The sequence below is a fragment of the Theobroma cacao genome, chromosome 6, assembly GCF_053813885.1.
Source record: "Theobroma cacao isolate CCN51 chromosome 6, ASM5381388v1, whole genome shotgun sequence".
Lineage (NCBI taxonomy): Eukaryota > Viridiplantae > Streptophyta > Magnoliopsida > Malvales > Malvaceae > Theobroma > Theobroma cacao.
In genome coordinates, this window is record NC_142644.1 from 24,285,835 (window position 1) to 24,357,923 (window position 72,089).

Below are 72,089 nucleotides of genomic sequence, written 5' to 3' on the forward strand. Positions count from 1 at the left end.
GGACAATAAGATACTATCCAAAATCCTTAAATTTAGATTATTAGCTTTTAGGTTATTTTATTTGTTACATTTCCTATAACCATAAAAAAGATTCAGCACCAGATATTACATGTCAAGATCAAAGTTTCAGCACCAGATGTTGCATGCCAAGGTTAAAGCTTCAACACCATATATTACACATCAAAGCTTCATTCTTCTTACTGATGTTACATGCCAATGTATGAATCACTTTGTTATACATTAAGGCATGTTTTACCAGACTTGAATCACTGAAAAAACTTAACACTCATAAACCCAAGAACCCGTTGTTACTCACCATGCCATGCTTTTTGGTCTATAGATCAACAATGAGATGGCGAAAGATACATAGAGAGAGGGTTTTGTGAATGTAAACCAATAAACCCAAGAATATATTTTTACCTTCCATGTCATGCTCTTTGATCACATGACGAGATAACGAGAGACAGACAAAGAGATAATGATGGTGGTAAAATTAGATAAAGTTGGATGACGAGAGAGAAAAATGGAAAGCATAACAGAAGAGGGAATAAAACAGACAACTGGCGAGAGAGAAAATTTGGGAACACTTGAATATGAAGAAGTTCATTAAGAGCAATTTTGTTCAAAAATCTTTTCTCTTAACTAAACATAATTAAAATTAAAAAGAAAATTATTTTTGAAAATACTCTATCTTTGAAGGCTAAAAAAAATCATCCCTAAAGTATATAACATGAATCATATTATAAACTTGTTAAGTCTCCATCCCTGACACTTGAAATACATATCTTACTTCCATTCTATATCTTTCATTATTACTTGTGATCGTTAAGATTCCCCTCGAAGTCCAAGCAAGATAATGACCTTTGGCAAGCCAGCAATAATCAAGCAGGATGAATGTACCATTCTTCATACTATAGTAGATGTACCATTTGGAGAATGTAAATAATAAATTGACTTATCCAACAACTAAAGTTATCATAGCAAAAACGATAGCACTCATCGTCATCCCAAAATCAAAATGAAAGGGACATCTTAACTCAATGAAAATTGTTTCTTAATTCATGTTTAATTGCTTTTGTTTTTAGTTTATTTTACCTGAGACATCAAATAATGATAGTTTCACATATAGCTACCATATGATTTTTAGTTTCCTTGGATGTAAATTAAATAACAAATTACTTTATACACGAATTTAGAATTACTTTATAGTCATTACATTGGATAAATTAAAATTAAGCAAACAATTTGTTACCTTAGGAATTGAATAGAGATTGACATTTATATACAATAGATATTTGGTATTTTTCAATTTTTTTCTCTAATTCAAGAAGTTTACACTATAATAAGATCATATACTAGCCAATTGTAAATATAATAACTCAAGTTACATAAAACTCTTTCTTAGGCATCTTCATAAAATCTTAATTAAACAAAGTTTTTCCCTAAAGTCCACGCTATGAACTGAGTCAACTAGGAACTTTTCTTTACTCTATTAAGGGCCAAGTTCCATTTTAATTAAGTTTTGTTAATTTACTGGTACCAATCAGTGTCAACACTAAAATATAGCAACAATATTATTCCAGCTCTGTTAAGCAATAGCAATAATATCTTTGTGATTAAAATACATAATAGACTAAAATATGGCCACTAAGCTTAGCTCACGAAATGGAATGATGGAGATTCAGGAAGAGATGATTGATGAGATTAAAAAAATAACAAGTGTAATGCATAATTGCTTATGGAAGAATAATTGACCAAGTTTCTCGCATAATTTATTTCACCATGCCACTTTGCTGTATATATAACTTACAAAGATGCTTACTTCCTGTCGTAATGTGCTGGTCCGGAAACCCAACCGCCAGACATGAGTGAAAACTCACTAAAAACTAGGAGTCGCCACCAATCTTTTTTTTTCTAGGTGTGATTGGCCACCTATTAACTCGATTCCAATCGACGAAGTCTTAAATTAATTTTAAGCCCCGTCGATAGAATTTTAAACTGATCTACGTTTTTCTAGATCTAGGTTCGGGAGTACGGTTACACCCGGGGAAGGATTAGCACCCCCGAAACGCCCGTTTCATGAACGGTACCATTTTTAGATTATCCTATTAGGTTTTATTTTTTTAAGTTCATTTTATTTCCTTAGCTATTATTCACTTATTTTATTTCTAATTTTATTAAAATGAAATGCACATGAGAGGCATGATGAAATGCATGGCATGAGATAAAAAATGTCAAACGAATAACCTTTTATCGAGGACGTCCTCCCGGATCCGCCCATCATACTGGTGGGATCCAGGGTTTTCTCTCACCTAAGGAATTATCCAAGAAATTCTTCTTTACAAATTCGACGAATAAATCCCATCATCGGGGTTATCGTACGTTTTTCTTTAATGATAATGTTTTCGTGCATAATTAACCTAATACGAGTGAAAGCCTTTTATTAAAGATGTTTCTCGAGCCCTCCCATCATACTGGTGGGACTCGGGGACATCTTTTCACCTAGGAAACTTTTCGAGAAATACCCGCCTTTGCAAGATCCTCGGAAAATCCCATCATCGGGACTTAAACTCGAAAACAGAAATATTTATATGCAATGATATGCATAATGCAATATATATATATATATGTTATGCTAATGCAATTGTCTATTTTTTATTTATCATTTTTTATTATTTATTTATTATTTTATTTTATTCTTTATTATCATATTTTTTATTTTATTTCTAATTATTATTTTTTTATACCTTACATTTTTTTATTATAAGTTACTCTTATATTTTCCTTTTATAATTAGATAAATTGTTTATGATTCCATGTTATTTTAGTGAACAAAAATTTTATTTTTTTTATTATACTATTTTTTTATTTTTTATTTTTTCATTATATATATTTTTTATATATTTGAAATTAAAAATCTCGAAACCTCAAAATTAAGGCCCTCCCGTCATACTGGTGGAGCCTTAATTCAGATTCCGAACTTAGGGAAAATTAGCCCGGGATTACAACTTCTCACATCCCAACCGATCATCCCATCATCGATATATTACACTTGTAGTTAATATCATGGTATTTTGTATTTTTTTATTTTTTTTTATTTTTTATTATTATTTTTTGTAAGAGTTAATTTTTCAAGATTGATTCCCATATCTATTTTATTATAATTATTTTAATACTTAATCAAATAATTTTCAAATTTTTTTAGTTAATCTATATGTAAATCTTTATCCTACCCTTTATTTCCTTCATTTATATGTTATTTTTTTTATATTTATTATTTATCTCCATAACTCCATTATTGTAAACATATTCCACTTAACAATCTATTTTTTTGCACATGAACTTCACTTACCTAAGTTTAAATACTTTTAATAAGTATTCTCCTACATTTAAATTTTTCTTAATTAAATATACAAGTTTTTATTTTTATATTATATATATATTTATATATATATATTTATATTCCCCTATATGTATTATTCTCTTTATCCAAAAAATAACATCTAAAAATCTTCAAACATTATACTAAAGTAATCCAATCATAATCCTAAATGATTAAATAATAAATCTGAAAGCTAACAAAATGAACAAGCCCAAATCATTACAGATCTTAATAGCATGACAAAGAATTTACCTTTATGGGTCAAATACCCACTCAGCTTAATCCTCCTGCTTCTCCACAGCCCGAATCCTGCTCAAGGTCCACTAGGATCAAGCCAACAATCACTGAAGCCCACAGGAAGAACTGGGTCCGTGTTGGTCTAAGAATCCAGCAACAACAGCCCAAACATTCTTCCACCCATGTGCAACTTCACCAAGCGCAACATGTGGTGTGCTACATCGGATTCCTCTCCTTATAATACCAAAACGACACTGTTTCGCGTCCACTAACCTAGGTATAAAAACTTCTTTTTCACCCTTTCTCTCCATTTTTTCCTTTCATTTTCTCTCTCTAGCTGCCGGTTCTCCTTCCTCTCTCTAAGGTGCGGCTCTTTTCTCTCTCTCTCTAAACCAAGCCTTCACCCTTCTTTCTTCCTTTTTCCCTCCCTTACGCCGGTGTCCTGTCTGCCGTTGATCTCTTTCCTTTCGCTGACCACCCAAGTGTCTTCCCTTTCCTGGCACTTTTCGAATCTCTCTCCTATCATTTTCCTTCCTTTCGCCAGCCACCCGAAAGCTTTCCCTTTCCCGACGACACTAAGACCCAAACTTTGACACCTCCACCGGCGGCACTCCCTCAAACTTCCTATTTTCTCTTTCAATCGGGACACCTACCCAGATCTCCTTTCACCCAAAACCGGTGACACTTTCATTTTTTCTTTGTGGTTACTGGCTGCTAGATTTTTCTAGGGTTTTTTTTTATTTTCTTTGGTTATTGTGGCTAGGGATTGTTGGATGTTAGAGACTAGGGATTTTTGTGTTTTTTGGTTGCTTGGTTCCTTCATTTTTTGGCCCCCCGGATCCCCCCTTATACTCGGTTCTGGGCTTTTAGGGGGGCACGCTCCCACTACCCTACCAGTCGTACCCCTCTCTCTCTCTCTTCCATTTTTATTATTATTTTTTTAATTGATTAATTTTTAATTTTTGTTTCTTTTTTGTTTATCTGAGAAAATTTATAATGTCTACACTTCCTCTCTGTTCTCCCCAACTAAGAACTGACAATTAAAATGGAGATGTTAAAGCATTTCCATCTTGTATTGATAAACAGCTTTTCTTTTGCAATCTTTGCTCATGCTCAGCAAGATCAATCAGGTTTGGTTAACCAAGGTAACTAGCCCTCCCTATATTTTCATTTCAGGGTTCATAAACTTAGATTGTGGGTTACCAGAAGACTCGACCTATACAGAAAGCACAACTGGCGTCAATTACATTTCAAATGCATCTTATATCCATATTGGCATAAGTAAGAGTATATTACCTGAATTCAGAGAAATTATGCAACAACAAGCTGGGTATGTGAGAAGTTTTCCTGAAAGGATCCGAAATTGTTACAACATAACCCTCAAAAAGGGAGACAAATATTTAATCAGAGCTTTTTTTATGTATGGAAACTATGATGAGAAAAATGAAGTACCAAGATTTAAACTGCACCTAGGACCTAATTTTTTAGGAACAGTGATTTTAACAAATGCATCATATGATACAAGCATGGACATAATTCATTTGCTCCCATCAAATCATTTGCATGTTTGTCTTGTGAATACTAAGGATGGGATTCCTTTCATATCATCAATAAAGTTAAGGCTTTTGAAAAATACAACCTACAGAACTTAAACTGGATCGTTGGAACACTTCGGAAGGTTTGATATCGGTTCAACAACTCGTGGAACATTCAGGAAAAAGTCATTTCATTTCATATATACCTACCAAAGTTCTTGTAAGAACAGAAATATTAAAATATCCATTGCTTAGATACATATATAATAAGCGATCGCCACAAGTTTAAAGAAGATGCTTATGATCGTATCTAGTGGACTTATAGAAGATTGGATTAGACACAAATAAAATACCTCTTTAAACATTGACTCTGGAATTGATGATAACCAACCACCACTTCGTGCCATGAGGACTGCTAGCACCCCAGTCAATGCTAATGGATCCATGGATTTCTCCATCGAAACCACAAGCGATTCCGAACTCTATGTTTAGATGCACTTTGCTAAAATTGAAGAGCTACAGGCCAATGAGCCCAGGGTATTCAACATCTCTATAATGGCAAGCTTTGGTATGGACTCTACTGTCCTGCTTACTTATGGGCAGACACTATTTACTCTCGATTAGCCTTGATTGGAACACCGCACGAGTTTTTAATCTACAGAACTGAAGCTTCAACCCATCCACCCATCCTTAACGCCATTAAGATTTATTTGGTCAAAAATTTCTCACAATCGAAAACAGTCCAAAGAGATGGTACGTTCCTTAGAAGACATTAATACCTAATGCTGGTAAAGTTATTGATCAATTACAATACACAAGAGTAATTAGTTGTTTAATTTATTGCAATGACATGTACAAGGCTAGATATAGCATTTGCTGTTAGATTACAAGTTTAAAAGATCATGTTTCTACAAGCAGACAGATCTTCATGCTTGGTGGGGGTGCCATTTCTTGAGGATCTGAAAAGCAAACGTGTATAACGGATTCTTCCATGGCAGCCGAATTTATTTCATTGGCTGTTACCACCAAAAAAGCCGAATGGCTAAGAAATTTACTCTATGGTGTACCTTATTGGCCTAAACTAATTTTTCTAATTTCTATCCATTGTGATAGTGAAGCAATTCTAACAAAAGCATATAGCCAAGTGTACAATAAAACGTCTAGACATATTGGATTAAGACATAGTTATATCTAATAATTAATTTCTAATAAAATGATCACTATAATTTTTGTGAGATCTAGTGAAAACTTAATGGATCCTTTAATAAAAAGTCTTGTTAGAGATCTTGTAAATAAGACCTCAAAAGGAATGTGGCTTAAGCTCGTAAATTGAAAGTCACCCATGGTGGAAACTCGACTCAATACCTGGTGTAACGTCAAGTCTTGAGTTCAATGAGACAAAATACATCATTTGTATATGGCTACTAGCACTATAATATAATATCTTCTATCCCAAGTGAAGTGCTAGGTAGTCATAATAGTAAAGAAATGATGAGTTATATATCTTAATAGACCCACAACATAAATTTGTTAGAATGCTTTAGTTACGAGGACATTCTTGATGGGATCTATGTATGTGAGTGAGAAATATGGTCGCTTCTAGGGGTTCAAAAGATTGGCTCTAACAGCACTCATCAAAAAAGGATATAGACGCATGGCCATAAAAGCGTTGTCGGATACTGTGCATTCATTGGTGTTGAAATTGTTGTGTAAAATGTGTTCGGTTAACCAATAAAATAGTTGGTTCAAAGCATAGTCTACCATGCAATTTCAGTTAACTTTAACATGTTTTCACTAAACAAAGGTTCAATCAGAAAACACCCTCATTTATGTAATTGATTTTCAAGATTATCAAAAATTTGGATTAATTTGAAAATGGTGGGGGATTGTTGGACATTTTCAAAAAAAAAATACGATTCCATATCAGAATAAAAGAAAAAATTATGACTGTTGAAAATTAGAAATTAAAGGAAGAGTTATATCTATTGGAAATAAAAAAAATAAAATGAAGAAGTCACGCCTGTTAGCAAAGACCAACAGTAGTGACTGTTTGAAACAGACACAAGTTGTCAGTTGGGAACAAGCATATAAGCCTATAAAAAAAGCCCGATTTTACCAACAGAACGTACTTCAGAAATCAGAATCATCTTTTCTTTCTTTTTCAAACATTCTCCAAGTTTTCTTTTACATTATTTTCCAATAGAAAAATATTATAAAAGTTTGATAATCTTGTTATACTCTGATGAGTGCTTAATGGATTGATTTCGTTAGTGCAAAAGGCTGTCAATCACTGGACTTCATTGTATCTTCGAGGTTTATACACCGGTAACTTTTTTGCACACTATAAGTGGGGGTGAATAAAACCTTAAAGACGGTGACATTGATACATGTCTTGAAGTCAATTTCTAAATATTCTAGTTTGATGTTCTAACAATAATTGCATTGGCTACCTTATGGAGGTTCAAAAGGAGAAAACGTCTAGGTATGATCACCAATATTATAACTCCTGGCCTCGTAGAATGTTAAACATTTTTTTAATGATATTGAAATATTTTCTAAATATACATGGTTATTGAACCTATTATGACTTTTTCATATGGAGAGAAGGATGCTAAATCTGAAGGAACATTGTAGTTTTTAGAGACAAAGAAAATGCTATTCACATATGCTGATGTCCAACGGATGACAAACAACTTCTAAAGAATTCTAGGCAAAGGAGGATTAGGAACAGTTTTCCATGGCTACTTCGAGGACACCCAAGTAGTAGTAAAGATGCTCTCTCCACCATCTGTTCAAGGCAATAAGCAATTCCAAGCAAAGGTATAACAACCTAACTTGTGAAAAAGTTTTACATAATTACATGTATACCAAACTAATTAATGATATGGGCTTTTCAATATAGGTGGAACTTCTACTGAGAGTTAATCATAGAAATTTGACAACCCTTATTGGATATTGTAATGAAGGCACCAATCTAGGGCTAATCTATGAGTATATGGCGAAAGCAAACTTAGCAGGGCATATGTCAGGTTTAAAATGCAAAGTGCTTCATATTTTCATACACATATATAATTTTGATTTAAAGGGAACATACTACTATTATCTTTTACGATGAATAAAAATTTTAGACACATTTTAAAAAATAACACTTAAAGATAAGATGTTTTCAAAAATAACACTTTTTATAATTTTAACTATTTTTAACCAAATTGTACAAAATTACCTTTAATGAAATCTCTTCATATTCAAGTACACATGATGTTACACGCCATGCACATGATGTTACACTCTATATTAAAAAAAATTTATTGTTACACACCATGTACAAAAATATATTACACATAATGGTTAAAAAAGGTTATTACACGCCATGTTGAAAAAAATATATTGTTATTACACACCATATTCAAATACATTTTACACACCATGTTGTAAAAATAAATTTTGTTATACACCATGTACAAAAACATATTACACCTCATGTTGAAAAAAAAATATTATTGTTACATGCTATGTTGAAAAACTATTGTTGTTACATGCCATGTTCAAAAAATTTTTATTACACTTTAATGCTTAAAATGTTGTTATTACTTGCAAACCAAAACTTCAAATTCTCTCAACTTTCGATTTTTTTAAACAATTTGACACTGATTAAAGTTTTTCTAACATGTTTTCATAAATCAAAAAACAATTTTCCTTATCTAAAACGCGTGTTTTAACTAAAAATTGAAAAAAAATTTCCTTTGAAACTGTAAGTTTATAAATTTCAAATTCTTGAGTTTATTGGTGTCTAGTTCCCGAATTGATCAAATTGAAAACTATTTCAAACATCTGTGATCATTTTTACTGTTTTAGTTTCATCCAATATATCTAAAAATCAAATTTCTCAAATAACCACCCACCCAAAACACATCAAAATCATCACTTAGTGTCTTGAAAGCGCGGAAAAAAGAAATCAAGAGTACAACAGACGGATGCCAAAGAGAGAAATCAATAAAATTAGAGAGAGTAAGATGGTGAAAAAGAGAAATCAAAAGCACATACGGAGATGGGTAGAAATTGTGATAAATGGTTTAATTAATTTGAAATAATTTAAAAGATATTTTTATTAAGTCATGACTAAATATGACTAAAAACAGTTAAATTTATTTTGATGGTTATTTCTAAAATCTTCTTATCAAAAGGGTTATTCCTGACAATTTTCTCAAAAAATTTTAACCCACTTTTTTATGAATGTAGCAAGAAGCACCAGTATTTTAAGTTGGGGAGGAAGACTTGGAATAGCACTTGAGGCAGCACAAGGTTGGCACACATTTGTTGAACATTTTGTACTCCATTTTATGACCCTTTCCTTTGAAACGGTGAGTGAACTAACACAAGAAATTGAAAACGTAGGATTGGAGTATCTGCATAATGGTTGCAAGCCGCCGATAATCCACAGAGATGTGAAATCTACAAACATCTTATTAAATGAAGATTTCTAGGCCAAACTAGCTGATTTTGGGCTGTCAAAAACTTTTCCAATTGAAGGTGGCACTCATGTATCAGCATCTATTGCTGGCACCCCTAGCTACCTTTATCCTGAGTAAGTACATCTACTCTTGGAAAAACTACTGCTTTTTGAAGTCAGCATCAGCTTCGTTTAGATGCATGATCTTTGGGTTCAAACCAAGTTACATGTTTGAATATGCAGGTATTACATATCAAACAGGTTAACCGAGAAAAGTGATGTATATTGCTTTGGATTTGTTCTTTTGGAGATCATTACAAGTCGACCTGTACTTGCACGAACCAACAATGAGAGGACTCACATAAGTCAGCGGTTTAGTTCGATGCTATCCATGGGTGATATCAAAAAGATTGTTGATCCAAGATTACGAGCAGATTTTGATGATAATTCTGTGTGGAAAGCTGTAGAAGTTGCAATGGCTTGTTTGTCGCCAACTTGTGCAAGGAGGCCAACCATGAATCAGGTAGTAATGGAATTAAGCGAGTGTTTGTCAGCTGAAGGAGCTAGAAACAGGAGGGCCAATGAAAATGAATCACTAGACTCAGTAGGTTTGATGACCTTGAATTTAGGCACCGAATCAACCCCTCTAGCCAGGTGATTATACAAAAATATTGGTATGAGCATGATTGCGATGAATCATCTTACTGGAATAAGTTTCCTAGCTAGAATTCACCACTGATTTATCTGTCTCTGGTGTTCTTATATATGCTTTGTTGCAGGGGAGTGAACAACTATATTATGTTTGTAATTTCTTATTATATATTTGTGCATATGGTTTCCAAGTGTTTGGTTGACTTTAGAACTTGTTTTCATTGTTTCAAGTAGGGATAAACAAGGTTTAAGTAGCTTAAATCGGTCAGAAAATTCCATTAATCAAACTTAACTAACTTTCTTAAAAGATTTAATTGAACCTGTAGACTTTGATTTTTAACTAAATTAATCATTTTTTATTATTTTTTATTTTTTATTTTTTCAATTTACTTAATGTTTATTTTAAAATAATATTGACATTTTATCTTTTTTATGATTAAAATCAATTTATTTTGAGAAAAATTTAAAAATTTACTTTGATATTAAAATAAAATGAATTATTGACTTAAGTTTTTTACATAGTAAAATAAAATTTATTCCACTACCAAATTCAAGAACTATAGTTTTTTCATGTCCACATGATTAAAATGACAATGGCTGACATTTTTGCAATTGCTTCACATATAAAAGGAAAAAGAAGTAATAAATGAAATAAGATTTTCTCAAAAAGAAATTATTATAGATGCTATTAAATTATTTAATTATAATTTTTATTTATTGTGTTGATTTAAAATCCTAATTCTTAACATAAAATTAAAATTATATTAATGTAGTGTGGTGAACTTAATTTAAAAGATTGAGAGATAATAAGAATTGAATACATAGTTCTTAAGTAGTTAATTATGTAAGTATTTCGTAATTTCTTTTTTTGGATTTGGAGAAGGGAGACTTAAATTTTACTTTTTAAATAAGGAAATCATGTACCGATTAATAAGTCAAATGTTTAAGTGTAAATATTTTGTAATTTTGTAAGTGATTTGTTTAAATAAAACAAATTGATTAATAAACAAATTCTTTTATATTTTTAAATGAATAAGTGATGTAACGGTCACATATCTTGTAAATAAATAAACTTTGATAAAAAAACTGATGTAAACAATTTTTAAATATTAATTTTGTATTATGTTTAATTTTTTTATAGGTGATGATTATATCAATGATATTAATGTTTAAATAATTTATAAAAATATAAATTGATTTTTTGTTACATTAGGAAATTGAATATGTATTATGAATTTATGTATATAAAAATAAATAAATAAAATTTGAAATCAACAAAAAAAAGAGATTGTGTGTTATTTGTCATTTGTTTGATGCATTTTAAACTCTAAATTTATATGTGAATATGAAGAAATTGTGTGAGTAAAGATACATGCAAAACTTAGATTTAAAAGATAATAAATATAAAATCAGTTCTAGCAATTATCAAGCACTACTTAAAAAAAAAAGTTTTGGGAAATTGTAACAATTTCGCAGAACCAAAAACTATCATGGATGATCTCAAGGAAAAAGGTCTCGAGGGCATCATAGTAAGAAGGATTGTTGGAAGAAAATTTCTGGTTTCTTTTCAAAGTCATGAACTTAAAAAGGCATATAAAGAAGGAAATTGGAAGAACTTATCTCAATGGTTTACTGCCTTTGAAGGTTGGTCTCCCGATTTGGATTTTGACCAAAGAAGATGTTGGGTTTGAGTGGCTGGGGCTCCGATTCATGCATGGAACCCACCACTTTTCAAAATATTTCTACATTATATGGTGATTGGGTTTAAATGGGAGAGGAATCCCTAAAGTTCCCTTTCATTTGAGAGGGCAGCAATGTTGATGTATACAGAGATTAAGAGATGAGGAGAGAAGTTAGGTCTCATTTAGGTAATGAGATGGAAAGAAGCTTTGAGCCCAAGGGATGTAGTTGAACATGATGGCGTTGAGGAGGATAAATGGGGCGGAAACAAAGCCTATATCTCCAAGCCATAACCCAAATCTGTTTTTAGGCCTACAAAGGTTAAAGGAGACGGGCCTACGGCGGATGAGAGGCTACTTTTTTAATTTGTTTTTTTTCTCTCTCTAATTAGATATCTTCATTAACTAATTATTATTTATTATCAGTTAAGTATAATCTTAATGATTGGCATCAAAGTCCACCAAAGATAATAAATCTAGACACCCAGCTAAGCAGGATTAAGCAATTCTATTTAAAATGTCATGTTATGAAATATTCTTCTGGTCCGCTAGCTCCAAACCTCCCTATTGTATTTAAATATCTTTTTTTGATCATATACCTCATATATATATATATAATTGACTTATATCCGACAACAGAAGTTCCCAACTTTCCATCAAAGCAATTAAAAATATGTACAATTTAAAAATAAAAACGAAAAAGATGGTTGTCCTTCATAGTTCATGTCATCAAGGCAACTCTAGTGATGAAGAATGGGTCTAATTAAATATCTACATTAATTAATTTTAGATGAGAATAAGTAGTGCAGTCATTATCAATAATTAATTATATCTACCAAATTAATTTATGAACTATGAATCTTAAATAATCCAAATTAATGCAAATAGAGCGGTATCCAATGTTAATTTTTTCCCTTTCACAGTCAAAAAAACTATTCTCTTTTATCTTTCGGTAAAATAAGTTAACTTGGTTTGCAAGTCCAATACATGATATGCACTCCAAAGAAATTAAACAGGAAATAAATAAAAAAATTATAAAAAAGAAAAAAACATATAATTAAATATAAAAATTAAAATATGTTTGTTGTTGTTTAAATTTAATTTGAATATCTTGTCATATATACATATAATAATATTTCAACTGCTAATAATATTTTTGCAAATTCCGCGCCAATTAAGCATATTGATAAAATTAAAATATAAATTAAACAAAGTCTTCCCTGGACGTCCACCCCATAAAAAAAGTAAGCTGAGAACGTTAAGTGTGGAAGGCCATGTCCATGGTTAATCTTGTCACGTTTTGTTCACCAATTTTACGTCATCGACTTGCAACAACCAATGAAAACAATGGAAAGAAGGTATTACTTTTTAAATTTTTGCAGCAAATATATATATATATGTAGCAGACAGAATTTACGCACTAAGCTTAAACTTGATGATCGAAGTGGAATGATAAAGAATTTTGGTAGAGATGGTCAAGATTCTAAATAAAAATTGTAATGCTTAAATTGCTCCTGGAAGAATAATTGACCAAATTTCTTTCATGTTTTTTTTTTATTATTTTATTTCAGTGGACAGTGTATCTTTTGCTAGTATATATGAATTATAAGTTATAAGATTTTAATTGCTTCATTTTCCTCTCACAGCTGTCAGGGTTAAAGATTGCAATGGAGATGCTAAAGCATGTCCTCCTTGCATTCATCATTTGCAGCATTGCTTTTGATATTTTGATTCCTGCCCAGCTTGATCAATCAGGTTCAGTTAACTTATCTTTCAATGAGAATTTCAATACTCTATCACTAACCAGAGAAGGACAAAGACCTCTCTTTGTTGCTTTCTCAGGTTTCATTAGCTTGGATAGTGGGCTCCCAGAAGATTCGAGCTATACTGAAGCCACAACAGGCATCGATTACGTTTCAGATGCCGCTTATGGGGTAACTGGCGTAGGTAAGAGTGTCTTACCAGAATTCCAAACAGGAATGCAGCGGCAAATATGGCATGTTAGAAGCTTTCCTGAAGGGGACCGAAATTGCTACAACCTTACCCTCACAAAGGGAGATCAATATTTAATTAGAGCGAGTTTCATGTATGGAAACTATGACGAATTAAATGAAGTGCCACAGTTTGATCTGCATTTAGGACCCAATTTGTGGGGTACTGTAACATTACAAAATGCTTCCACTGCTAAAACCATAGATATCATTCATGTCCTCCAAGAAAATCATTTGCATGTTTGTCTGGTGAACACGGGAAATGGGATACCTTCCATATCAGCATTAGAGTTGAGGCTTTTGAAAAATACAATCTACAGAACTCAAAGTAAATACCTGGAGCTCTTCACAAGGTATGATGTTGGTTCAATAACGGGATCAACATTCAGGCAAGTTACTCTCACTTTCAATTTATTGAAACTGTTTCATAATAAAGAACTATAACTACCAGATACCTTTGCTTAGTTAATGACCAATGCAACATCAGGTTTGAAGAAAATGCTTATGATCTCATTTGGTGGCCTTATAAAAGAAATGATTGGATACTGTAGATACTTGATTTTGATTAATACCTATTCTCTAAAAACTTATGTTACAACATAATATTATACAGAGAACAACTAGAACAAGTGAAGTGTTACTTCTCACAGAACAACTAGAACAAGTGAAGCGTTACTTCACGTAGAACAACTAGACCAAGTAAAGTGCTACTTCACGTAGAATAACTAGAACAAGTGAAGCGCTACTTCATATAGAACAACTAGAATAAGTGAAACACTACTTAACATAGAACAACTAGAATAAGTAGAGTACTACTCCATATGGAACAACTAATACAAGTAAAACAGCTGCTTCGAATAGAATAACTACAAAATATAAAAGGGGGGTTCTTGTAATAGGGAGAAGAAGCATTGTAAACAAGTAAAAGGATACGCTAGAGGCGGCAAAGAGGAAGATTGGAGTAGTTCTTGAAGTATTGAGTGTTGTGGCAGGTGGAAGATAATAAAAAAAGAATTAGAGAGAGAAACTCTGGAGGAGAATGTATTAGCCTTTTTCTTTTTTAGGGAAGGAAGAGCCACTCTAAATGAATTGTGAAGCTCTATATATAGTGCTAAAAGTGGCGGTTACTCAAGAATAGGCTTTAATGCGCATAATGAATGACATTATTATGAAAAACATTAATGTGAGTAACCATTATTTTAATTGGATGTAATAAGACTTGTTCTCAAGTAAAAGGTAATAGAAAAGAAGTATATGTGAAAAAGTATAAAAGAAGAAGCTGTACGTGAATAAGTACAGGAGAAGAAGGTGTATGAGAACATGTATACGAGATCACGGTAGGAGGGTGAAATATTTGTACTTCAAGAAAAGGTTAAAAGTATACCTTTTTTCTATTATCTTTTACTTGAGAGCAAGTCTTATTACATCTAATTACAATAACGGTTACTCACATTAATGTTTTCCATAATAATGTCATTCATTAGGCGCATTAAAGCTTGTTCTTGAGTAACCGTCACTTTTAGCACTATATATAGAGCCCCACAATTCATTTAGAGAGGATCTTTCCTCTCTAAAAAAAAGGTTAAGACATTCTCCTCTAAAGCTTCTCTCTCTAAATTCTCTCTCTAATTCTCTTCTTATTATCTTCCACTTGTCACAACACTCAATACTTCAAGAACTGCTCCAATCTTTCTCTCTGTCACGTCTGGCGCATCCTTTTACTTGTTTGCAACGCTTCCTCTTCCTATTACAAGAACCCCCCTTTTACAGACACAAATAAGTACATCTTCTACAGTTGGTTCTGAAGACGATAAATACCCCCACCATCACTTGCCATGAGGACTACAAGCACACCAGTGAATGCTAGCCACTCCTTGGATTTCTTCATTGATTCCAATTTTGTTCCCAACTCTCAGTTTTACTTATACATGCATTTTGTTGAAGTTGAAAAGCTCATAGCTAATCAGTCTAGAGCATTCAAAATCTCTTATAATGGCAAGCATTAGTATGGACCTCTTAGTCTTACTTACTTGTCCTCAACCATTTTGTATACTCAATCAGCCTTGACCAGTGGACAATACTAAGTTTCAATCTACAAAACTGCTAATTCAACCTATCCACCTATCCTTAACGCTATTGAGATTTATATGGTAAAAGAATTCTTACAATCTGAGACAGTTCAAAAAAAAGGTATTCTCCTTAGAACTGAGTTTATGGTTTTCGCTAGCTAGCTACCTAACTAGACAATCAACATGTAGTCTTGTAACTCCAATTCTCATATATTTGTGAACACAATAGTTGAAGCAATCTCAAATATAAAATCAATTTATGGATTGAAAAGAAACTAGTAAGGAGATCCATGTGCTCCTCAAGCATACTTTTGGGAGAGACTTAATTACAGCTATAACGGTTGCAATTCACCTACAATCATATCCTTGTAAGTTTGTACCGTCGGCCCCCTCTTTCCCCCCCTCCCCCCAGCCCTTTATTTCAGCTATCAATATCTTCATTCAATTCAATATCTTTGTCAATGACTCTATTTAACATTAAATCAGAAACTTATCCTCGAGCAGATTGACTGGAGAGATACCTCTTTACATAGCCAATCTCACTCAATTACAACATTTGTAAATATATCAAGATCACAATAACTAAAGTCGTGAATCTATATATGGATGAAACATCAAAATCTTAACTATATCTGTGAAAATATTAGGGACTTATCAAATAATAGTTTGATTGGAATAGTGCCTGAGTTTCTATCTCAACTGCAATCCTTGACACTATTGTAAGTAATTGAGGATATAGACTCAATGAAAATTTCTTTATAAGATTAATGAAGGATCATAACTGTTTTACTTTGCAAAAACCTTAAAGATAACAAGCTTAATGGTACAATTCCAACTGAACTTATTGAAAGGTCAAAGAATGGCTTACTATTAAGGTATGCTCTTTGTTCATAAACTTGACTATTCTTCTCGTGATTTCCACTATGGTTCTCTAAACCATTGATCACATGTGTTTAGTAAACAATGAAGCCAAATGACGTGGGGGCTAAATAAACTTCATGTCACATGGCAATCCTTACTGTTTGTGAGTTCCAAGTTTTAATCTTCTTGTTGTTAACTGAACTGACTGTAGTGTTGAAGGAAATTCAAACCTTTGTGCGTCACTTTCATGCGAGAAGAAGACGAAGAAAACAATTGTTGTTCCAATTGCAGCATCAGTTGCTTCATTTACTGTTCTTATAATTACATTTGCTACCTTATGGAGGCTTAAAAGGAGAAAACCACCACTAGGTATGATCAACATTACAAATATCAGTCTATTTAGAACACTAAATGGAGCCTAATTCATGCTCTTTCTTGAAATATTCTCAAAACGTTTATGCTCATAAACATATATTGATTTTATCAGGTCCCAATATGGAGATGAATACCAAAACTCAGCCCCGTCACTAGAGTCAAAAAATAGGCAGTTCATGTTTTCTGAGGTGCAAAGAATGACAAACAACTTTGAAAGAATTCTTGGGAAAGAAAGATTTGGAATAGTTTTCCATGACTACTTGGATGACACTCAAGTAACAGTAAAGATGCTATCTCATTCATCTGTTCAAGGCTATAGGCAGTTTCAAGCTGAGGTATCAGAGCCTAACATGTATGAAAACTTTCTCACTTATATGATATCAATTAAGATTCAATTTCTTTCATATAGGTCGAACTTTTTCTTAGAGTTCATCATAGAAACTTGACAAGCCTTATCATGTATTGCAAAGAAGGCATAAATATGGGGCTAATATATGAGTACATGGCCAAAGGAAACTTAGCAGAGCATTTGTCAAGTTTGTATACATTGTGCTCCACATTTTGATTCAATAAATTTTGTTTCAAGCAAGGAAAAAACACTTTCTACTATGTTTATTTCGAGGAACTCTGAAATTGAAAGCAACACAAGGTTAGCATGCATTAGCTTAATTTATTTTTCCATTTTAGCATGCATTAGCTTAATTTATTTTTCCATTTTAGCATGCTTTTATAAGTGAACCAATACAAGAAATTGAAAAATGCAAGATTGGAGTATTTGCACAATGGTTGCAAACCATCAATAATACACAGAGATATGAAATGCACAAACATCTTATTAAATGAGAACTTACAAGCCAAATTAGCTGATTTTGGTCTATCCAAGACTTTCCCAGTTGAAGGTGGCACTCATGTATTGGCATCCATTATTGGTACCCCTAGCTACTTGGACCTTGAGCAAGTACATTACTATCGGCAAAACTATTGCTTTTAAAATTCAGCATTATTTAGTTGCAATGATCTTTGGATTCAAACCAAGTTACATGTTTGAATATGCAGGTATTACACATCAAACAGGTTAACTGAGAAAAGTGATGTTTACAGCTTTCGGATTGTTCTTTTGGAGATCATAATAGGTCGACTTGTGATTTTAGAAATCAATAATGAAAGGACTCACATAAGTCAATGGGTTGGTTCCATGCTGTCTAGAGGTGATATCAAAAATATTGTTGATCCAAGATTACAGGGAGATTTTGATGTTAATTCTATATGGAAAGCTGTAGAAGTAGCAATGACTTCTGTGTCTCCAAGTTCCACAAGAAGGCCGACCATGACTCAGGTAGTGGTGGACTTAAACCAATGTTTGTCAACCGAGAGAGCCAAGATAATGAGGGGACATGAAAATGAATCATAAGACTCAATTTAAATGAGGACCATGAATTTTGGAACCGAACTTAGTCCCCTACCATGGTGATTCTACAAATCAATTCGTATAGACATGGTCGTGTATCTAGATACTAAATTAAGATCAATTCCTTGTCATTTTGATTTTTTCTAGCTTATGTTGATTGAGTACTGTTGTAGTGGAATATATGTATATAATTTGATATATATACTTGTGTGTGTTGAATATTGATGGTTTTTGATATGCAACGAAGCTACTGCAGAGGAAGAGGTAATGGTGATTTTGAGGGAAGCCTAAAGTTCAAAAAGAACAAGAAAGCTTGAGTTGGTAGTTGTTTCAAGGCTTTACTCTTGCCATTTTATTCTTCAATCAAATTCAATTTTCCTTGTTTTTACTAATTATCTTATGTTGGTTAAAAGTCAAATTTTAGTTACTTAGTGAAACTGCGTCGTGTAGGTAGTTGTATGAGTCATTGTGCTAGGGAATCTTTCATTAATTCCAGCATCTATATTGGTTGTTAAATGAAACGTGGTGTTGAAGCTGTTTTGGTGAATTAGAATTATTCTCTCCATTCTCTCTCGACTATTCTCTCCCCTATTTATCATCTTCATCCTTTGAATATTCAAATGTTTTAACATGGTATTAGAGGTCTAGTAAAAAGTCTTAAAAGATTATTCATTCTGGTTTTTTCTGCATCTACCTTGGTGAGCTAGTCATTCATCTGATTGTGATTGTTCTTCCATGGCTATAACTGGGTTTAGCACTTCTGCACCTTCAGGTTTTACTGAAGAGAACTATGTTTTCCAGTTAGTCAAAATGAAATCCTATCTCAAGGTTTTCAACATTTAGGAAGCTGTGTAAATAGGGTTCGAACCAATCTTAAGGCATGCAAACCTAACCAATGCACAAATGAAGCAGTAGGAAGAGGACATAGCTAAGAGGTATAAAGTTTTATCTTGCTTGCAATCTACTGTCTCTGGTGAAATATTGGCTAGAATAATGCATTTAGAGAATCCTAAGGAAGTTTGGGATCACTTGAAGGATGAATTTCAAGGTAGTGAAAGAACCAAACAGATTCAAGCTTTGAACTTAACTAGACAATTTGAAATGTTAAGTATGGATGAAAATGAATTTATTAGAATATTTTCTGGAAGATTAATGGGTATAGTGCACCAACTTAGGTTGTTGGGGAAAGCTATGCCTGAAGACAAATTAGTTAGCAAAATGCTAGTGAGTCTTCCTGAAAAATATGAGTCTAAGTGTCACGCCCCAGACCCGAGACATGACAGACGCCGCATACTTGTAAGGTATAATCCTACAGATATGCAAGGCTCTAAAATATATATCTTAAACTATTACTAAAAGAGACTAATATACGTGAAGAATTTAGTGATTTATAAACTATATTTGTCGATAGAATTTTCAAAGATCATAATTCGACAATATTCAAAATTAAATCTCCAAAACCACAAAGCTACTAAGTCAAGATAAAAATCTGAATACTAATTAAGATAGTTCGATGTTCATAATATTTAAATAAATCTTAGAGAATTTAAGTGCTACTATATTAAACATCACTCCTCGAAATTCTCGCGTGATTGACCAAATCACAACCTGAAAAAAAATTGAAGGAAGGAGTGAGTCCAACTACTCAGCAAGTAACTAACATCCTTTCAGCCGGATTAAGCATGCTTAAAACATTTAGGCCAAAATATCATTTACAAATGCCGAGACAAAATATTGAGTAATCTTATTCGGAATCATATACTTCAAAATTTACGCGATTAAATAACAGAACAAATATATTCACAATATTTAACTTTTAATGGTCTCACGTAACATGCTACGACCACACTTAACCCCTGTGGCATAGGTCAGAAATAAAATCACAACTAATCCCGGTGGCACGGGTCAGAAGCATATCAAAAGCAACCATTGGCTGCACTGAACAGATATCACAAATATTACTATTCTGTAACTGGTGGTGCGATTGGGAGATCGATCTCTAATCACAGAATACATGTCGACATGGCCAACATTTAACCCCCATTGGTAGGGTCAGAGCATAGCCATACTAGAAGACAAAACAGATATATATATTTTTAGATTACCCAAAGTTTATAAAACAGTATATCAAATTTCTCAAGCGTATCTCATACACCACAAAAGCATATTTGTTTTAGACTAAATATTTGTATTTATATTTGCGAAATCATATATGCATACATTATACAAAGTCATATATATTTCGAAATAAGATATCATGCTTTGCATAAGCAACATTCTAAATCCAACATACAAACTCATATACATATACATTTTGCATGCTTAATCTGATTTTAATAAATCATAGGACAAAATATTATATCTCATGTACAAAATTCAGATTGAGGCTAATTTTTAGGTGTGAAAACACCGAAGGGATATCAATCACTTACCTGATCTCGTTAATTTCACTTTCAAGTAGTAAATATGAAAATCCTCCTAGTAGCCTAACATTTCGAGAAACACATACATACAAAAATCAGAACTGAGTTTGCAAATAGATCCTACAAGGTGACTTTCCGTTGACCATCCTAAGCACTTAAGGTGTGTAGCGACTTCTATTACAATTTAGAAATATTTTTGGTTAATAAGATAATATTTTATATTATATATATTTTTGAATTAAACAAAATTTCCAATAAGGTTGAGAATTAAACTTAAATTATAAAATCAATAAGGATTTTAATTTCAGAGAGAGAAATAACACTAATTTCACTTGTAAAAATCATATTTATAATTTTTCATAAATTTTTGATATTTTTATAAAATTTACTAATTTAAGAAATAAATTTATAAAATGTAAATATATATACTTTTAGATATAGAAATCACATATCTAGTATTTTTTGAAGTTTACAACAGAATTTATCATATATTAATTAAAATAAAAAAATAAAAAGATTAAAAGAAAATTTTTTTTTTCTGGAATTTCTAGAATCCAGATGGCCATTTGGCCTACTTTATAAACTTGTAACTTTTAACTCGAAAATTTTCCAGTGATGAAATCAATACCAATATGAATTATTCATATCATACTACAACACCAAAATTTGTTTCGATTAAAAAGAATACAAAATTCTCAAGTTTCGAAAGCCAAATTTCTCAAAATTATCACAAAAATACTCAGCTTTTTAGGTTTTCAGTATCAACGAGCCTACTTTAAGGCTTCAATTCTCTTAACACAGGAAGCTTTTAACTGAGCCATTGATTCCAAATTAAACACCTAATTTCATACTACAAAAGCCCTCAAAGAAAAGACCAAAAACGTTGCCGAAATATGGAGTTCCGGTGACTCAAAGTCGGGCTGTCAAAATTATTGAAAAATGGATTTCTAATTAACTTCAAAAATTCATATCTTCCTAACCACAAGGCCAAACAAGATGCTACAAAAATCATTGGAAAGATCTTTTCAAGACCTTTCCATTGGTACTCATCATGCCATCGGAAAGTCATCGAAAAAGTGCTAGATTTAAATAAAAAGTAAAAAATGTAACTAATTTAGGGTTTTTGTACCCAAACTATGAAAATATAATCTTAAACATACCTTAATCAGCAATCTCTTTCCCTTTCCTTTGTCTTTCTTCTTTCTTGGTATTAAACTTTCTGACTGTCTGTTGTTTGAATATGATGAATAAACTAACGTAAGTTGTTGTCTGTTCTTTTAAAACTTATAAACTACCTAACCCCACTAACTTAAACGTAATAATAAACTGACTTTAACTCCACTAACTTAAACTTGATAAGTAAATTGACTTTAATAAAACTTCTTCATTTACTTAAAAACCCTTCTTTTATTTTCTAAGTACTAAAGCACCAAAGGTTATAATTGCAAATAAACAAAATACTAAAATAATATCTATTTATTATCTTTATAAAACTATAGCTTAATAAATCTAAATGTTTTTATAATAAATATTTTGTGATGGGTATTACACTAAGATCTCCTCATTAGAGGATTTCAAAGATTTAGCACAGATCACCTTGAAGGAGCTTGTGAATGCTTTAGAGTGGTTAGAACAGAGGAAAGCTTTTAGACAAAAAAAAAAAAAGCAGTTGATAGTGCTCTAGTAGTTAGAATTAAGAACTTGAAATTGGGTAGTAGTAGTAGTTCAAAAAAAGCTGATAGAGAAAAGAAGGACAAAGGGAATAAAGTAAGTGAAGACAAGTCAAGAAAGCAAAAATCTAAGTTTCCTTCTTGCATACACTACAAGAAGACCACACATACTGCTAAATTTGTTGGTTTAGACCAAATGCCAAGTGTAGGTCCTGTGGTTAGCTAGGACATGTTGAAAGAGTGTGTAAAAAAAAAAAGTTCACATACTGATGAGAAGGCTGCAGTTGCAGAGGAAGTGGAGAATACCAATAAGGTGTTGTTCATGGTTTGAGATATCAGTAATTTAGACAAGAGAAAATTTATGGCTGATAGATAGTGCTTGTTTAAATCATTTAATTGGAGATAAAAGTCAATTTACCTCATTGAACAGGAGCTATAAGGCTAAGGTGGAGATTGGTGATGGATCATTTCTCAAGATTCTTGGTATAGGGACAATAGCTGTCAAGACTCAAGCAGGCAACAAATACATACATGATGTCTATTTTGTCCTTGAAGCCAATCACAAATTTACTCAGTGTAGGTCAACTTACTGAGAATCACTTTGCACTCTTATTTAAAGATCAATTTTGTACCATTTTTTATTCTTAAGGAGAATAAGTATTAACTGTTGAGATGAAGAACAAGTGCTACCCTATTGCTTGGAAAAGTGCAGCAAGCAAGGCTTTTATCAACTGTGTTGATGATTTTGAATTATGACACAAGAGATTTGGACATGTTAACTACCATTCTCTACAAAGGATGTACACTCTGAACTTGGTTAATGCTTGCCTAAGGTTGAAAAACTTGAGTCATTATATGGGACATGTTAAATAGGCAAGCAATGCGGCTTCCATTCCTAAAAAAAAAAAAAAAATGGAGAGCATCCGAGAAGCTGTAGCTCATACATACTGATATGGAAGATCCTATGAAAATTGTCTCCTTAGTTGATAGTAAGTATTACCTCATATTTATTAACGATCTAACCAAGTATTGCAGGATTTACTTTCTGAATCTGAAGTCAAAAGCTTTATCTTATTTTGTTATGTTCAAGAACTTGGTAGAAAATCAAGCAAATGTGAGTATAAAGGTTCTCAAGAGTGACAATGGTAAGGAATACACTGTTAAGGAGTTTGAAAATTTTTTGTCTGAGTTTGGCATCACTCATCAACTGACTGTTTCATATAGTCCTGAACAAAATGGAGTTTCTGAGAGGAAAAACAGAACTCTAATGGAAATGGCAAGATGTTTGCTATTTCAGAACCACCAATAAAAACACTTCTGGGCAAAAGTTATGAATATAGCAAACTATATTTTGAACTTGACACAGATAAGAACTGTGATAGATATAACACCATTTGAGGCATGATTTGGGTACAAACCTTTAGTAACTTAAGAGTGTTTGGGAGCATTTGTTATGCAAAGGTTCCTGATCAAAGCAAGACCAAGTTGGATGAAAAAAGCATTATGGCCATTCATATTAGATACAGTGAGGTCTCTAAAGGATACAAACTGTATATTGTGAAGACTCAAAAGATTTTTATTAGTAGAGATACCAATTTTGATGAACATTCTTGTTGAAATTGGGAAAAGTCAACTAGTGATTCCTTGAATATGTAGAGCTTGATGCAAGAGCTGTTAGTGAGAGAAGATGATGAAGAAATGGATATTGAAGATGAAAGTCTTGCTATGAGGGGTACTGAGTCACAACACGATATTTATGCCAAGTGTAATGTGGCAGTGTGTGAACCTATTAGTTATGTAGAAGTTGCAACAGATAGAAGGTGGGTGTAGGCAATGGAGCAAGAAATGCTCATGATTGAAAAGAATGGTACTTGGTTATTGGTGGACAAACCAACAGATCAGCATGTAATTGGAATAAAGGATTTTCAAGACAAAGCATAATACTGATGGAATAGTGAACAAGTACAAATCAAAATTGGTGGTAAAAGAGTATTCTCAAATTTATGGTGTGGACTACTAGGAGACTCTTGCTCCAGTTACAAGGCATGACATAATAAAGTTGTTGGTTGCTTGAACTGCTCGAGAAGGTTGGAATATCTGGCATTTTGATGTGAAATCAGCTTTTTTGAATGGCTATATTACTGAAGACATCTATATTCGTCAACCAAAAGGATTCATCAAACTAGGGACTGAGGATAAAGTCTGCAAATTGGTGACAACATTATATGGTTTAAAATAGGCTTCAACGGTCTGGTATGACAGAATTGACTCATTCCTCATTGCTGAAGGTTTTCAAAGGAGTCAAAATAAGCCTACACTATATGTGAGCAATCCTATAGTTTCTGTCAAGGTAATTATCTCCCTGTATGTTGATGATTTATTGCTTACTAGTTCAGATGTAAGTTTCTTAAATGTTTTTAAAAACAAGTTGATGAAAGAATTTGAAAAGACTGACTTGGGAAAGATGCACTATTTTTTAGGATTATAATTCATTCAAAGGTTAGATTATATTTGCATACATCAAAGTAAATATGCTAATGAAATTTTGAAGAAGTTTCACTTGGAAAAGTGTAAAGCTATGGATACTCTTTAGGCTTTAAACTGCAGATTAACCAAGGATGATGGTACCCCAACTGCAAAAAGTTCAACGTACAGAAGCATCATTGGAAGTCTACTTTATTTAACTGCTTCAACACTACATATCATGTTCTTTATTAGTTTACTGTCTCTATTTATGCAAAGTCCCTCATAAACTCACTTTGCAACAACTAAGAGAGTATTGAGGTACATTAAAGGAACAGTAGATTTAGGCTTGAAGTTTAAGAAGAAGAAAAGTTATGTTCTTATGGGATATTGTGATAGTGATTGGGCAAGAAGTCTTGATGACTCTAAAAGCACCTTGGGTTATTGTTTTTCACTTGGTAGTGCAGTTTTTAGTTGAAATTCTAAAAAGTAAGAGGTGGTGGCTCAATGTTCTGCAGAAACAGAATATATTGCTGCTGTTGCTGCCTCAAATCATGTGATTTGACTAAGAAAGGTCTTCCATGATCTAATGTATAACTATGAGAAAGGTACATTACTATACATTGACAACAAATCTGCCATTTCAATTGTTAAAAATCCCATGCAGTATAGCAAAACAAAACACATCAAAGTGAAGTTTCATGTAATCCGAGAGGCTGTGAAAGATGAAAAAGTTGATATTTAGCACTATGGCACTATACTGCAATTAGTAGATATCTTTACTAAAAGTTTAAGTAAGGATTAATTTATGTTTCTGAGATATGAATTGGGGATTTACAGTTCAAACAACAAGGAGGTGTGTTGAATATTGATGGTTTTTTATCTGAAACGAAGCTACTGCAGAGGAATAGGTAATGGTGACTTTGAAGGAAGCCTGAATTTCAAAAGGAATAAGAAGACTTGAGTCAACAGTCGTTTCAAGGCTTTACTCTTGTCGTTTTGTTCTTCAGTCAAATTCAATTTTACAAGGGATGTCAACGAGTAAGGTACCCATTAATTTTGAGGTACCCAAACCTAAACCTTATAAAAAATAAACTACCCAAATATTTTTTAAAATCACTACTCTAACCCTAACCCTAATACATCCCCACTACCCTATAATTACCCTATCCCGTTTAAAAACCCGATTGTGTAAAAAATTATTAAAATACTATTCATTGATACCCAATTACCTGAATCCGAATCCATATCCATATACAATAATATTTCTCTTACATATTTCATATAATTTACTAATAATTAAATTAATTAAAACATACAAATAATAAAATTTAAATTTAAATAATAAAAAACAAATATCTCAAACATAATTAATAAATTTACTAGTTATAATTTTTGTAATATTAACACCAAATAAAAAGTAAATATATTTATACTTAAAGTGTATATATACTAAAGTATTTTAATATATATATATATATATATATATATATATATATATAATAGTAAGTATATTTCTTATAGATGAATCCAATGTATATAAATTATATATATTAAAAGACATTACAAGTCAATCAATAATCATAGTTTCATTAATTAATTTAATTAACTATATAGCTTTATCCTTAATTACAAGAAATTAAAAAAGACAACTAAGTTTCCAACCTATTCTAATCTCACAACTTCCCTTTAGATTTATATGTTATAAGTTTATATAAACAAAAGTATATATATTGTAATTAATAATTTTATGAGTTATAATTTTTGTAAAATTAACACAAAATAGAAAGTAAATATATTTACATTTAAAGTATATATATATATACATACACACACACACTCATATATATATATATATATATATATATATATATATATATATATATAATAGTAATTATATTCCTTATAAATGAACTTAATATATATAAAGTTTATATATTAAAAGACATTACAAGTTAATTAATAATTATAGTTTCATGAATTAATTCAATTAACTATATGAGTGTGTTCTTAATTACATGAAATTAAAAAAAAATAACTACGTTTCAGAACTATTCTAATCTCATAACTTCTCTTTAGGTTTATATATTATAAGTTTATATAAACAAAGTTATATATATTATAATTAATAATTTTATAAATTATAATTTTGTAATGTTAACACAAAATAAAAATTAAATATACTTTTATTTAAAGTATATATATACTAAAAATATTTTAGTATATATATAATAGTAATTATATTTCATATAAATTAACACAATATATAAACTATATATATTGTAAGACATTACAAGTTAATTAATAATAATAGTTTCATAAATTAATTTAATTAACTATATGAATTTGTCCTTAATTTCATGAAATTAAAAAAATAGTTAGGTTCCAAAACTATTTTAATCTCAAAAGCTCTCTTTAAGTATATATGTTATAAGTTTATATAAATAGTAGTATATATATTATAATTGATAATTTTATAAGTCATAATTTTTGTAATGTTAAAACACAAAATAGAAAATAAATATATTTATGTTTAAAAGTATATATATATATAATAGTAATTATATTCCTTTATAATACGATATGATATTCATATTATTTAAATATGATTAACAATCTAATAATTTTTTAATTTAATATATTAATGTCATCATATAAATAATTAAAGTAACCATACTTTTCATATGTTTGTTAGTTTTTAACAAAAAAAAATTGCTTGTAAAATTGTATATTTTTAATTTAAGTATTAAAATAATAATAAAATATTTATCAATGGTAATTGAGTTCAGGTAACGTGTACCCATGGGGTAGTACCTGAACCCTACCCGAACTCGATTTAGGTAGTGAAATCACTACCCGAACCTATCCCAAACTTGATTATAGGGTATCCTAACTTTATATAACCGGGTCGAGTATCTACAGATACCTTATAATAAGACACCCATTACTATCCCTAAATTTCACTTGTTTTTATTGATTATCTTATGTTGGTTAAAAGTCAAAATTTAGTTACTTCACTTAATGAAACTGTGTCGTATAGGTAGTTGTATGAGTCATTGTGCCAGGGAATTTTTCATTGATCCCAGCACCCTCGGTCTTTGTAATGTCAGATGGCCTCATTTGGTTTGTTATTTCTTTTACATTTTCTCTCTCTTTGAACAACATATATATTGGTTGTTGAATGAAATGTGGTGAAGCCATTTTGGTGAATTAGAAATCTTTTCTTCCTTCTCCCTTCTCTTGACCATTTTGGTGAATTAGAACTCGATTTAGGTAGTGAAATCACTACCCGAACCTGTCCTAAACTTGATTATAGGGTATCCTAACTTTATATAACCGGATCGAGTATCTGCAGATGCCTTATAATAAGACACCTATTACCATCCCTAAATTTCACTTGTTTTTGTTGATTATCTTATGTTGGTTAAAAGTCAAAATTTAGTTACTTCACTTAGTGAAACTGTGTCGTTTAGGTAGTTGTATGAGTCATTGTGCTAGGGAATTTTTCATTGATCCCAGCACCCTCGGTCTTTGTAATGTTAGATGGCCTCATCTGGTTTGTTATTTCTTTTACATTTTCTCTCTCTTTGAACAACATATATACTGGTTGTTGAATGAAACGTGGTGAAGCCATTTTGGTGAATTAGAAATCTTTTCTCCCTTCTCCCTTCTCCCTTCTCTTGACCATTTTGGTGAATTAGAACTCGATTTAGGTAGTGAAATCATTACCCGAACCTGTCCCAAACTTGATTATAGGGTATCCTAACTTTATATAATCGGGTCGAGTATCTGCAGATGCCTTATAATAAGATGCCTATTACCATCCCTAAATTTCACTTGTTTTTATTGATTATCTTATGTTGGTTAAAAGTCAAAATTTAGTTACTTCACTTAGTGAATCTGTGTTGTATAGGTAGTTGAATTAGTCATTGTGCTAGGGAATTTTTCATTGATCCCATCACCCTCGATCTTTGTAATGCTAGATGGCCTCATCTGGTTTGCTATTTCTTTTACATTTTCTCTCTCTTTGAACAACATATATATTGGTTGTTAAATGAAACGTGGTGAAGCCATTTTGGTGAATTAGAAATCTTTTCTCCCTTCTCTCTTGACTATTCTCTCCCCTGTTCATCATCTTCATCTTTTGAATATTCAAATGTTTTAACATGGCATTAAAGCTCTAGTAAAGGGTCTTAAGGGATTATTGATTTTGGTTTTTTCTACATCTACCTTGGTGAGCTAGTCATTCATCCGATTGTGATTGTTCTTCCATGGCTATAGTTAGGTTTAGCACTTCAGCACCTTCAGGTTTTATTGGAGAGAACTATGTTTTCTGGTCAGTCAAAATGAGATCATATCTTAAGGCTTATAGCTTATAGACAATGCTTGTTCAGATAATTTTCTAGTCAAAAAATATAAATATATTTATTTTTTATTTTATGTTAACATTATAAAAATTATAACAAGTAAATTTATTAATTACATTTGAGATATTTGTTTTTGATTATTTAAATTTAACTGACATTTGAATGATATAGATCGAGCAAGTTTTTCCTTCGTTTTTTCCCCCAAATATTGCTTGTATCTTGAGAGGCAATAAAAATTCCTCAAGGCTTAGTTATGTACCATGTAAGTTTCATGCCAAGGAAAAAACAATCAAAATGGCAGTTGAAACCAGATCTGTGATCACTGATTTGACATATCCACTATTAATAATTGATTGAGTTTTGGTTCCCTAAATACTACGACGAAGAGAAAATATGGTCCAAATCCTAGCTAAAATGACCTTTTCCAAAAAAAAAAACCAAAAAGAAAAAGAAAACTAGCCAAGCCTTGAAATTTTACAACCAAAAAGGGCGGGAAAATTAACAGGTTTCCATTGTCGTCTCTCATAAATATATCTTTGCAACTCTTGCTGATAAAACTCTCTTTCCTTCTAGGGAAACCTCGTTCTGCCAAGTCAACTATGATCAGCAACCAAGCAAATCAACTAACAGAAATAGCTTTATTGGGCAATTTAGCTCTCTACAGCAGAATACCTTAACAAGAATAGTGTGCTAGCAGTATTCAGTCAAGTCAAATAACAATTCAACATATCTGCCCTTCCTTCGATATATCATTGATGCTACAACCGAAAAATGTTCAAATATACTACTCGATCTTCTAACAAATAAAGGAAAAAGTCAGTTCATAGATCATTCATTTCCTCTCTTCTACATCCTCATTTCATTGATTTCTGATGATTGAAATGGTAAATCCAATTAGCTTATTATAGTTATATATGTTTTCTTATATTAACCATCCAATCCTACCTTGTATTTAATGATCTATTTAAAGTAACTTAAGGTTATCATATTCCACTCCTATAATAAAAATACCAATACCTTGGTATGATTTGTTCCTTTTTTTTTTTTTGAAAGTTGTTGTTCATTTCAAAACAGAGGGTACCAAAGGTTCACCTCTGGAAAAAGTACATACTTGATTAAAGTCTGTAACTCTCCTATTTGAGAGTAACAGACCTTAATCATCAACATAACCAGTCCCCACGGTTTGAAAACCAAGAGACCATCACCACACTCATTCAACAGTACCCTTCCTTGAAATAACAGCAAAGCCCTTTCTATTCCTTTCCAAGAGCCAAATAAAAGCACATCTCGCCACCCTCTTAACATTTTAGGTGAGCAGTGTCGAAATCTGTATACAACCTTCCAAGTCAACACCTTTCAAGCAACCTAACATAGCTATGGAGAAGCCACACGAAACTACCCTACCCCATAACTACCCAGATCCCTCAAGTGGTTGCAACAAAAAGGAACCCCTGAGTCAAAAATATTCACAATCTGTGGTTGCCCTTCAAAAGAAAAGTCATCAACATCATCTTTACATCCCAAATATCAGAGTCCATCACTCAATCCCAATCACCACAAGGCAGTTACATTCACTGTCACCTTTAACTCTTTATGTCCAAAAGCAAGGATCAACTCTCACAAAACGCCTATGAGAACACAAGCACAAAGACACGGGCCTTCCTCAGCATTCAAACATAATCAAAGAAACTTTGAACCATCGCAACAGTTTACAAGATACACTGAACTCAGCCAAAAAACAAAACACATCAGAGCCCCACCACCTACATTAATCATAGACATTTAACAAGTCAACCTGACACTGCACCCCTCCCTTAGCTAGGCTGTCAGCAAGTTGATTAGTTTCTCTGTAGATGTGTTTGATATCCCATTTCTTTACCTCCTTCTTCAATCTTTCAATGTGCAAAACCCACTTCCTAAGCCTACAGGGGGCTTCAGAAGGCTTGTTGGTTCATTTGATAGCATTTTTTGAGTCGCTTTCAATAATTAAAGAATGTGTGGAAGCCCATTTTGAACTTGCGAAAGTTAAAAAAAGCCTCTCTAATTGCTCTGACTTCAGTTGCACTAGCATCTTCTACCCCTATAACTTTTGAAAAAACAATTTTAGTATTTCCTTCATCGTCTCTAATGATGCCCCCAATCCCTACCTCCTCAGGGCAGCCTTGAGCTGCCCCATCTACATTATATTTCATTTCCCCTTTGTGTGGTTTACTCCACTCCTCCACGACTCTAGTTATCTTTCTTTTCTTAACCATCGCGCCCTTAGCTGGATATTTGAAAGTATCTAATACCACACCGTACTCGAGAGGCCACTTAGCTTGAGCCCACAAGGCTACTCTGAGTTTAACAAGTTCAAAAACCTTATCAGCATTCCAAGTGACTCCTCTAAAGACCATATCATTTCTATACAACCACACTGACCACAAAATAGCATAGAAAGCCATGCACCAGATTTTGAACTCACTTTTCCCCACGGGACCAGCATTCCAAGTATTAAACGAGATAACTAAATCCTCTGGAACAACCCAAGTGACCCCTCACTCACTACACCATCTCATCCACACATGCTAAACCTCAAGACAATGGAGGAACAGGTGTCTCACTAACTCAGATTCATTCTTGCAGAGCCCACACACTGTAGTCTCCTAGTCAATTAAGTTCCTTTTGGCTAACTCCTGCTTGACAGCAACCCTCTCGTGCAGCACCTGCCAACAAAAGATCTCAATATGGTGAGGCACGAGGTTTTTTCATATATTTCTCCATGTCCTGTCCTCCACCCAATCCTTTTGGAGGACCTGTTTACAAAAAGATTTGACACTATATTCTCCTGTGGCTACTCATTTCCACGTCACAGTGTCCGTAAGATCCTTACAAAGGTAGTATTCCTCAATGGTCGCTTTAAGCTCTTACCACTATTGTTCTTCCCATCCGAGAGGCCTCCTTCTTAGTTCCACTTCCCATGACCAGCTATCACTAACCCAAGTGCCAAACTGACCAACGTAGCCTTCCTTATTTTTAGCAAGGGCGAACATCCTAGGAAATAGATCTTTCAGCACACCCCTCTCCACCCAACTGTCAGTCCAAAAGCGTATGTTGCTTCCATCACCAATCACCATCTATAAGTTAGATTTGACCTGCAAAAAGTAATCGTTAGAAGGGGATAAGGGTTTGAGGATGTTATTTCCATAGTCTAGAAGTTTTCCTATTCGTGTTTGGCTCGGGCAGAAGATTAGCTGGGTTCCTTCCTACTTTCTCAACAATCACCTCTCTCCACAAACAACGAGACTTGTTCCTTTTCATAATCAAAGATGTGCCTCCACAAAATAAGATCCCGTCCAGTTCAACTAGTGGCAATGGAGTAGACAATTTGAAAACCTTGTTCCATATTTAATAATCTTGACCAATATCATAATAACAAAAATATAATCAAGTTAATATGCTCGGAACTTTCATTTAACAATGATGTCAAAATATACTACTATATAACTTGGTCAAAGTGTTTGTTCAATCCATGTCATAAAGACATACAAATAAGTTCTGAATTGTAACTAACAGAAACTTCTCTTGACTTAAATAATGTATCAATCTGCCGTTTGCTACAAAATATTGTTGTACTAACGGTTATTGATTGCTACAGAAACAATTGACCAAGTTGCTAAATATTTTATATAATATAACTAATGACAAAACTATTAGTAGGATTGTAATGCTAGTTTGCTACTTTCTTCTCCTATGCAGAAGAAGCTAAAAATCTGATGGAGATGTTTAATTGTTTTTCCCTGGCTTTGTTTGGAGGTTTGGCCGTTGTAATTCAGCTCCAGGTTCATGGCCAAGATCAATCAAGTTTTTCAATGTCTTAATTTATGCATATCAATTCAGATGATATTCTTTCACCATAAACAGGACTCAGGCCTTTCTTGCTCTCTCAGGATACATTAGCTTAGATTGTGGATTACCACGAAACTCCAACTATACTGAAACCACTACAGGCTTAAACTATAGTTCAGATGCTTCCTTTATAGACACAGGCCTAAGTAGGAGTATATTACCTGAATTCCGTACAAATGTTCAGCAGCAGATGTGGTATGTCAGAAGCTTTCCTGGAGGGCCAAGAAACTGTTACAACTTTAGACTTCAAACTGGGAACAAGTATTTGATCAGAGCAAGTTTCATGTATGGAAACTATGATTCGCAAGATAAAGCACTGGCATTTGATCTGCATCTGGGACCTAATCTATGGTTTTCAGTGAGATTGGAAAATGCATCCACTTTCATAAACACAGAGATAATACATGTGCTCTCATCAAACAATTTATATGTCTGCCTGGTCAATACAGGCAATGGAACACCTTTTATATCAGCACTGGAATTAAGGCATCTGATGAATAGCATTTATAAGACTCAAACTGGATCACTGGATCTCTTTGCACGGCTGGATATTGGTTCAAAGGACAATGAAACAATCAGGTCAGCCATTCACTTTGTATCATGATATCATGCTATTTTCCCCAGTAAGCATATGACCTCGCTTGCTTTGCCTAACTACCAAATACCACAGGTATAAGGATGATGTCTACGACCGTCTCTGGAGGCCTCAAAGTTTCACTGGTTGGAACCAGCTTAGAACATCACATACAATTGATTCAGATGGTCATAATGATTTTCAACCACCATCGGCTGTAATGAGAACTGCTGCCACCCCAAAAAATGCCAGCATGCCAATTGATATTCTCTTGGATGCCGATAATTCTACTGCAAAATTTTATGTTTACATGCACTTTGCTGAAGTTAAAAAGCTCCAAGACAATGAGTACCGGCAGTTCAATATTTCTTTGAATGGACAGCTCTGGTTTGGACCTTTTACTCCTGATTACTTATCCATAACCACTATATACACCCCGTCGGCCTAACCGGAAGGCAATATCAATTTTCAATCTATAAAGCTGACAATTCTAGCTTGCCACCTATTCTCAATGCCCTTGAGGTCTATACGGTAAAAGAACTCTTACAATCACAAACAGACCCAATGGATGGTATGTTCCCAACTCAATGCTTATGCTTTGCGTCTTCAGTCTGTAGAATAAGAATTACTAAATGTCACTATGGAAATGTTAGTTGAAGCTATCGCAAACATCAAGTCAATGTACAGACTAAGTAGAAACTGGCAAGGAGATCCATGTGCTCCTCAAGATTACTTGTGGGATGGTCTTAATTGCAGCTACACTGGCTCCGGTCCACCTAGAATCATATCCTTGTGAGTCTATATGATCAAGGAAACTAAATTTTCTGCCTGATTGAACTCCCTATTCATAAACTATTGAACATACAATCAGGAACTAGTCCTCAAGTGGATCGACTGGGGAGATATCTACATACATATCAAATCTCACCATGATAGACATTCTGTAAGTTCCTCATTCTTGCGCCATTAGACCATTAGTTGTTAACCTATTGATGATAGAGACCAATGGGCTCATTTTTTCTATCACATTGTCAGGGACTTATCTGACAATAGTTTGATGGAACCAATACCTGAATTTCTATCAGAAATGACCTCACTCAGAGTCCTGTAAGTAACTTGGAAATTATTACATGTAGAAATGCAATTTTCTTAGTAAGAAAACTAAAAGATCACATTGCCATGCAGAAGCTGAAGAGGCAACATGCTCAATGGTTCTGTTCCAGTTGAACTTGTTGAGAGATCAAAAAATGGGTCACTATTGCTAAGGTTTGCTTCTTGTCAACAACGTTATGCAAAATATTACTTGCACATGTCCTGCACTACAACCTATACCATTTCAAAGTGGAAAGGGTCATATAAACTATAATACTATTTTTTTTTCCTTTTGAATATGACTAATTCTCTTCTCTTTCTGTAGAATGTAATAGTCATTTAGTAACTATTATATTCTGGTAGTTTTGTCTTACAGTATAGGCTTTAATATTGTAACTCTCATATACCATCAATTGAATTGAATAGTGTTGAAGAAAATCGAAATCCTTGCTCATCAGCTTCATGCAAGATAAAGAAGTTTATTGCACCAGTAGTAGCATCAGCTGCTGCATTTTTTGTACTTGTAATTGCATTGGCTGCTTTACGGAGTATTAAAAGGAGAAAAACACAAGGTATGAGCCCACTATGAAAACAACCAAAACTCTAGAACATAATAGAATATATAATATATGAAATGCCAGTGTAGAAAGATTTTCCATTGTTCTATGCTTATTGAACTTGTCATAACTCACTAGCCACGGAGGCTGATGCCACAACCAACAAAGAAGATCAGTTACTAGAGTAAAAAAATCCGCAGATCTCTTACTCCGAGGTCCTCAAAATTACTATCAACTTTGAGAGGGCTATTGGCAAGGGAGGCTTTGCAACAGTTTACCACGGCTACTTGGATGGCAGTCAAGTGGCAGTGAAGATGTTTTCTTCAATATCAGTTCAAAGCTATAAGAAGTTTCAGGCAAAGGTAGATAACTTTTATAAGAAGTTTCAAGTCATTTTATAATACACTGAACTAATTATTAAACATTTGAGTTTTAATTTCAGGTTGAACCACTTTTAGGAATTCATCATAGGAATTTGACCAGCTTAGTTGGCTATTGCGATGAGGACACCAACAAGGGGCTAATCTACGAGGACATGGCTAACGGAAACTTCGAACATCATCTTTCAGGTGTGGATTTATTTGAATAGTGAAATATTAAAGCACAAAAGCATGCATAGTGCAAATTGCTTAACAAACGAGCTGGCAGAATTGAATTGAAACAAGCAGAAGGGTTTAGACAAATTCTGTGTTGTTAATGCAGACAGCAATACCAATATCTTGAGTTGGGAACAGAGACTAAAAATAGCAATGGGGGCAGCACAAGGTTAGAATGCAAACGATTTGCTTAATATTTATTGACCTTTTACATGTCTATTTCAATGTCAATTCAAGTGAATTATCACTCGACTTCAAAATTAGGATTGGAGCAATTACACAATGGTAGCAAGCCACCCATAATTCACAGAGATATGAACCCAACCAACATCTTATTAAACGAGGACTTACAAGCCAAACTAGCTGATTTTGGGCTGTCCAGGACCTTTCCTGTCGATGATGATACGCCAGTTTCCACATTAATTGCCGGTACACCTGGATATCAAGACCCTGAGTAAGTAACTTCTATTTGTAGAAATAAACATTGTTTCATGCCATAAAGAGCAAATTGAATCACAGGTTGACCTTTCAGGTACATCATCTCAAACAACTTGACGGAGAAAAGCGATGTTTATAGCTTTGGGGTTGTTCTCCTTGAGACAATCACAAGCCGACTATTTGTCAGGAAATCCCATGAGACTGTTCACATAAGCAACTGGTTAATTTCATGCTTTCAAATGGAGATGTGAAAAAAATTCTCGATACAAGATTACAAGGAGGTTTGACATGAATTCCCTGTCCAAAGCAATAGAATTAGCATTGGCTTGTGTATCTCCACAGTCCTCAGCAAGGCCGGCCATGAATCATGCCGTGATGGAATTAAGTGAGTGTTTGGCGATTGAGATCGCTAGGACAAAGAGAAGGCATGAAAGTGAATGACGCTGTTAAGAATTATTGTGAACTTGGCACGTAAGGAAGTCCCTTGCTAGGCAGTTGTAATATCTTGCAAAAATATATGCATAGAGTATTAGTGGCTCAGTGTCTATGTTTTTCTACGAAGCAGTTAGCATTGACAATTCTGTTGTTTCATTATTAATTCGTAACATGAGAGTAAAATAGATTCAAGGAAAGAAAATCGATTAAATAATTAACAAAAAAAAATAGAGCACTCGAACCTTGCATGCTAATCATCTATTGCATAATTTTCTATAACAAAAAATGTGAATTTTTTTTTTAAAAAAAAGTACTAAGAAGATTCACATATAAATGTGATATTTCACATTATTAAAAAGTGAATGTAAAAGGTTGAAGTATTATAGGAAGAATCTGAACGCACAAGAAATGCAAGGTTGGTGTATGATGATTTGTGAGTGTAACAAGGGATTCGAGGTTGGAGTGGTGATTTATGATGTTACACTCATAGAGTGCTGGCCTAAAAGTGAATGGGTAGTTGAGAGAGAAATAGTATAGTTTACTCGTACAGGAAAGCTGATGGCAACTTCTTTACTAAGTAAAGTTGGAAGAGATTTGTTGAAACTCTAGTGTGAATATAATATTTCATGTTACTAAGAAATAGGATTTAAAAAATAAAATATATTATTACATGAAAATTATAAAAATCCCTTAATTTAAACGTTTTGAACTCAAATGGTATTTAACATATATGTCTAAGCCCCTCGACGTGCTCCCGTACAGTTAAGGTGTGACTTTATCTCCCAAAAAGTACTAATTCTGAGGAGTATACGGCGCTCGTCATAAAATAAAATAAAATAATTTAGATAAAAGAATAATGAAAACCGCATGAAGCAGCTGAGTTCATTCGGCCTAGCCTTTCGGGCTGAGCCCAAAAGTAAGGCCAGTGTAGGAGAACCCAACCCAAAATCTTTGCCACGTGTTAAGCAGTGTGGCATGAACTTTTATGAACTTGCTAGGGAGACTGAGAGGAAGCATGTTGTCAAATGTCCATTAATCTGTTCAGGCAAAGTATATCTTCATGGAGCCAAAAATTAGTTCTTCATCCGTTATCACTTAACAACAAGGCAAGAAAAGTAATGCTTATAATCTCAGATTGAATAATTAACATCAACCATATGGAAAGCTATTCTTGACTTTGAAAAGTTGGGCAAACTTTCTAAGCATTTAGCAAAGTCTTCTTCTCTTGAGTAGTCGTACTAAAATCAGCTGATTGGTTTTTCTTGGCCAAGTCTAAATTTATTAATTTGGTCATACAACAATTCAGATTACTTACAGCGTACAAGAAAGTTTAAATAATACCAAAAACCAATAAATTTAATCGCAGATAAAAAAATCTAGTATATATAAATTGAGAATCCTCCAATTGCAGAAGTCAAATGGATTGATGGAGTGCATCATCATTGTTGGCTTACTCCAGTTTACCATAACGGTCGCTGTGAAAACAATGATATGATGATCCAATCAAATCTCCATTCTCTTAAGCTAAAGAAAACTGTTAAGAAGAAAAACCCATTTTGCAGAGCTTGGAAGAAATGACGCAAAGGTTCTTTCATTTAATTTAGTAAAAAGCTAAAAGGGTTGTCCTGCACATGTTTTTTTTTTTATTTCTGTTTTGTTAAGTCATGTTTCATGAGTCAACTGTGTATAGGATTATGACAGGGTAGAATTTCCTAAAAGTTTAAGTCTTTTGTATTTTCAAAAGAGATATCCTCCTTTTAAACATTGTAATGGCACTTTGTGACATTTTTAAAAATACTTATTAAGTCTTTAGGGAAAAGACCTTTTAGGAAAAGGATATTTTTATCTCAAACATTATAATAGCTATTAGTGAAATGCTTGTAAACTCTTTATAGGGGGTGAGCAATCAACAAATTGTTGGGCTGTCTCACTAGTAAAGATACGTTTGTAGCAAATTATCTAGGGTTACCCCTATAACTTGATGATGGCGTGTCTTGATCCCTTTGTACTCATTTCTATATTAATAAAACATTTTTCTTTATGTGACTTCAGTGGTTGAATATATGACATTCAATATATGCCTTATGATTTTGATGTGCGTTGCCTTAATCTAATTCATAACTATTATTAATGTTTGCTCAAATATAAACGAGTTATTGGCTTACTTGTGTGGAAGCATTCACTCCAATGCCATGTCATGAGCCAACCTTGTATAGGGCTATGACAAAATAGAATTATCTAAGAGATTAAGTCTTTTGTACCTACAAGGGAGATGTTCCTTTTTTCAAATGTTGTAATAGCTCTTAGTGACATTCCTAAAAATACTTTTAAGTCTTTAGGGAGGAAACCTCTAGGAAAGGGATTTTTCCATTTCAAGCAGTGTAATGGCTATTGGTAGAAAACTTGTAAAATTTCGTAAACTCTTTATATGGGGTAAGCAATCGGTGGATTGTTGAACTGCCTTACTGGTAAAGGTATGTTTGTAGTGAATCATTTAAGGTTGCCTCTATGGCCCGACGATAACATGTCTCGATCCTTTTGTATTCATTTCCATATTAATAAAATATTTTTCATTATGTGATTTTAGTGGTTACATATATGGCATTCGGTACATCCTATGATTTTGATGTGTGTTGCCTTAATCCAATTCATGGCTATTATTGATGTTTGCTTAGATATAAACGAGTTATTGGCTAGCTTGCGTGGAAGTTTCCAATTAAACGCCGCATAGACTATCACATATTTAAGCAAAGAAGCATAGTTCGTGACAATTAGTATCAAAGCATGGGCGATACGTGCTAAGTGAAAGAGCAAACATGGTGATGATGCGGAGTGCACCAAAGGACCATCAAAGAATTGATGAGCTAAAGGCCGCAGTGGTAGCAATAAAAGCTCAGATGATCCCGTGTGAACGGATTGATGAAATTGAGACAATCTAATGGGAACTGTCCAAAATGATAAATACCTTGAGTGATGAAACTAATGATGCGTTGAGCATTCTCCAAGGTGAGTTGGAGACTCAAAAGCTCAGGTAAATCTCCTAATTATTGTTGCAGGTAATAACAGTGCAAATACAGGAGATTGAGGGAAAAGAGTGAAAGTGTCAGAGCCCAAGCAATATGAATGGGTTAGAGATGCAAAGGAGTTGGAGAACTTTCTTTTTGATATTGAGCAGTACTTTCGAGCCGTGTAGATTGAATCGAATGAAGACAAAGTGGTGATGGTCGTAATGTATCTTGCAAGGGATGCCAAACTATGGTGGCATTCCAAATTCGTCGACGGCTAAGGCCACATACAAACATGGGCGAACTTAAAGCGAAAACTAAAGAACTAGTTTTTTCCTGAGAATGCAGAATACATGGCTCGGTGGAAGTTGCGAGAGATAACATAGACTGGGTCAGTACGAGAATTTATGCAAAACTTCTCTATCTTAATGTTAGATATTTGGGACATGACTAAGAAAGATAAGTTGTTTTATTTCCTCGAAGGTTTGAAGCCTTCGACGAGGATGGAGTTACAGCAACAAAAGGTACAGGACATGACTTCAGCAATGGTGACTGCTGAACATCTTATTAATTACAAAGATAACTCACATAAACGAAAGGACCCTCCATCACAAACCAGTAGTTCGAGCTCTAACAGTGGGGCAAAATTCCCACAAGTTAGCAGACCCTCGAGTGAGAGAGGTGAACGGAGACCGCTTACTTGGGACACACCACAACCCAGAACAGCTAAGCCATGGGGCTTCAAACCTCAAGCTTTAGTATCTTGTTTTTTCTGCAATGAACCTCATCGAGTAGTTGAATGTCCACATCGAGCAACTGTTAGCACGATATGTATAGCAAATATGGAAATGCCTCGAGCTTAGACCCTAGTTGAAGAAGTCGAGAAGGAGTTGGCATGTATAGGTTCTATTCGGTTCCTTAGTGCACTATAAGCACAATTAGAAAAGATGAAGAAAGAACCTTAACGAGGTCTCATGTATATGGATGTGTTGGTTAATGATAAAAAGACCAAAGCCATAATCGACATAAGAGCCTTCGATACCTTCATCATTCCAAGAGAGGCAAAAAGATATGGACTCAAGGTTGAAAAAAACTTTAGGCAAATGAAAACAATTAACTTGCCAACCTCAACAATTATGAGGAACTCTAAAGACGTAAAGGTTAAGATTGGTTCTTAAGAAGGGAAAGTAAACATTATTGTAGCCTTTATAGATCATTTTGATTTTGTTCTGGACTTAGATTTTACGACGAAAGCACAGGCCATCCCATTCCCTGTTGCGAGTTGTTTAATGTTCTTTAGGGAACAACCATATGTGGTGCCGGCTACAATTCAACCTAAGAGTGGAAAAAGGATTATATCAGCTATACAATTCAAAAAGGAGATCAAGAAAAGAGAACTTTCCTATATAGCCATGCTCATCTACAAAGGCGAAGATAACATGAATCAAATACCCGAGGAAGTGAAGTTGGTTTTGGAATAAATTCAAGATATGATGCCAAAACAATTACCTAATGTCCTACCACCTCGACGAGCTGTTGATCACGAGATAAAGTTACTCTTAAGTGTCAAATCGCCTACAAAAAGGCCATATAGGATGGCTCCCCTAGAGTTAGTAGAGTTGAGGAAACAACTAGACGAGTTGATCCTAGCCAGATTTATTTAACTATCAAAGGCACCTTTTGGTCACGCCAATGACAGCTAGAAAAATGACTACAGATATTCATAATCTTATTAAGGAAAACTTGCATCCTAACTCCCAAGCGATCGTCATTATGAAGATGGTGAAAAATGAAAAGTCAAAATGCTTTTGGGTGAAAAATAGACTCTTATTAACGAAAAGACCAGGCATATTTATTCCGAGAACGGCAGAACTTAGACAGAAGTTAATGCGAGAATGTCACGACACCCCCTAGGTCGGACATCTAGGTTGGTAGCAGACTGTTGCACTACTGAAACAAGGTTACTATTGGCTTCATATACAGCAGGATGTGATGGATTATACGAAGACGTGCCTCATTTGCCAACAAGATAAAGTAGACAAACAGAGATCGATGAGCATGCTCGAACCTCTACTAATGTTGACTAAACCGTAGGAAAGTAACTCTTTGGACTTTATAGTAGGACTTCCTAAAATGGGAGATATGACAACAATCCTAATAGTGGTGGATCATTTCTCTAAGTACGCGACCTTCATCTTAATGCAGAAGTTTGGCTTTGTAGAAGAAACGGCTCCTACAACTTTAAACATGTGGTAAAATATTAGGGTGTTTCTAAGACCATTGTTAATGACAATGATCCAAGGTTTAGAGGTTTCTTTTAGAAAGAGTTTTTCAAGCTATTGGGACTTAACATATCTTCCAATTATCACTCGCAAACGGATGGCTAGACAGAACATTTCAATAGGTTGCTAGAAAAATACCTGCAATATTTTGTACAAGCGAACTAAAAGAATTGGCCTAACCTATTAGATGTCGCTCAACTATGTTTCAATTTGCAATAAAACTCAACCACTAATAAAACCCTTTTCGAAGTAGTCACTGGACGACAACCTAGACTTCCCCATACCTCAACGAAATCATATAGCAAGAAGAGTCCCTGGGTGTTTAACTTTGCTAAGGATAGAGACAAAATACTAAAATCGCCAAAGCCTATTTAGAGAAAGCCTCTAGCCGCATGAAGAAATGGGCAGATAAAGGTCGAAGGGAGTAACACTTGAAGGTGGGATACCTAGTGCTAGTGAAGTTAGTACCCGAACAACTTCAATTTTTAAGGAAAAGAGATCGAAGACTAATGCGAAAGTATAAAGGTCCAGTACCAATTATAACCAAGGTAGGGAAGATTTCCTACGAGATTAATCCGTCCAAGTGGATGAAGGTACACCCCATATTTCACATCAGTAACTTGAAGCCATTCCATACGAATCCAGCAAATACAAGCAAGAGTCAAGCCAAAAAAGCCATCATCAGCACTAAGCCACCATCACAGTGTTGAGTGGATGAGATTCTAGCCGAGAAGATGACAATACTCAACCGATGACCGACATAAGAGTACTTGGTGAGATGGAAAAGTTTGAGGCCAGATGAGATCACTTGGGAGAAGGAAGCTGACCTCCGTAACTTCAAGTAAAAAATTGAAGAATTCCAAGCTAACTAGTCAACAAAGACATCGACACATTAAGTGGGGAAGGATGTCATGAGCCAACCTTGTATAGGGCTATGACAAGGTAGAATTATGTAGGAGATTAAGTCTTTTATACCTATAAGGGAGATTTTCCTTTTTTCAAACGTTGTAATGGCTCTTGATGACATTCATAGAAATACTTATTAAGTTTTTAAGGGAAAGACCCTTTGGGAAAGGGTTGTCCCCATTTCAAGCATTGTAATGATTATTAATACAATATTTGTAAAATCTCATAAACTATTTATAGGGGGGAAGCAATCGACGGATTGTTGGGCTGCCTCACTGGTAACAAATCATCTAGGGCTGCCCCTATGGCCCAACAATGACGTGTCTCAATCCCTTTGTACTTATTTCTATCTTAGTAAAATATTTTCATAATGTGATTCAAATGGTTACATATATGGCATTCGGTATACCTTATGATTTATATGTGCGTGGCCTTAATTTAATTCATGGCTATTATTGATGTTTGTTCAGATATAAATGATTTATTGGATAGCTTGCATGAAAGTGTCCATTCAAGCACCGCATGGACTATCACTAATATTTCTATGATATAGAGTTATTTGGGCTTCATTTTAACAGTAATTGAGCTTAGTTGTTGTAGTTATGTATAGAAATTAGTAGGTTTTATTTAATTATTTTAAATTAGTTAATTTAGCTGAGTCGATCTAATCTTAGTTAATTTTATTTGGTGTTAATGTGGTTAAGATAGGTTGTTATTGATCTATTTGTGCTTTTGTAGGTGTTTGATGAAAAAACAAATTTAGTGGAAGAAAAAGAGCAATTTTAAGGTGCAGACCTCTACTGCACATGTTTTGGTATTTCATCCATAACTCTCTCTACAAAGCTCAAAATGAGATGATTCTTGGACCATTGGAAAGATAAAAGAAAAAGATATTAAGAATATGTCTACACTTCACCCAGTTTGGCTTGGAAGGTGGTCAAAAATCTTGTCGAACTTGAAGCACTATAGCAGTCCTAGAGAAATTACGATTTTTGTTAATTAATTGGGCAAGGTTGCGGCCCACATAATTTGATGAGGAAATCCTAGCTGAAATTAACTTCTTTCTTCACCCAACTTGGCCTAACTTCAAAACCTTATAAAAACAACCTTTCAGAGGAGAACGAGACACTAGATTGACAACTTAGAGTCAAGCCACAAAGTCATTGAAACTAAGAAGAATTTGAAGGATTCAAGGAGATTTGGATATCAAGAATACAATTCTTGGGTTTTTCTATCATTTTGTTATTCTCTTATTTTCTTGGTTTTGTTTTTAATATTTAAATTTTATTTGATGATGATGTGTGACTTGATAAGGAACTAAATTGTTTATCGAGATTATGATTGAACTCAATATATAGTCTGATTTATTTATCTCTCTTTTGCTTATATTTCATGGATTTAAGTTATTTATTTTATTATGTTCTTAATGTTCTAATTAACTGGTTACCAATTAGATTGAATTGAAAATCGAGGTTAAACCTTGACGAAGGAAATTCGAGTAGACTTTGAATAAAATAGTGTATAATCGAATGCATTTAGTTGATTAGGTGGTTTGATTTTCATATAAGATAGACATACACCTATAAGCCATACATAGCCCAAATTAGAGTACGAACTTGATGAATCTTTTTTCAATTTAATTTGCATAGACATATAGTAAATTAATTAAGAGAGGTATTTCTATGAGAAAATCGACAGAGACTTGTAAATAATTTAAGACTCTAGGTTAGCAACTAAATCTATTAAACTGAGTTAAAAATAAAGACAATATTTAGATGAAGTATTGAGGGATATCATAATCTTAAGTCTAGCAATCACTAGAAGTTAATAAAATAACTCTGTTGATATATTTAAGATTAGTTGTAGTTATTAGTTTATTAAGTTTTAATTTTAATTTTAATTGTTTAGATAAAATTAGGGTGTATTAATTTTAGTAGTTAACAGTAAGAAGTAATCTAGTTCTTTGTGGGATCGACACTCTACTCACCACTATATTATCTTTGTGATACATATACTTGTATAGGTAGAAAATTCAACAACAATCGCATACTTAAGTGAAGGAGAGAAGTTCGTGACACGTTGCATAGACTACTACATAATTAAGCGAATAAACGTAGTTCGCAACAATTGGTATCAGAGAACGAACGAGATGTTTTAAGTGAAAGAGGAAAAATAGTGACCACACAGAGTGCACCACAAGACCATCAAAGATTTAATGAGTTAGAGGCTATGATGGCCGCAATAAAAGCTCAGATGATCCTACATAAGCAGCTAAATGAAATTGAGACAGTCCAGCGAGAATTATCAAAAATGATAAATACCTTGAGTGATGAGACCAGGGATGCGTTGAGCACTCTCGAAGGTAAGTTTGGAGAATTAAAAGCTCAAGTAAACGTTTTGATTATTACTACAGGTAATGACACTATAAATCCCAAAGATTGAGAGAAAAAAGTTAAAGTATCAAAGCCCAAGCGATATGAAAAGGCTAGAGATGCAAAGAAGCTGGAAAACTTTCTTTTTGATATTCAGTAGTACTTTCGAGATGTGCATATTGAATTAAAGGAAGACAAGGTGACGATGGTTGCAATGTATCTTATAAGGGACTTGAAATTATGGTGGCATTCTAAATTTTTCAATGGCGAATGCCACATACAGACAAAGATGGACCTGAAGTGATAATTGAAGAATCATTTTTTTCTTGAGAATGTAAAGTACATGGCTCTGAGGAAATTATTAGAGTTGACGCAAACCGGGTCAGTAAGAGAATTTGTGCAAAACTTCTTTACCCTAATGTTAAATATTAGGGACATGACCAAGAAAGATAAGTTGTTTTATTTTTTCGAAGGTCTAAACCTTGGGCGAGGACAGAGTTACACAAAAGGTATAAGACGTAACTGTAACAATGGCGGTTGTTGACCGTCTTACTGATTATAGTAATAACTCACATAAATAAAAAGACCTTTATCAAGAATCAGTAGTTTGAGCTCCAACAACAAGGCAAAATAACCACGAGTTAGCAAACCTTCAAATAAGGGATAGCCTGCTCGAGACACACCCCAACCAAGAATAACTAAGCTGAGCTGAGCTGTATGGCTTCAAACCTTTAGGCACAATATCTTTTTTTTTTTTTTTTTTGCAATGAACATCATCAAGTAACTGATTGTTCACATTAAGCAGTTCTTAATGCAATATGTACAACTAATGTGGAAGCGCCTTAAGCTCAGACCCTAGTTGAGGAAGTCAAGGAAGAGCCGGCACGTATGGATTTTATTCAGTTCTTTAGTGCACTACAAGCGCAATTGAAAAAGATGAAACAAGAACCTCAACAAGGTTTCATGTATCTGGATGTGTTAGTTAATGATAAAAAGACCAAGGCAATGCTTGACATAAGGGCCTACGATACCTTCATTGCCCCGAGAGATGAAAAAAGATGCGAACTCAAGGTTGAGAAGGACTTCAGGCAAATGAAAGTTGTCAACTCGTCAACCTCAGTTATCATGGGAAACTCTAAAGACGTAAAGGTTAAGATTGGTTCTTAGGAATGGAAGATGAACATGATTGTAACCTTTATAAATGACTTTGATTTTATCTTGGGCTTGAATTTTATGACTAAAGCACAAGCCATCACATTCCCTGTTACGAGTTATCTAATGTTTTTCGAGGAACAACCATGTATGGTACCGATTACAATTCTACCTAAAAGTGAAAAGATGATTATATCAGCTATCCAAGTAAAGGATCAAGAAAAGAGAGCCCTTTTATGTAGCCATGCCCATCTACAAAGGTAGATATAGCATAAATCTAATACCCAATGGAGTGAAACTGGGTTTGGAAGAATTTCAAGATATGATACCAGAATAGCTACTTAAGGTCCTACCACCTCGACGAGCTATTGATCACAAGATAGAATTACCCTCAAGCGTCAAGCTGCTTGCAAAACGGTTATACAGGATGGCTCCCCCAAAGTTAGTAGAGCTAAAAATGTAATTGGACGAACTGATCCAAGCCTAATTCGTCCAACCATCAAAGGCACCTTTTAGGGCTCTAGTACTATTTTAAAAGAAGTAATACAGGAGTTTGCAGTTGTGCGTAGATTACCGAGCTCTTAACAAAGTTACAATCAAGAAGAAATATCCAATTCCTCTTATACTGGATCTCTTCAACCAGTTAAGTCTTGTAAAGTACTTTTTTAAATTAAATTTCAGATCGGGCTACTATCAAGTAAGAGTTGCCTAGGGAGATGTACCGAAAACCATCTACATGACTCGATATGGTGTATTTGAATTTCTTGTTATGCCTTTTGGACTAACTAATGCCTCTGCCACTTTTTTCACATTGATGAATCAGGTTTTCAATTATTATTTGGACAAGTTAGTGGTAATCTACTTGGATGATATCATGGTGTATATTCAACCTTAAAAGAGCATCAAAGGCACTTGCAGTAATTCTTTCAAAGGTTACGCGATAACCAGTTGTATGTGAAATGAGAGAAATGTGCATTTGCATAAACCTGAATTCAGTTCTTTGGCCACATAATAGAACAAGGGCACATCTAAATGGATATGCAGAAAGTGAAGGCCATCAAAGAGTGGCCACCCCTTAGAATACAATTGACTTCGTTCATTCTTAAAGCTAGCCAATTATTGTCAAAGATTTGTGAAAGGATGTTCAAACAGAACGATAATACTCACAAAATTGCTAAAAAAAAGACAAAAGTGGAGTTGGACATCATAGTGCCAAGAAGCTTTTGAAGGCTTGAAAGATGCGATGATGACGGACCTTATTTTAGCACTCTTTGATATTGAAAAGCCTTTCGAGGTATAAATAGATGTATTAAACTTTGCTCTTAGAGAAGTTTTATTACAAGAAGGACACCTAACGTTTGAACATTGTAAGTTGAATAAAGCTGAGAGAAGATACACGACATAAAAGAAAGAACTACTAGCAATGATTCACTATTTACGGGCTTGACGACACTACTTGCTAAGATCGTAATTAATAGTTAAGATCAACAACACCATCATAAGCCACTTCCTCACATAACCAAAACTTACAGCCAAGCAAGCAAGATGGCAGGAGTTCATGGTCGAGTTTGATTTCTCCTTAGAGCATAAAGTTGAAAAGGCAAACTATGTCGTAAACATCCACAATAGGAAGGCCAAATTTACAGCTCTCAGAGTAATCGCAACAATGACAGCTAGCAAAGTGGACTACAGATATTCGTAATCTTATTGAAGAAAACTTGCATCAAGATCCCCAAGTAATCACCTTGAGTCGAAAATGGACTCCTGCTAATGAAAGGATCATGCATATTTGTTCCAAGAGCAAGGGAGTTGAGGCAGAAGTTGATGTGGGAATGTCATGACACCCCTTGATCAGGACATCCAAGCTAACAACAGACTGTTGCACTACTGAAATAAGGTTACTATTGACCTCATATGTGGCAGGATGTGATGGATTATTGCAAGACATGCCTCATCTGCCAATAAGACAAAGTGAACAAACAAATACCGACGGGAATGCCCGAACCTCCATTAGTGCCTACCAAACCATGGAAAAGTTTTTCTCTCGACTTCATAATAGCACTTATCAAAGTAGGAGATATGACAACAATCTTGTTAGTGGTGGATCGTTTCTCAAAGTACGTGATGTTCATTTCAGTGTAGAAGTTTGGTTTTGCAAAAGAAATGGCTCGTACAATTTTTAAACATATGGTAAAATATTGAAGTGTTCTTAAGAACATTATCAATGATAGGGATTCAAGGTTTATTGGTTTCTTTTAGAAAGAGCCTTTCAAGCTATTAGGGTTAAAACTCAACATATCTTCCAATTATCACCCGCAAATAGATGGTCAGATAGAATGCTTCAATGGGTTGCTAAAAGAATATCTATAACACTTTGTACAAGTGAATCAGAATAATTGGTCCAACCTGCTAGATATGGCTTAGCTATGTCTCAATTCATAGAAAAGCTCAACCACTAATAAAACCCCTTTTAAAGTCATCACCGGACAACAACATAAACTTCCCCATACCTTAGTGGAATCATATAGCAGGAAGAGTTCCTGAGCGTTCACCTTTGTTAAGTAGTGGAGACAAAACACTAAAATCGCCAGAGCCTATTTAGAGCAAGCCTCTAGCCGCATGAAGAAGTGGGCAGATAAAGGTTGAAGGGAGCAACACTTTAAAGTGGGAGACTTGGTGCTAGTGAAGTTGGTACCTAAATAACTCCGATTATTAAGAAAAAAAGATCGAATATTAGTGTGAAAGTGTAAAGGTTTAGTACCGATTATGGCCAAGGTGGGGAAGACTTCTTGTAGGATTAATATGCCTAAGTGGATGAAGGTACACCTCATGTTTCATGTCAATAACTTGAAGTCGTTCCATGTAGATCCACGATATGCAAGTAAGAGTTAAGCCAGCAGAGCCACCATCAACACCAAGCCACTATTATAGCGCAATGTAGATAAGATTCCAGTAAAGAGGATGAAGATAACCAACCAACGACTAACACAGGAGTATCTAGTGAGATGAGAAGGTTTAGGGCCAGATGAAATCACTTGGGAGAAAGAAGTCGATTTCTGCACCTTCAAGCAAAAGATTGAAGAATTCCAAGCCAACTAGTCAATTGGAACATCGACAGATTGAGTGGGGAAAGATATCATAAGCTAACCTTGTATAGGGCCATGACAAGATAGAATTCTTTAGAAGTTTAAATCTTTTGTACTTCCAAGGGAGATGCCTCTTTTCAAACATTGTAATGGCACTTGGTAACATTTTTAAAAATACTTATTAAGTCTTTAAGGGAAAAACCCTATAGGAAAGGGATGTCCCCATCTCAAGCATTGTAATGGCTATTGATGAAATACTTGTAAAATATCTTAAACTCTTTATAAAAGGTGAGCAGTCGACGAATTGTTGGGCTGCCTCACTAATAAAGATATGTTTGTAGTGAATTATCTAGTGTTGCCCCTATGGCCAAGAGTGTCTTGATCCATTTGTACTCATTTATATATTAATGAAACATTTTTCTTTATGTGGCTCTAGTGGTTGAATATATTACACTTGAGATGCCCTATGATTTCAATGTGCGTTGCCTTAATCTAATTTGTGGCTATTGTTGATGTTTGTTCAGATATAAATGAGTTATTGACTAGTTTGTGTGGAAACATCCACTTAAGCACTGCAAGGACTACTACATACTTAAGCAAAGGAGCATATTTTGTGACATCGTGCCTCACATGCGCTTAACTATTAACTTTATTTTCAGCAGTATTTTTTGTTTTGCTTGTGGTTTGTTGCATTAGGATTTGCACACGCACCTTGCAACTATGTGAGACCTTTCAAGTTGTTTGATTTCTTCTCTTTCCTTATAAGCAGTTGGTCTCGGTGGCACTATTTTATGCTTTGGATGGCATTCCATATAAATATGAAAGGGTAATTGACCATGGGTCGTCTTCCCCAAAAATTTCTTAGCTTATTGTGTCTCTCACGCTCTAACCTCCATTAACAAACCTTCAAGCTTACAAAATACTTTTCATTTCCGAAATCTTAACATGGTATCAAAGCAGAAATCTTAAGGGACCCCTCTTTTTCCATTTCTTTATTCTTTTCTCTTCATTTTCTCTTAATCCATTATGACTTCTGGTTTCAATTCCTCTGCTCCACCCAAGTTTATTGGAGAAAACTACTATTTCTGGTGTGTGAAGATAAAGTTTTACCTCTGAGCCTTCACTCTCTAGAAAGTAGTGGAATCTGATGAAGAAACTATTTAAAAGAGAGCTAATCCAACGCTTGCTCAAATCAGACAATGTGAAGAAGATAAAGTGAAAAGATGTAAGGCTTTATCTTGTTTACACTTGGTGTTTTTCTGATAAAATTTTTGCTAAAGTTATGCATCTGAAAAATCCTAAGGCATTATGGGATTATTTGAAATATGAGTTTTTTGGAGTGAAAAAACTAGGAAGATACAAGCCTTCAACTTAATTTCGAAATTTGAAATGTTAATAATGGAGGATGATGAAAATATTAAAGATTTTTCTGGGAAAATGATCGGGCTAGTGAATCAGCTTAGAATGTGAGGGAGGGAAATGACAGAAGAAATACTTATTGAGTAAAATGCTCATTAGCGTACCTGAAAGATATGAGTTTAAGGTGTCTTCATTAGAAGATTTTAAAGACCTATAATAGCTCACTTTGAAGGAGCTTGTTAATGCAAGGGTTGGGAGCTAGGAATGGCTTTTAGAAAAAAAGTTTCACTGAGTCTGCTTTAGTTGTTAAAACCAGAAATGGAAAATCTAGTAGCAGTAGCACTAGGAAACATGAAGGTGATAAAAAAGATAAGGTTAAGAAGGTAGATGATTTACTTATTCTAGTCCTAATGGAGATTTCTTAGATGATTTCAAAGCTAAAATGACAAAAGAGTTTGACATGAGTGATTTGGGAAAAATGTCATACTTTCTAGGATTGTAGATTGAGCAATGTTCTGATTTTATTTCTCTGCATCAAAAGAAATATGTAAGTGTAGACACCTAAATAAACAAAATTAAAATTAAATTAAATAAAATAAAATAAATAAATAAAATAAATAATAATTAAAAAAAATGAGATGGCTGGGCGTACGCCCAGCCATCCCTTCGCCATCCCATCCCCCACCCACTACGCGTGATGGGGGTTCTGGCCACCAACTCCAGGGGGTGCCAGAACCCCCTCGCCGGGTTGTCCAATTTTTTGGACAACCCGGCTCTTTAAAAACCCTGCAAAAAAAGAGAGATGGACCAGCAGTTAACCACAAAAAGAAAAAAATCAAAAAAATCAAAAAAAGGAAAAAATTCGATTGGGGTTTCAACCGGGGATTTGTTTCGGTTTGGGGGAGAGAGATCGGTGAGTGGTGAAGGGAAAGGGGGCTGTGGAGTGCCGGTCACCGGCGGGAGAAAGCTTGAACCCGTTTGGGTCATCACCGACCGAAGGCAAAAGGGGGTGCTCGATCCGTCGATCGGAAGGGAAGAGGTGCGCTCAAGAGAGGGTCGGAGGAAGCCGGCGAGAGATTTGGAGAGAGAAGACGGGACGTCGACGCCGACAAAGAAGGGAGGTTTTTTAGAGAGAAATGAGAGGGTGCGGCTAGAGAGAGAAACTGAAAGGCTGAAAATGAGAGGAAAAGACAAAAACGGGATTTATATACCCGAGTTTAGGGCTTAAAACGACGTCGTTTCGACAGAGGGAAGAATTCAAAAGGTCGACGCCAAAACGACGTCGTTTGAGGGAGTCCCCAGAGCCCCAAAACGGTGCGTTCAGGAGAGGGCCAAGCGGACCAAGGAAGCGGGCCAGGCAGACCTCCGCGCAGCCCAGACAACTTGGGCCATCTTTCCGGCCCAAGCAAGGTGAGGCCTTACCCATTTCTTGTGGATTTGGGCCTATCTAGTTTATTTTAATTGTTTGCTTAGCTTTAATAAAGATATGTAAATAATAAAAAATATTAATATTATAAATATATTTGAAGGCTTGCAAAAAATAAAATAAATAATAATAATAATAGTAATTCATGATGCAAATATATATATATATATATATTATATTATATTTTTTAGATAAATAAAAAATATAAAAATATAAAAAATAATGATAATAATAAAATGAAAAATAAATAATAATAATAAATAATATAATTGGAACAAATATTTGAGTATTACCACCAAAAAGGGGCAAAGAGTTGCCTCTTTCCAGTGGATATTTTCGGGTGCGAAGTTAGAGACGGATTTTCACCGAAGCGTCGGGATAAATCCGAACTCTAAACTCCAATACCCGTTAAGTCAAATAGTTATTGTTAAAAAATAATATATGTAAGAAAATTTTGTTACATTCGAATTAATTTAAATAAATATTACTAAATAATCCAATCGTTTAAAAATTAATTAGTTATTTATTAGATAAGCTTTGTAACCAAGTAAAAAATTGGCCAACAACAAATATGGATTTAAATAGAAAACCAAAAAATAATAAAAATAAATAATAAATAATCTAAAATTTTTTAAACACTTAAAAACAATAAACGCGTGCATGTAGATACCATCATTTTATACTGTCATTGCATGCCACTCTTATTTTGCAAATGGCGCGGGAATCCCGATGATGGGATTTCCCCGAAGAGCTCGTAGAGACGAGTTCTTCCGGGGATATCTCTAGGTGAGGAGGATTTCGAGACTTCACCAAAGCGTTGGGATAGTCTTCGAATAAATTTCCAATAAAAGATTACCGACTCCATCATTTAAAATAAACAAGTCATGACATCATTCTACGCTTACATCATATGCATACGTAAAACCAAGTGAAAAACTCAGTCTGACAATTCAATAAAATTCAATTAATAAAATAGGGATTAAACTAAGAAAAGGCTATGTTAAGATAACTTAAGATTAAATCGAACCTAGTCCGTTTGAAGCCTGTAATGGGTGAGGACCGGGGTGCCTTACTAGTCCGTGTGGACGACAGTGAGGAGCGATTTGAGAACTTTTAGCTCCATTTTCAACCCAAACTCAGCATGTAGAATACCGAGAGTCGCCTTTGCTTAGGTAGAGCTTCACCCGTGAGAATATACCTTTTGACTAGGTACACATGAAGGAATTTTCATAATCCGCTCGTTCTAAATTCTTCTCCGCGAATAATAAAGGTATCAGGTTACTAATTACTTTCATTCATCTTTTGGAATTTTTGTTTGTAGTGCTAACTTGAATTTTTTGTCATATGCATATTTGCATCATAATAGGAAAAGTATTTGTCACCTGACAACCATTAACAGAGTAGATCCAGTTGCATACATGGAGTCATCATGGCCATCCTCAAGTTACGATGGAATTTATCAAGTGACTCAGCATATGGCGAGTACCCAACAAAGTGAAGGAGATTGCTTGTCAAAGGATCACCTCTTATCACTACCTGATAAGGTCCACCTTGATCTCAAACAGAACGACTTCACCGATTTGCTCAACATATGGGATAAGTGGGGGGCTACCACTCAGACAAATTTTGATAGGAAGTATGGCCACATATCTCGACTCCTCAAGGTTCAGATAGATGAACATTTGTTGAAGGCCATTGTGCAATTTTGGGATCCGTCGTATAGATGCTTCGTGTTCAATAAGGTGGATATGGTCCCCACGATTGAAGAATACTCTGCTCTCCTGCAAATCGATCTCGATAATCCGGACAAGATATATTGGAGAGGACAGAAGACCGGACACAGGCGAAAGTTAGCCAAGATGATGGGTATTACTTCGGCGGAAGTTGATCAGAACCTAAGGAAAAAAGAGGACAATGAATGTATCCCGTGGAGTTTTCTACGTAGTTATATCATGAAGCAACGGGACACCGAGCAAGGACAGCTTGTGATGGCCTTGGGAATTTATGCGCTAGTGATCTTCCCCAAAGTTTTGGAACATATAGAAGTCGGAATTATAGACTTCTTCGAGCAAGTCGTCAACAAGGCCAATCCTTCGCCTTCTATTCTAGCGGAAACTCTCAGATCACTGAATTACTGTCGAAGAAAAGGTGAAGGACGATTTGTGGGATGTGCACAGCTTCTTTCCATCTGGATAGTGAGCCACTTTGAATGCAAGGTCGATAAGTTCAGAAAGCCATTTCATCCGCAAACCGCCCATATCAGAGAATTTTGTGAGAGTGAATGGCCAGAAAATAGGACTAAGGAACAATGAATCTCTAGACTTCGGGAACTCATGAGTGTGGAAGTAACATGGAGAGCCCCGTGGATGCCGCATCACCCTGTCTTATACAAATGCGGAAATGAACCTTGGGTACCGTTAATGGGGCCATGGGGAGCCATCAGTTACGCCCCAATTATGGTGAGAAGACAATTTGGGTCAGAGCAGTTTGTGCCAATGACACACCGACTTAATACTTTGGAGTTTGCTTATGGAGTGCCGGGTTTTCTAAAAAGGATTGAAGAGATTGCGCAAGCTTGGAAGAAAACCAGCAGAGTGGATCAAGGGAGATACACCGACGAAGTGACTACCGGATATCAGATGTGGCATGACCAACGAGTCAAGGATGTGGTATATCCGAAAGAAGATGCACTACGTGGCCCAGTTGATCCAGAACCACGAGACGCTTTGCTCGAAAGTGAGTTGGCTCGAAAGAAGTCCGAAGCTGAAAATGCCAGTTGGAAGCAACGATATGAAGACCTCCAAAAAGAGTGTGAGAAAATGAAAAGAGAAGTAAGTGAGCAAAGAAAGAAAGTCCGAAAAATGGAAGGGAAGTATGAGAACCTGAATGATAAGTTTTCTGCCACAACCAGTGAACTTCAAAGGGAAATACAGGTGAGAGAAAATCAGGGCAATGAACTTCAAACGCACAATGATGGGATAAGAAGACAAGTGCGATTCCAACAAGAGTCCATCCAATTACTAAGACAGGAGTATGAAGAGCTCGAAGGGGTCATGACGACTTATCAACAGGAATATGAGCGCCTCAAGCAACAGAGCACCAGAATCCAAGAATGGGGTGAATTTTACAGACAAGCTTATACAGAGAAATACGACCAGATGGATTACTTGGTTTGGCAAATGAGGGAGGTGGCTTACAAGGCAAGAAGCATGGCTTGGAAAACGAACATATTAAGGAGCCAGATCTTTCCAGTTGGAAAACAAGAGCAACAGTTGATCAAGTATTTAGATGAAGTGTATAGCCATTATAATAAGATTGGCGAATATTTCTAGATGGCCTTTGAGTTGTAATCTAAGACAAATATCTTATGCAATGGATGACTATTGTTGTTGGGTGTAATGTGATGAATACTTTTAGTACATAATCATTCATACATGCATAAATCATCATTTCATGACAATAAGTATTTTCATTTAAAAATGAAGATAATGGGTTCACTCATGCATCAAATACGCATCTAATTCATGTTTATGATCAATAATAAGGTTCCAAAATAGCTCGACCACCTAAGCCAAGTGACCAACGTGTTCATAATACGCGTCAACGAGCAAAGATCATGGAAGAAGAACAAAGAGAACGAATGGACAGAATGGAAAGAGCTCAGGAAGAAATAAGAGAACAGTTAGCAAAGATGATGGAATTGATGATGAGTCTTAGTAAAGGAAAAAGAGCGATCGAAGAGCCAGCTCAGTCAGAAAACCCACCAGCACAAGACAGTGGAAACCAAAGGGATGATCCATCCTATCCCCCAGGGTTCACTCCACCACATGCCCAAATCTCTCAAAGGGTCCACCTTCAAGTGATGCCATCCGTCTATTACAATGCACCACCCCCGCTAGGCCATCAACCGACTCATGGGCAATTTGGGCCATATTCTGGGATAAATCCTGCTGAACCAATAAATGTCCCAGATTTAGACGATCCAAAAGAGCAAGAGAAACTGAGAAAGGACTCGTCACAAACGGGAGAAAATGAAAAAGATCAGAAGAAGTACGATCTGTTGGAAGAGCGTCTTCGTGCTATCGAAGGAGTTGATAGGTTTGGTACCATGGACGCAACTGAGCTATGCTTAGTGCCGGATGTATTGATCCCTGCCAAGTTCAAGGTTCCGGAATTTGAAAAATACGACGGAACAAAATATCCCATGGCACATATTACTATGTATTGTCGGAAGATGGCGGCACAGTCTCACGATGATAAGTTACTGATCCATTTTTTCCAAGACAGCTTGACTGGGTCAGCTGCTCGGTGGTACGTACAGCTAGATCGAAACCGTATTAAGACTTGGAAAGACTTAGCAAGAGCCTTCATAGCCCAATACAAGCATGTGGCTGAATTAGCCCCTGATCGGTTGTCATTACAAACTATGGAGAAGAAGCAAAGCGAGAACTTCAAGGAATATGCCCAAAGGTGGAGAGATACAGCAGCGCAAGTTCAACCACCTCTCACTGATAAGGAGATGACTGTTTTGTTCATAAATACCCTCCGAGCTCCATTCTATGAGCGCTTGATCGGCAATGCCACGAAAAACTTTGCAGATTTGGTCTTATCGGGAGAAATAATAGAAGGAGCTATCAAAAGTGAAAAAATTGAAGGGCATGAAGTTGCCAGCTCAAAGAAAGGGAGTACGCCCAGGAAGAAAGAAGGGGATGTGCAAGCAGTCGCTCATGATAGCCAACAAGCCCACAACTTTAACCGATATTACCCATACCCCCCATACCAACCCTTCTATCCAAACATAGGCAACATCACACAAAACCCATATGTGTACCAACCCGTCCCGCAACCAACATTTCAAACCAATGTTCTTCCACAAACTCCACCACCAAGACCGGTAGCTTCAACCAATAATCCTGGCCATGGTCAAAGAGGACCTAAAACTACCCCAGAAAGACCAAAGTTTGATCCTATTCCAATCCTTTACACTACGTTGCTGCCACAACTCATAGAAAATCGACTCCTTGCTCGAACCCCTTTAGAACCACTTCGACCACCTTTCCCGAAATGGTACGATCCGAATGCGCATTGTGATTACCATTTTGGAATTCAAGGGCACTCCACCGAGAATTGCACTGCTTTAAAACACAAGGTCCAAGCGCTCATTAAGGCAGGGCTTTTAAATTTTACAAAAAAAGACAGTTCGAGTGTTGATGGGAACCCGTTACCTAATCATGGAAGACCGACTGTGAATGTCATACATGAAGGGATGATTCGAAGGGTGAAAAAAGGTATTGATGAGATTCAAACGCCGATGGATAAAGTGTTTGAGGCGTTGTCCAAGATAAATGCCATCACTCCAGAACCCATCGACACAAAGGAATTGGGGCATGATCTCGCTTATTCTTGCAAATTTCATATGGGGGCAATTAGGCATTCCATTCAAAATTGTGGTGGCTTTCGTCGTAAGTTGCAAGAATTGATGGATTCATCGATAATTGAGTTTTATGAAGGAGCTGAAGAGAATTTGGTCGGAACCATAAATGGAGACACCCCAGCTGAAGTGGCATCAAGTTCATTCGGGGCAAACAAAGCTAAACCTCTCACCATTTTCTATGAAGAAAACAGAAGCCCGATGAATGATACATCCCCAACTATGATCAGAAATGGTATCACCATCGAAGTCCCCAGCCCATTCCCTTACAAGAGCGATAAGGCTGTCCCATGGAATTATGAGTGTAATATTTTGGGCACAGCTTCATCCGCCCCCCAAGTATCTTTTGAAGACATAACTGGTGTGGGGGGTATAACGCGAAGCGGGCGATGTTATTCCCCTGAGGTAGCAGAAATAGTCAGAAAAGGGAAACCAGCACAGGGAGAGGGAGGCCTAAAGAAAGCAGATACCTTTTCCAAGGACCAAGTTGACGAATCCGTAGTTGCCCCGAACAATGAGGTCAAAAATCCTGTCACCGAGAAAGAAGCGGGTGAATTCCTCAAGTTTATCAAACACAGTGAATACAGTGTGGTAGAACAATTAACCAAGATGCCCGCTCGCATCTCGTTGTTGTCTTTACTGTTGAATTCGGAAGCACACAGGAACGCACTGCTCAAAGTCTTGAACCAAGCTTATGTGGCACAAGATATATCAGTGAAAAAGTTAGACCACATCGTGGGGAACATTACAGTGGGAAACTTCATTGCCTTTAATGATGAAGAAATACCATCGGGTGGTCGAGGAAGTAACAAAGCGCTGCACATTACCATCAAATGCAAGGACCATGCCGTACCTAGGGTCTTGGTCGATAATGGTTCCGCTTTAAATGTCATGCCTCGCTCTACTTTAACCAAGTTGCCAGTAGATGTGTCGTATATGAGAACCAGCCGCATGGTTGTAAGGGCTTTCGACGGGACCACAAGGGAGGTGGTAGGGGACATCGAACTACCGATAAAAATTGGCCCTTGCATTTTTGAGGTCCAATTTCAAGTCATGGACATTGCCCTGTCCTACAATTGCTTGTTAGGGCGTCCATGGATTCATATGGCTGGAGCCATACCATCTTCCCTTCATCAAAAAGTTAAATTCATAGCTGAAGGCCAACTGATAAGTGTATGTGCAGAGGAAGACATACTGACTATTCAACCATCATCTGCTCCCTATGTAGAGGCAACAGAAGAAGTCCCAGAATGCTCTTTCAGATCTTTTGAATTTGTTAATGCTACTTATGTAGGGGAAAGAAAAGTGATACCGACCCCTCGTTTGTCAGTAGCCACTAAAATGGGAGTTAAGCAAACTGTGGGTAAAGGATGCCGTGCTGGTTTGGGGTTAGGAAGAATTTACAAGGAATTAACCGTCCCCTGACTCCAATGAAGAACGAAGAAAGGTTTGGTTTGGGGTACAAGCCTACCAAAGAAGATAAAAGGAAACTGACAGCTCAAAAGAAGATTAAAAGGATGGCTCAACTTGAGGGAAAGGAAGAAGAATTCGAGGAACGGACAATCCCACACCTATATGAGACTTTTCGCTCTGCAGGTTTCATTCATCCCGAAGCGCCACCAAAGGTCAATCAGGTTCTACGGATATTTGATGAGCTATCAATCCATATGATCAGAGATGAAGAACCTGATGGGAAGATCCCTGTGGTGTATCCAGTACTGCCAGGAGATGAGCTAAGCAATTGGACAGCCACGGAACTGCCCATCATCTTTAAGTCTTCCAAAATGTAATGAACAATTTTATCTAAATGCCTATGCCCAAGGGTGTTAAGATTAATTTCCTGTTTAAGTAGGGCTTTCTGTTACCTTCATCATTTGAATAAATGACAATGCATAATGTGTTTCATAATTCATCAATCTTTTTGCATATTTCTTTTCATCTATTCTTTTAGCCAATAAATACTTGCCCATACACTCATCCAACTTTACCTGTTTGCAGGTCTTTAAATAATGAACACGAAGACAATCTAGACAACGATTTGAATATCGATTTTGAGATAATTCCGAACATTGATGAATTGAAAAAAAAAGAGGAGGTGGATGACTACAGCTTACCCCCTGATTTGTCGAGAATGTTGGAACAGGAAGAAAAAGAGATTTTTACCTCATCAGGAACTCACAGAAATGATTAACCTCGGAAATGGGAAAGAGAAGAAAGAGGTTAAGATTGGCACCTCGCTGTCATCCGATGAACGGCAGAAGTTGGAAGAATTGCTCCGTGAATATGTGGACGTGTTTGCTTGGTCATATCAGGACATGCCAGGTCTTAATACTGACATGGTTGTTCACAAGTTACCTTTGGAACCAGATTGCAAGCCTATTAAACAGAAGTTGAGAAGGATGAAGCCAGAGATGTTGCTGAAGATTAAAGAGGAAGTAAAAAGGCAATTCGATGCTGGATTTTTAGAGGTGGCTAAGTACCTTGAATGGGTAGCTAATATAGTTCCAGTTCCTAAGAAGGATGGAAAAGTTCGAATGTGCGTCGATTATAGGGATTTGAACAGAGCGAGTCCGAAGGATAGCTTCCCTTTGCCACATATTGATACTCTTGTGGACAACACGGCAAAACATGCTTTGTTCTCATTCATGGATGGCTTTTCTGGTTACAATCAGATTAAGATGGCACCCGAAGATATGGAAAAAACAACGTTCGTGACCATGTGGGGAACATTTTGTTACAAAGTAATGCCATTTGGATTAAAGAATGCAGGCGCCACTTACCAAAGGGCAATGGTAGCTTTGTTCCATGATATGATGCATAAAGAGATAAAGGTATACGTGGATGACATGATTGCAAAATCTCATACAGAAAGGGATCATACTGTCAATCTCAAGAAACTGTTCGAGAGATTGCGGAAGTTCCAGCTCAAGTTGAATCCTGCAAAATGCACTTTCGGTGTAACCTCTGGGAAATTGTTGGGGTTCATAGTCAGTGAAAAAGGAATCGAAGTGGACCCGGATAAAATACGAGCTATTCAAGAACTACCACCTCCCAAAACGCAAAAAGAAGTGAGAGGATTTTTAGGGAGGCTGAATTACATTGCTCGATTTATATCCCAGCTCACCTGCAAATGTGATCCGATCTTCAAGCTGCTTCGAAAACGAGACCTAGGAGAGTGGAATGAAGAATGTCAAATAGCCTTTGATAAAATCAAAGAATATCTCACAAATCCACCGGTGTTGATGCCACCGACGGTCGGAAAATCTCTCATTCTGTATTTGACTGTGAACAAGAATTCTATGGGATGTGTATTGGGACAACATGATGAAACTGGGAAGAAAGAACGAGCCGTATATTACTTGAGCAAGAAATTCATGGAGTATGAGTCCAAATATTCTGCGCTCGAAAAGATGTGTTGTGCACTAGCATGGACCGCTCAGAGGCTCCGGCAGTATATGTTGTATCACACAACATGGTTGGTGGCGAAATTAGATCCCATCAAGTATATTTTTGAAAAACCCTGCCTGTCCGGAAGAATAGCTCAATGGCAAGTGCTATTGTCTGAGTATGACATTGTGTATGTGTCCCAAAAATCAATCAAAGGGAGCGCCATCGCCGATTTCCTTGCAGATCGAGCTAATAAAGATTATGAATCTGTAAGTTTCGATTTTCCAGATGAAGATTTGATGGTCGTCTTGCATATAGAAGAGGTTGGTCCCAATGAACTTAATCCATGGAAGGTGTATTTTGATGGAGCATCCAATGCTTTGGGGCACGGAATTGGGGCAGTGTTGATTTCTCCAAATGGAAAGTACTATCCAGCCACGGCGAGATTGAATTTCAATTGTACTAACAATATGGCGGAGTATGAGGCGTTGGTAATGGGATTACAAGCAGCAATTGATATGAAGGTTGACGCGATAGATGTTTACGGAGATTCGGCTTTAGTGATATGTCAAATGAAGGGTGAATGGGAAACTAGAGATCCTAAACTAGTTCCATATAAAAAGCTGGTTACAGAATTAAGCAAACAGTTCAAAGAAATCAGCTTCAACCATTTGCCTCGAGAAGAGAATCAGATTGCTGATGCTTTGGCCACCCTCGCAGCGATGTTCAAAATAAAAGAGGCGGCCGATGTACGCCCTTTTGATTTAAAAGTTCGTGAAGTCTCCGCACACTGCTTGAATGTTGAAGAAGAGGTTGATGGTAAGCCGTGGTATCATGATATCATGCAATACATCAAGCATCAGGCATATCCTGAGAATGTCACGGATAATGACAAGCGAACTCTTCGAAGATTAGCAATGGGTTTCTTCCTTAGCGGAGAAGTGCTCTACAAAAGGAGTCGAGATCAAGTACTCTTGAGATGTGTGGATGTTGCGGAAGCCAACAAAATAATGAAAGAAGTCCATGAAGGAACTTGTGGAGCTCATGCTAATGGACATATGTTGGCTAGACAAATTATGAGAGCTGGTTATTATTGGTTGACATTGGAATCAGACTGCATAAACTTTGCTCGAAAATGCCACAAGTGTCAAGTATACGCCGATAGAATCCATGCTCCACCAGCCCCATTGCATGTTTTCACGGCACCTTGGCCATTTTCAATGTGGGGAATGGACGTGATTGGACTTATTACGCCAAAAGCCTCTAATGGACATCGATTCATATTAGTGGCCATTGATTATTTCACGAAATGGGTAGAAGCAGCTTCCTATGCCAATGTGACACAAAAGGTGGTGTGCAGGTTCATCCAAAAGGAGATCATATGTCGGTATGGGCTTCCAGAAAGGATCATTACGGATAACGCAAGCAATTTGAATGGTGCGATGGTGAAGGATGTTTGCGCTAAATTCAAGATCAAGCATCATAACTCGACAACTTACCGTCCGAAGATGAACGGAGCAGTAGAGGCGGCCAACAAAAACATCAAAAAGATTGTCGAAAAGATGACTGAAGTTTATAAAGACTGGCATGAGAAACTTCCTTTTGCCTTACATGCATATCGAACTTCAGTGCGTACCTCCACCGGGGCAACTCCGTACTCATTAGTATACGGTGCAGAAGCAGTTCTACCTATTGAAGTAGAAATCCCATCATTGAGGGTGTTGATGGAAACAGAATTGGAAGATGCTGAGTGGGTCCACTCCCGCTACGAACAGTTGAATCTGATTGAGGAGAAAAGGCTGGCGGCTCTTTGTCATGGTCAGATGTACCAACGAAGGATGATGCGAGCATACGAGAAAAAAGTTCATCCCAGGCAGTTCCGAGAAGGAGAGTTGGTTCTCAAGAGAATACTCCATAATCAAACTGATTTTCGGGGAAAATGGATGCCGAATTGGGAAGGGCCATACGTGGTAAAGAAGGCTTTTTTAGGAGGAGCTTTGATTTTGGCTGACATGGATGGGGGAGATCTGCCTAATCCAATAAATGCGGATGCGGTGAAGAAGTACTATGCCTAAATAAATAAATAAATAAAAAAAACGGAAGGGGTTCGTGCTGAAAACCCGAAAAGGGCAGCTCGTACCTAAGGGAGGAGGCTCATGCCGAAAACCCAAAAAAGGGCTGCTTTAGGCCGAAAAACAGGAAGATAGAATGGAATTTGGGGATGTCAGCCTAAAGATTGAGGTAGAAATACACCATGGATGGAGCTCCACAATTTCACAAAGTAGGGGAAGTTAAGGAATCTGCAACCTACAGATTTGCTCAAAGCATCAATCAAGGATAATTCTTGAAGTCGAATATCAGATTGTTTTCTCTTAGTGGTCTGGGTGTTCATTATTTAAAAGATCTAATGTCTGCCCTGTAAATTCTGTTTACCTTGAACTATTTGATTCCTCATATATAGAGTTTTTGTTCGCCTCTTTATTTCAACTCTTTCGTTATTTACCATCCCATGATTCACATAATGATTGTCATGGAAATGAATGATGATTGGTAAAAGAAATAAACTAATTAAGCAAGAAGTTACACTCATTGTTCAGTAAAAGACTTAATGATGAAAAAAAGAATGGCAGAGCCCTGAACCAAAGGCAAAGTCAGATGTCAAGAGAGAGGGTACTTAAGGGAAAGTCTGGAGTTACCTGAATTCTACAGAATGAAAGAAAACAGGCAAAGAAGATCGAAAGTTGCAGTGAAAAATCGAATGAAGCGAGAAGGTCTTGGAACCTTAATCATAAACATGAAAAACATTTTATCATGTCAATCATGCATACATGCCTAGCCATGCACTCGACAAGAATCAAAATTAATTCATATCCCAAGCGTCGAAGGTAAAAAGTCACTCGACCTAAAGGGTTGAGATTGTAAAACTTCAATGGAAGGATTTGAGTCTTTTCATTTCATGTTATTCCAATTGAGTTAGCATTAAAGGAATTTCAATTTTTAGATCGAACCTGTTGTAAGATAGGTCGAGCCTAGATTAAGTTTAGGAATTTTAATTTTGTTAAATCGAACCTGTTGTAAGATAGGTCGAGCCTAGATTAAGTTTAGGAATTTTAATTTTGTTTAAATCGAACCTGTTGTAAGATAGGTCGAGCCTAGATTAAGTTTAGGAATTTTAATTTTGTTTAAATCGAACCTGTTGTGAGATAGGTCGAGCCTAGATTAAGTCTAAGAATTTTTAATTTTGTTTAAATCGAACCCGCTGTGAGATGGGTCGAGCCTAGTTTAAGTCTAGGAATTTTAATTTCGTTCAAATCGAACCTGTTGTGAGATAGGTCGAGCCTAGATTAAGTCTAGGAATTTCAATTTTTAGATCGAACCTGTTGTGAGATAGGTCGAGCCTAGATTAAGTCTAGGAATTTTAATTTTGTTTAAATCGAACCTGTTGTGAGATAGGTCGAGCCTAGATTAAGTCTAAGAATTTTAATTTTGTTTAAATCGAACCTGCTGTGAGATGGGTCGAGCCTAGATTAAGTCTAGGAATTTTAATTTTGTTCAAATCGAACCTGTTGTGAGATAGGTCGAGCCAAGATTAAGTCTAAGAATTTTAATTGAATTGGTTCTAACATGGGTCAAGCCCAGATCAAGTCTAGAAATTTTATTTTTGTTTAAAATCGAACTTATTTTGAGATAAGTCGATTCTAGATCGATTTGATTAAACCAACTAGCTTCGAGATAAGCCAAATGTGGTGTCTACGTCTTTGCACTATCCTTGATTCTCAAGAATGTACAAAGAGGGGCAACTGTAGATACCTAAATAAAAAAAATTAAAATTAAATTAAATTAAATAAAATAAATAAATAAAATAAATAATAATTAAAAAAAATGGGGATGGCTGGGTGTACGCCCAGCCATCCCTTCGCCATCCCATCCCCCACCCACTACGCGTGATGGGGGTTCTGGCCACCAACTCCAGGGGGTGCCAAAACCCCCTCGCCGGGTTGTCCAATTTTTTGGACAACCCGGCTCTTTAAAAACCCTGCAAAAAAAGAGAGATGGACCAGCAGTTAACCACAAAAAGAAAAAAATCAAAAAAATCAAAAAAAGGAAAAAATTCGATTGGGGTTTCAACCGGGGATTTGTTTCGGTTTGGGGGAGAAAGATCGGTGAGTGGTGAAGGGAAAGGGGGCTGTGGAGTGCTGGTCACCGGCGGGAGAAAGCTTGAACCCGTTTGGGTCATCGCCGACCGAAGGCAAAAGGGGGTGCTCGATCCGTCGATCAGAAGGGAAGAGGTGCGCTCAAGAGAGGGTCGGAGGAAGCCGACGAGAGATTTGGGGAGAGAAGACGGGACGCCGGCGCCGGCAAAGAAGGGAGGTTTTTTATAGAGAAGGGAGAGGGTGCGGCTAGAGAGAGAAACTGAAAGGCTGAAAATGAGAGGAAAAGACAAAAACGGGATTTATATACCCGAGTTTAGGGCTTAAAACGGTGTCGTTTCGGCAGAAGGAAGAATTCAAAAGGTCGACGCCAAAACGACGTCGTTTGAGGGAGTCCCCAGAGCCCCAAAACGGTGCGTTCAGGAGAGGGCCAAGCGGACCAAGGAAGCGGGCCAGGCAGACCTCCGCGCAGCCCAGACAACTTGGGCCATCCTTCCGGCCCAAGCAAGGTGAGGCCTTACCCATTTCTTGTGGATTTGGGCCTATCTAGTTTATTTTAATTGTTTGCTTAGCTTTAATAAAGATATGTAAATAATAAAAAATATTAATATTATAAATATATTTGAAGGCTTGCAAAAAATAAAATAAATAATAATAATAATAGTAATTCATGATGCAAATATATATATATATATTATATTATATTTTTTAGATAAATAAAAAATAAAAAATATAAAATATAAAAATATAAAAAATAATGATAACAATAAAATGAAAAATAAATAATAATAATAAATAATATAATTGGAACAAATATTTGAGTATTACCACCAAAAAGGGGCAAAGAGTTGCCTCTTTCCGGTGGATATTTTCGGGTGCGAAGTTAGAGACTGATTTTCACCGAAGCGTCGGGATAAATCCGAACTCTAAACTCCAATACCCGTTAAGTCAAATAGTTATTGTTAAAAAATAATATATGTAAGAAAATTTTGTTACATTCGAATTAATTTAAATAAATATTACTAAATAATCCAATCGTTTAAAAATTAATTAGTTATTTATTAGATAAGCTTTGTAACCAAGTAAAAAATTGGCCAACAACAAATATGGATTTAAATAGAAAACCAAAAAATAATAAAAATAAATAATAAATAATCTAAAATTTTTTAAACACTTAAAAACAATAAACGCGTGCATGTAGATACCATCATTTTATACTGTCATTGCATGCCACTCTTATTTTGCAAATGGCGCGGGAATCCCGATGATGGGATTTCCCCGAAGAGCTCGTAGAGACGAGTTCTTCCGGGGATATCTCTAGGTGAGGAGGATTTCGAGATTTCATCAAAGCGTTGGGATAGTCTTCGAATAAATTTCCAATAAAAGATTACCGACTCCATCATTTAAAATAAACAAGTCATGACATCATTCTACGCTTGCATCATATGCATACGTAAAACCAAGTGAAAAACTCAGTCTGACAATTCAATAAAATTCAATTAATAAAATAGGGATTAAACTAAGAAAAGGCTATGTTAAGATAACTTAAGATTAAATGGTACCGTTCGTAGAACGGGCATCACGAAGGTGCTAACCCTTCTCCGTGCGTAACCGCACTCCCGAACCCACCTCTAAAAAAAAACGTGGACCAGTTTTCGTTCTTTCGACGGACCTAAAATTAATTTAGGATTCCGTCGATTAAGAATCGGGTTAATAGGTGACCAATCACACCTTAGATAAACATGATTGGTGGCGACTCTCACACCCACACGATTTTAATTGTGGCCCGCGTCTGGCGGACGGGTTCCCGGACCCGCACGTCACGACAGTAAGAGAGCTGTTGAAGAAATTTAGAATGGGAGAGTGCAAGCCTGTGTCAACTCCAGTGGTGGTTGGAAGCAAGCTAAGGAAGCAAAAGGTGCTGAAGCTAAGGTTACACAATATAGAAGAATTATTGGTTGTCTGTTATATCTTTCAGCTTCCAAGCCTGACATAATGTTTGCTACCAACCTCTTTTCCAAATTTGTGCAGGCACCTACTAATTTGCACTTGATGGCTACACAAAGAGTCCTAAGGTATGTGAAGGGAACTTTAAGCTTTGGTGTTAAGTTCTATAAAACTGATAGGAAGTAACTTGAAGAGTATTCAGATAGTGATTGGGCTGGGAGTTTAGAAGATTCTAAGAGCAGCCGTGGGTACTGTTTTACATTTGGCAATGCTATATTCTCATGAAATTCTAAAAAGCAAGACATTGTTGCTCAATCCTCTGCCGAAGCAGAGTATGTATCAGCTACAGCAACAGCTAATCAAGCCTTATGGCTTAGGAAGATATTGCTAGATCTGACGGTGAAGTTAGAAGAACCTACTGTTCTCTGGGTTGATAATTAGTGAGCTATTGAGATGGTTGACAATCCGATTATGATGGAAGAACTAAGCACACTTGGGTTAAATTTCATGCCATCAGAGAGGCAGTTAGAAACAAAGATATTTTAATCAGGTATTGCAACACTCATGACCAGATATCTGACACTTTTACAAAAGCATTGAGCAAGGAAAAGTTTGAAGAATTGAGAGTGAAGCTTGGGATCTGCAAAATTGTTCTTCTGGAGGTGTGTTGAGAAGAAGAACCCATTTTGCTGAGCTTGGTGCAAATGACACAAAAGCCCTTTGATTTGATTTAGTAAAAAGCTAAGAGTGCTGCCTGCACATTTTTTTTTTATTTCTGTTTTGTTAGGTCGTGCCTCACACGCTTGACCATTGACTTTATTCTCGGCAGCATTTTTTGTTTTGCTTGTGGTTTGTCACATTGGGATCTGCAGGCACACTTTACCACTGTGTGGATCCCTTCATATTGTTTGATTTCTTCTTTTTCCTTGCAACCCGTTGGTCTCCACGGCACCGTTTTATGCTTTGGATGATATTCAGTATAAATGTCTAAGGGTAATTGACCGTGGCAAGTCTTCTCCAAAAATCTCTTAGCTCATTGTTTCTCTCTCACTCTCTGACCTCCATTAACATACCTCCAAGCTTACAAAATACTTTTCATTTTAAAAATATTAACAAAAACAGACATGGTCCCAGGGATGTTCAGACATCTGTTATTAGCGTTTCTTAGTAGTTTTCTGATACATGCGCAGGATCAACCAGGTTTGAATCATTGAATGTCTGAAAAGCTTTGATTATTGGTGATTCACTACTTGCAATTAAGTCCTGTTTCTTTGTCTCTCAGGCTTCATCAATATAGATTGTGGTTTACCAGAAAATTATAGCTATCCTGAAAATGAAACCGGTCTAGCCTATACATCGGATGCAGCCTTCATTGACACTGGCATCAGCATGAGCGTGTCACCTGAATTCGTAAGTGATAACCTGTGGCAGCCACTTAAGCATGTCAGAAGCTTTCCTCAAGGAATCAGAAACTGTTACAATATAGAACTAAGCAGAGGTAATAAGTATTTGATTCGAGCAAATTTCTTCTACGGAAATTATGATCTCCAACGTAGAGTGCCAGAGTTTGAGCTGCATCTTGGAGCTAATTTGTGGGATATCGTGAGACTGCCTGATGCATCTACTTGGATAGTCCCGGAGATCATACATGTACCATCGTCAAATTCTCTCTCCCTCTGTCTAGTGAACACAGGATTTGGTACACCTTTCATATCAGCAATAGAATTAAGGCCGTTGAGAAATATTATCTATGAAATTCAATCTGGATCACTGGAACGCTATTGGCGGTACGACATTGCTTCATCAACTAATCAAATATTCAGGTAAATTATTTTATATAAGCTTTCTTTTACCTTTTAAATGTCAATTGCTCTTGCAGTCATGTTTAAAAGTTGGGAAATTACTCAGGTATAAAATAGATGAATATGATCGTACCTGGTGGCCTTGGAATTACGAAGCCTGGGATCAGTTAAACTCCTCGCTTTCCATTGACTCCCGAAATAATGATTTCAAACCACCATCAGTTATCATGGGAACTGCTGCAGTGCCAAAAAATAACAGCATGCCCTTGAGTTTAATTTTACAAGCAAGGAATCAGACCAACAAATTTTATGTCTATATGTACTTTGCTGAAGTTGAAAAGCTCCAAGCAAACCAGTTCAGACAGTTCAACATATCTCTTAACGGACAACATTGGTCTGGACCTCATTCTCCTGCCTATTTAGAAGCATCTACGGTCTATAAAACATCACCATTGACAGGCCAACTAGAGTACGAGTTTTTAATCCACAAAGCAAGAAATTCATCGCTTCCACCAATAATCAATGCCATTGAGGTATACAAGGTGAACGAACTCCCACAACTACAAACAAACCAAGATGATGGTATATATGTTCTTACCAAATGTTCTGTTCATTTTGTATACATGGTCATCCTCTCCTTGTATGATTTGGCCCAACTATTTTTTCCTGTACAAAATTCTAGTTGATGCCGTTAAAAATATCCAATCAACATATAAAATCAAGAGAAACTGGCAAGGAGATGCTTGTGCTCCTGAAGCTTACTTGTGGAACGGTCTTAACTGCAGTTACAATGATTCACCAAGAATAATCTCCATGTGAGTCTTTTTTTCTTCAAGGTTATACTGATTTCTGATCGATTTCAAATCACTGCTATTAAGACTAATGCAAATCAACAGGAATTTATCCTCAAGTGGATTGACAGGAAACATAGCTCCTTACATATCAAATCTCTCAATGTTACAATTCCTGTAAGCATCTCTTTTAACAGAACTGATAAGCTGACAACATATTGAAACTATATCTACTCATAATTTCTGTTTCAATGTTAGGGATTTGTCAAACAATAGTTTAGTGGGAGAAGTGCCTGGCTTTCTGTCCAAACTGCCACTCTTGAGGGTCCTGTAAGTTGGCAAATTTTAAATTAAAATTTGAAGATTCCTAGAAGTTGTTTTTATTAGAAAAAGAAAGGAAGAAAGATTTTATTTCTCTTTGCAGAAATTTGAAGAAAAACAAACTCGTAGGTTCAGTTCCAGTTGAACTCATCCTAAGGTCAAAAGATGGTTCACTAATACTGAGGTATGCTATTTTCTCTAAAACCATACCCATATGTTGTCATAAATTTATTGTGATGAATAAATTTTTCGCTAAATGGTACTCTGCCTTACTAATAAATCAAATCCGAGTTAATGTAATTACAGAGATTATTGTTTATCATGTTCCTTCCTTTCGCTGGGAAAAAAACTAACCCCTCTAGATGAAATACGAAAGTATTAGCAGTTAACTCCATGTCTCACCATTTTACCCTGCACTGTCTCTATTCAAGTGTTAGCGGAAATCCGGATCTTTGTTCATCAATTTCATGCAACAATAAGGACACAAAAGTTGTTGCTCCAGTGGCTGCATCCGTGACTACATCATTTGTTCTCATCAGTGCCTTGGCTGTCTTCTTGTATTTTAAAAGGAGAAAGCAACAAGGTAAATTATCATCACATATTCGTATGGTTAATGGTTTGAAGCACTTGAATATATATAATATGCTAAGTTCTTTTTACTTGCATTAGCAGGGAAGACGGATGGTGAATTTCATAGAGCAAACGCAGAATTGGAGTCGAAGAATCGACTGTTCACTTACTTTGAGGTCATGAGGATTACCAACAACTTGGACAGGATTCTTGGCAAGGGAAAGCATGGAACTGTTTACCATGGTTACTTAGATGGCACTCCTGTTGCCGTGAAAATGCTCTCTTCATCATCAGTCCAAAGCTACAAGCACTTTCAGGCAGAGGTACAAATATGAAGTTTTGACGCTTGAGCTCATATACATCAGTTAAACTAAGAAATGATTTTTTTTTTCTTTTTCTTAGGTAAAGCTTCTTCTAGGAGTTCACCACAGAAACTTGATAAATCTTGTTGGGTATTGCAATGAAGGTGGACTCATTTATGAATACATGGCCAATGGCAGCTTAGAGGAACTTCTGTTAGGTTTATATTGCTTGAAATCTTTGATTATGAAATCTTGCATTTCATTCCATCCGGTATGTCATCTTACGATTTTAATCCATTGTATCAACAGATAGCAGCAAACATTTCTTGAATTGGGAGGGGAGACTACGAGTAGCATTGGCTGCAGCACAAGGTAAGCATGTAGAGAAGTTTGCATAACAACCATTCTAGACATTGTTACTAAACAGCTACAACTGATATGCAGGACTGGAATATCTACATAAGTATTGTAAGCCCACCATGGTACACGGAAATGTGAAACCCAGTAACATCTTAATAAATGATGAATTTCAAGTCAAGCTAGCAGATTTTGGGTTATCCGGGACCTTTCCAAATGATGAAGGCACTTTCTTGACCTCTGCTGCTGGGACATCAGGGTATCCTGGTCATGAGTGAGTAGCTTCCTTAAATCATATTTA

The 72,089-nt window shown here is 35.6% G+C and overlaps 1 protein-coding gene and 4 pseudogenes across 1 annotated transcript in view; all 5 read left to right on the plus strand.

Moving 5' to 3' along the window:
• Positions 1 to 4,664: 4,664 nt before the first annotated feature.
• Positions 4,665 to 5,930, plus strand: LOC148762214 (LRR receptor-like serine/threonine-protein kinase IOS1 pseudogene; annotated as a pseudogene).
• An 878-nt stretch (positions 5,931 to 6,808) lies between these two features.
• Positions 6,809 to 10,262, plus strand: LOC18596061 (putative LRR receptor-like serine/threonine-protein kinase At1g51820; annotated as a pseudogene).
• A 3,339-nt stretch (positions 10,263 to 13,601) lies between these two features.
• LOC18596063 (LRR receptor-like serine/threonine-protein kinase IOS1) lies at positions 13,602 to 18,701 on the plus strand (annotated as a pseudogene).
• Positions 18,702 to 23,683: 4,982 nt separating this feature from the next.
• Positions 23,684 to 37,147, plus strand: LOC18596065 (LRR receptor-like serine/threonine-protein kinase IOS1; annotated as a pseudogene).
• A 31,524-nt stretch (positions 37,148 to 68,671) lies between these two features.
• LOC18596068 (putative leucine-rich repeat receptor-like serine/threonine-protein kinase At2g19230) overlaps positions 68,672 to 72,089 on the plus strand; it is a 4,073-nt gene continuing 655 nt past the window's right edge. Inside the window, exons 1-12 of the mRNA XM_007024319.3 lie at positions 68,672 to 68,845; positions 68,928 to 69,468; positions 69,554 to 70,029; positions 70,130 to 70,262; positions 70,344 to 70,415; positions 70,497 to 70,568; positions 70,663 to 70,743; positions 70,991 to 71,142; positions 71,232 to 71,452; positions 71,532 to 71,649; positions 71,741 to 71,803; positions 71,876 to 72,062. Coding sequence (XP_007024381.2) covers positions 68,770 to 68,845; positions 68,928 to 69,468; positions 69,554 to 70,029; positions 70,130 to 70,262; positions 70,344 to 70,415; positions 70,497 to 70,568; positions 70,663 to 70,743; positions 70,991 to 71,142; positions 71,232 to 71,452; positions 71,532 to 71,649; positions 71,741 to 71,803; positions 71,876 to 72,062 — 2,192 coding nt within the window. The 5' untranslated portion in view covers positions 68,672 to 68,769. The remainder of the gene's footprint in view (positions 68,846 to 68,927; positions 69,469 to 69,553; positions 70,030 to 70,129; positions 70,263 to 70,343; positions 70,416 to 70,496; positions 70,569 to 70,662; positions 70,744 to 70,990; positions 71,143 to 71,231; positions 71,453 to 71,531; positions 71,650 to 71,740; positions 71,804 to 71,875; positions 72,063 to 72,089) is intronic.